The 72,089-nt window shown below is 45.2% G+C and overlaps 1 long non-coding RNA gene and 1 pseudogene across 6 annotated transcripts; one reads left to right on the forward strand and one right to left on the reverse strand.

Annotated features, from left to right (window-relative positions):
- Nucleotides 1-14,106: 14,106 nt before the first annotated feature.
- On the reverse strand, nucleotides 14,107-54,700 carry LOC125516996 (annotated as a pseudogene).
- On the forward strand, nucleotides 30,184-40,298 carry LOC125515238. Of its 6 annotated transcripts, none has more exons than XR_007286894.1 (10): nucleotides 30,184-30,689; nucleotides 30,810-30,886; nucleotides 31,014-31,091; nucleotides 31,926-32,052; nucleotides 33,152-33,202; nucleotides 33,560-33,651; nucleotides 33,734-35,171; nucleotides 36,274-36,312; nucleotides 36,599-39,067; nucleotides 39,158-40,298. It is a non-coding gene; the product is annotated as an uncharacterized LOC125515238 (long non-coding RNA). The 6 variants fall into 6 exon arrangements; XR_007286896.1 differs by having other exon boundaries at nucleotides 36,659-39,067; XR_007286897.1 differs by having other exon boundaries at nucleotides 30,185-30,689; nucleotides 38,777-39,067.
- Nucleotides 54,701-72,089: the final 17,389 nt, after the last annotated feature.

The following is a 72,089-nucleotide window of genomic DNA, read 5'->3' on the forward strand; positions in this document are numbered from 1 at the left end:
TAAGTATTACACGATCCGAGTCGACCAGGCCATGTCCGATTAACACGTGAGACGAACTAGTCAACGTCGGTGAACATGTTCATGTTGATCGTATCTTCCATACGACTCGTGTTCGACCTTCGGGTCTCTGTGTTCCGAGGCCATGTCTTCACATGCTTAGGCTCGTCAAGTTAACCCTAAGTGTTTTTGCATGTGTAAATCTTGCTTACACCCGTTGTATGTGAACGAAAGGATCTATCACACCCGATTAACACGTGATGCTTCGAAGCGACGAACTGTAGCAACGGTGCACAGTTAGGGGAGAACACTTCTTGAAATTTTAATGAGGGATCATCTTATTTACTACCGTCGTACTAAGCAAATAAGATGTATAAATATGATAAACATCATATGCAATCAAATAATAGTGACATGATATGGCCAATATCACATAGCTCCTTTGATCTCCATCTTGGGGCTCCATGATCATCTTGTCACCGCATGACCATGATCTCCACCATGATCTCCATCATCATGTCTTCTTGAAGCTGTCTCGTCATCGACATGCAAGTCGTGATTCCCTTGACAAGAACATGATCAATCTCATACATCACATATATCATTCATCACATCCTTTTGGCCATATCACATCACATAGCATACCCTGCAAAAACAAGTTAGACGTCCTCTAATTGTTGTTTGCATGTTTTACGTGGCTGCTATGGGTTTCTAGCAAGAACGTTTATTACCTACGCAAAACCACAACGTGATATGCCAATTGCTATTTACCCTTCATAAGGACCCTTTTCATCGAATCCGATCCGACTAAAGTGGGAGAGACAGACACCCGCTAGCCACCTTATGCAACTAGTGCATGTTTGTCGGTGGAACCTGTCTCACGTAAGAGTACGTGTAAGGTTGGTCCGGGCCGCTTCATCCCACGATGCCGCCGAATCAAGATAAGACTAGTAACGGCAAGCATATTGAACAAAATCAACGCCCACAACTACTTTGTGTTCTACTCATGCATAGAAACTACGCATAGACCTAGCTCATGATGCCACTGTTGGGGAACGTAGCAGAAATTCAAAATTTTCCTACGTATCACCAAGATCTATCTATGGAGAAACCAGCAACGAGGGGAAGGAGAGTGCATCTACATACCCTTGTAGATCGCTAAGCGGAAGCGTTCAAGTGAACGGGGTTGATGGAGTCGTACTCGTCGTGATTCAAATCACCGATGATCAAGTGCCGAACGCACGGCACCTCCGCGTTCAACACACAGTACAGCCGAGACGTCTCCCATGCCTTGATCCAGCAAGGGGAAGGGAGAGGTTGATGAAGATCCAGCAGCAACGACGGCGTGGTGGTGGATGCAGGGCGTCACAGTAGCAGGGCTTCGCCTATACTTGACGAGGAGAGACGTAACGGGGAGAGAGGGAGGCGCCAGGCCTAGATTGGTTTGCTCCTCCTTTTTCCCCACTATATATAGGGCCAAGGGAGAGGGGGAGGCGCAGCCCTTGCCCCTTCCTCCAAGGAAGGGTGCGGCCAAGGGTGGGGAGGAGTCCATCCTCCCCAAGGCACCTCGGAGGTGCCTTCCCCTTGTAGGACTCTCCCCTTTTTTTCTCTCTTGGCGCATGGGCCTCTTGGGGCTGGTGCCCTTGGCCCATATAGGCCAAGGCACACCCCCTACAGCCCATGTGGCCCCCCGGGGCAGGTGGCCCCACCCGGTGGACCCCCGGGACCCTTCCGGTGGTCCCGGTACAATACCGATGACCCCGAAACTTGTCCCGATGGCCAAAATAGCACTTCCTATATATAATTCTTTACCTCCGGACCATTCCGGAACTCCTCGTGACGTCCGGGATCTCATCCGGGACTCCGAACAACTTTCGGGTTACCGCATACTAATATCTCTATAACCCTAGCGTCACCGAACCTTAAGTGTGTAGACCCTACGGGTTCCGGAGACATGCAGACATGACCGAGACGTTCTCCGGTCAATAACCAACAGCGGGATCTGGATACCCATGATGGCTCCCACATGTTCCACGATGATCTCATCGGATGAACCACGATGTCAAGGACTTAATCAAAATCCCGTATACAATTCCCTTTGTCTAGCGGTATGTACTTGCCCGAGATTCGATCGTCGGTATCCCGATACCTTGTTCAATCTCGTTACCGGCAAGTCTCTTTACTCGTTCCGTAACACATCATCCCGTGATCAACTCCTTGGTCACATTGTGCACATTATGATGATGTCCTACCGAGTGGGCCCAGAGATACCTCTCCGTTTACACGGAGTGACAAATCCCAGTCTCGATTCGTGCCAACCCAACAGACACTTTCGGAGATACCTGTAGTGCCTTTATAGCCACCCAGTTACGTTGTGACGTTTGATACACCCAAAGCATCTCCTACGGTATCCGGGAGTTGCACAATCTCATGGTCTAAGGAAATGATACTTGACATTAGAAAAGCTTTAGCATACGAACTAGACGATCTTTGTGCTAGGCTTAGGATTGGGTCTTGTCCATCCATCATTCTCCTAATGATGTGATCCCGTATCAACGACATCCAATGTCCATGGTCAGGAAACGGTAACCATCTATTGATCAACGAGCTAGTCAACTAGAGGCTTACTAGGGACATTGTGTTGTCTATGTATCCACACATGTATCTGAGTTTCCTATCAATACAATTATAGCATGGATAATAAACGATTATCATGAACAAGGAAATATAATAATAACCAATTTATTATTGCCTCTAGGGCATATTTCCAACAGGTGCACCATCTGGAAAGATGAAAAACCCTTAACAAAACACATGTAGAGCATCAGGGCATAGCATGCACACATTAATCATGGCAAAAATGACAAAAACCTAAACGGAGTAGCAGATCTGACAATTAACTCAAGTAGCCCTCTTCTAACAGCATTTCGGGCATCAATATGAGCTCAAATGAAAATGATGCAATGGAATTAAATGATTTACTCTCTGAGATGAACATTTTGATATGCTATATGCATGAATCGGAGCTACGGATGCAAAGTTACGATGCGATGAAGATGGGCACATGAATCTGAAAATACGGGGACTTAGTAGAAAATTATACCCTCGCGAAAAGTCAACCCAGGACGGGACGGATCCGGGACGGAGCGGTGCAGATCTGAGACGGGTGTTTAGTTCGGGGAGTGGTGGATCTGATCCCGATCGACGGGATCTCGCCGGAGACGATGGAGATGGCCGAACTTGGAGGAGATCGCCGGAGTAGGCGTGCGGCGGTGGGGATGGCCGAGTCCGGCCGGCCGGGGCGCCGCAGGGCTCGCCGGAGTCATGGCGCCGGCTTCGAGGTGGTGTGGCGAGGGCGGCGGCCGGTGGCGATTCGGGGCAGCGCGGTGGTGTCCCGGCGAGGCACCGGTCGCCGGCGGGCGGCACGAGGCGGCGAGGGAGCTCGCCGGCGGCGGGGAGAGCCGCGAAGGCGGCGGGGACTCGGGCGGCGCGCGGCAGGGAGAGGCGCGCTGGGTGGCGACGGGATCTGGGCTCGCGCGGGCCTGCCTCGGGCCCCGCGGGCCGGCGGCGGCGCGGTGAGGAGAGAGAGGGAGGCGGGGCTGAGGTGGCGCGAGGGGAGTGGTCGAGCGGAGCAGTGGAGCTGAGGTGGCGGGCTCCGATAGGCCGGAGTGAGGTGGCGGGCGTGGCCGGACATGTCCGGCGGCGCGCGGAGGAGTTTTAGGGTTTGATCTGCGCGTGATTTTCGGAGGGAAACACATATATATAGGTAGAGGGAGCTAGGAGAGTCCAAATGAGGTGCGGTTTTCGGCCACGCGATCGTGATCGAACGCTCTAGATGATGGAGAGGTTAGGTGGGTTTTGGGCCAAATTGGAGGGGTGTTGGGCTGCAACACACACGAGGCCTTTTCGGTCCCTCGGTTAACCGTTGGAGTATCAAACGAAGTCCAAATGATACGAAACTTGACAGGCGGTCTACCGGTAGTAAACCAAGGCCGCTTGGCAAGTCTCGGTCCAATCCGGAAATGTTTAATCCCCACACATGAAAGAAAGGTAGAAATGACCACCGGAGGAGAACGAAGCGCCGGAATGCAAAACGGACAACGAAGAAAATGCTCGGATGCATGAGACGAACATGTATGCAAATGAAATGCACATGATGACATGATATGCAAATGCATGACACGCAAGCAATGACAAGCAACAACATCGAATAACTGACGACACCTGGCACATCGGTCTCGAGGGCGTTACACATATATACGCTTTGATAAGTTGATCAAAGCATATAGTTTTATACAGACTTGCGGTGAAGCCTGTATTTACAAGAAAGTGAGTGGGAGCACTACAACATTTCTGATAAGTATATGTGAATGACATATTGTTGATCGGAAATAATGTAGAATTATTCTGCAAAGCATAAAGGAGTGTTTTGAAAGAAGTTTTTCAAAGAAAGACCTCGGTGAAGCTGCTTACATATTGAGCATCAAGATCTATAGAGATAGATCAAGACGCTTGATAAGTTTTTTCAATGAGTACATACCTTGACAAGATTTTGAAGTAGTTCAAAATGGAACAGTCAAAGAAAGAGTTCTTGCCTGTGTTACAAGGTGTGAAATTGAGTAAGACTCAAAGCCCGACCACGGCAGAAGATAGAAAGAAGAATGAAAGTCATTCCCTATGCCTCAGCCATAGGTTCTATAAAGTATGCCATGCTGTGTACCAGATCTATTGTATACCCTACACTGTGTTAAGCAAGGGAGTACAATAGTGATCTAGGAGTAGATCACTGGACAGCGGTCAAAATTATCCTTAGTGGAATAAGGATATGTTTCTCTATTATGGAGGTGACAAAAGGTTCGTCGTAAAAGGGTTACGTCGATACAAGTTTTGGCACTGATCTGGATGACTCTTAGTCTTCATCTGGATACATATTGAAAGTGGGAGCAATTAGCTAAAGTAGCTCCGTGCAAAGCATTGTAGACGTAGAAAATTGCCAAAATACTTACAAATTTGAATATGGCAGACCCGTTGACTAAACTTCTCTCACAGGCAAAACATGATCACACCTTAGTACTCATTGGGTGTTAATCACATAAGAGATGTGAACTAGATTACCGACTCTAGTAAACCCTTTGGGTGTAGGTCACATGACGATGTGAACTATGTGTGTTAATCACATGGTAATGTGAACTATTAGTATTGAATCACATGGCAATGTGAACTAGATTATTGACTCTAGTGCAAGTGGGAGACTGAAGGAAATATGCCCTAGAGGCAATAATAAAGTTATTATTTATTTCCTTATATCATGATAAATGTTTATTATTCATGCTAGAATTGTATTAACCGGAAACATAATACATGTGTGAATACATAGACAAACAGAGTGTCACTAGTATGCCTCTACTTGACTAGCTCGTTGATCAAAGATGGTTATGTTTCCTAACCATAGACATGAGTTGTCATTTGATTAACGGGATCACATCATTAGGAGAATGATGTGATTGACTTGACCCATTCCGTTAGCTTAGCACTTGATCGTTTAGTTTGTTGCTATTGCTTTCTTCATGACTTATACATGTTCCTATGACTATGAGATTATGCAACTCCCGTTTACCGGAGGAACACTTTGTGTGCTACCAAACGTCACAACGTAACTGGGTGATTATAAAGGTGCTCTACAGGTGTCTCCAAAGGTACATGTTGGGTTGGCGTATTTCGAGATTAGGATTTGTCACTCCGATTATCGGAGAGGTATCTCTGGGCCCACTCGGTAATGCACATCACTATAAGCCTTGCAAGCATTGCAACTAATGAGTTAGTTGCGGGATGATGTATTACAGAATGAGTAAAGAGACTTGCCGGTAACGAGATTGAACTAGGTATTGAGATACCGACGATCGAATCTCGGGCAAGTAACATACCGATGACAAAGGGAACAACGTATGTTGTTATGCGGTCTGACCGATAAAGATCTTCGTAGAATATGTAGGAGCCAATATGGGCATCCAGGTCCCGCTATTGGTTATTGACCAGAGAGGTGTCTCGGTCATGTCTACATAGTTCTCGAACCCGTAGGGTCCGCACGCTTAACGTTCGTTGACGATATAGTACTATATGAGTTATGGTTTTGATGTACCGAAGTTAGTTCGGAGTCCCGGATGTGATCACGGACATGACGAGGAGTCTCGAAATGGTCGAGACATAAAGATTGATATATTGGACGGCTATATTCGGACACCGGAAGTGTTCCGGGTGATTTCGGAGAAAACCGGAGAGCCGGAGGGTTACCGGAACCCCCCCGGGAGAAGTAATGGGCCATATGGGCCTTAGTGGAGAGAGAGAGGGGCAGCCAAAGGTGGGCCGCGCGCCTCCTCCCCCCTGGTCCGAATTGGACTAGGAGAGGGGGGGCGGCGCCCCCCTTTCCCTCTCCCTCCCCACTTCTTTCCCCCTCCTAGTAGGAGTCCTACTCCTACTAGGAGGAGGACTCCTCCTTGGCGCGCCATAGAGGGCCGGCCGGGCCTCCTCCCCTTGATCCTTTATATACGGGGGCAGGGGGCACCCCTTGACACACAAGTTGGTCCTCGTGATCGTTTTCTTAGCCGTGTGCGGTGCCCCCCTCCACCATACTCCTCGATAATATTGTAGCGGTGCTTAGGCGAAGCCCTGCGACGGTAGAACATCAAGATCGTCACCACGCCGTCGTGCTGACGGAACTCTTCCCCGACACTTTGCTGGATCGGAGTCCGGGGATCGTCATCGAGTTGAACGTGTGCTAAAACTCGGAGGTGCCGTAGTTTCAGTGCTTGATCGGTCGGGTCGTGGAGACGTACGACTACATCAAGCAAGTTAACGCTTCCGTTGTCGGTCTACAAGGGTACATAGATCACACTCTCCCCTCTCGTTGCTATGCATCACCATGACCTTGTGTGTGCGTAGGAAATTTTTTGAAATTACTACGTTCCCCAACAATTTCTTGAAGTCCATGTGTTGGTTTCAAGGAGTTTATGGGTTGACCAAGGTGCTGTTAAGGAATTATCCAAAGATTGGTCATGTGAGTGTTGAGCTTATTGCAAGCATGTCTTGAAGAATAAGATTGTGTGATCATTCATGTTTACCTTCAAGGCATCATCCAAACGAAGAGAGTTGGAAAGATTCAAGGTTGATCAAGACTAAGTCAAGAGTGAATCAAGTTGATCAACTCACAAAGCGTAGAAGATGTACCGAGAGGGATCAAGTGATCCCATGGTATGGTAAGCATTGTCCATTGCACTTTCTGTACTAACCCATGGTTTATGTGAGAGTCTATGTGGGGTTAGGTATGTGTCCATGGGCTTGCGTCAAGAGGAAGATAGCATACAACCCATGGAAAGGATGACATCAAGTGGTGATCGTCATCAAGATTGCCGTGTGCAAGTTCAAGTGGAGCATCACGAAGAGATCAAGTGCTTGAATCTTGCCATCCATTGTGGTGTCAATGGACTTGTGAAGATATGCCGAAGAGTGGCTCACCCATAGTGGAGTATGGGGGAGCAATCATCTAGTCTCCATCGACCCAACGCAATCAAGAAAGGTGGTCCATCTTGAGGAGGACAAGATCGTCATCATCTAGCTCAAGTGGATCATGTGCAAGGCAAAGGTTTGCCCTTGATATGTTCTCTATTTTACCGGTCTCATGGTGGTAGTTGGGAGACCGGGTTATAGGATCGATAGCCGTACTATCAAGGGGGGCTCTCAAGTGAGTAGCTTGATCGTATCGTTCGTCGAGAGCTCAAACCATTGCATCCTTGCATTATGTTTCTTGGTTGTTGTTTGGTTCTCTTTGTGAGTCTTATAGCTTATGGTCATCTTGATGACAAGCTTGAGTTCATCGAAAACGAAGTTTGCATGCGTCTTCTATGATGTTTTCGGTGTTGGAGGTTTTACCGGTCTTATCCGAGGAAGGGTTCTCAACATTTTCTTTTGGGCCTTTTCTCATTTGCTTCTTATTGATATTTCTATCAAGATTGTGTTAGCCCTTGTTGCTAGCTTTCCAAGAAACTTGGTTTCGTCGAATTCGGAGTCCGTTTGCAAAAGTTGTGTTAGTTTTGGTGTCCTTAAAAGGGGCTGCTGCGGATGTAATTTTTTAGTACCGCTCTTGGGAGCGGTACTACCGCGACTACTTCCATGGCTACTTCCGCTCGGGACCAAAAACTCGTCACAAGTCCAGCGGTGGTAGGCACGGATGTAATTTTTTTAGTACCGCTCGCAAGCAGTAGTACCGCTACCCTTAGCAGTAGTACCGCTACCCCTAGCGGTAGTACCGTGAGGTCAAGCGGTACTACCGCTCCGACGGTTCTTCTGGCTTTTTTTCCTCCTCGCTGTTGTGTTTCAAAGGGCTACTACCGCCCTAGCGGTAGTACCGCTCCTTGGAGCGGTAGTACCGCTCGATGCGGGCTGTGAGCATAACGGTTGGATTTTTCCCCACCTATAAAAGGGGGTCTTCTTCCCCAATGAACCTTATCTTTTGAGCTCGTGCTCTTCCCCCATTGTTGACCTTCTTCGATCTTGCAAACTCTCAATCCCTCCAATGATTCTTTCTAGTTCTTGAGGGAAAAGAGAGAGAGGAGATCTAGATCCACGTTTCCACCAATCACTTTCTCCTCTAAGTGAGGGGAACCCCTTGGATCTAGATCTTGGAGTTCTTCGTGTTCTTCTTTTGTTCTTCCTCTCATTTTCCTCCCTAGAATTAGTTGCTTTGGTGGGATTTGGGAGAGAAGGACTTGGGCACTCCGTGTGCCCTTACCATTGTATTTGGTGCATCGGTTTGAGTTCTCCATGGTGATACGTGGAAGTGAAGTTTGAGAAGCTTATTACTCTTGGGTGTTTGGGCACCCTAGAGCTTGTTCCTCTTGGGTGCCTTGGCGCCCTAGACGGTTGGTGGTGTTCGGAGCTCAATCATTGTGGTGTAAAGCTCCGGGCAAGCGTTGGGGTCTCCAATTAGGTTGTGGAGATCGCCCCGAGCAATTTGACGGGTTCCGGTGACCGCCCCCAAGGGTTGCCAACGTGTACGGGTTCGGTGACCGCCCCCAAGGGTTGCCATTTGTACGGGTTCGGTGACCGCCCTGAAGGGTCCCTTAGTGGAATCACGTCATCTTGCATTGTGCGAGGGCGTGAGGAGATTACGGTGGCCCTAGTGGCTTCTTGGGGAGCATTGTGCCTCCACACCGCTCCAAACAGAGACTAGCATCCGCAAGGGTGTGAACTTCGGGATACATCGTCGTCTCTGCGTGCCTCCGTTATCTCTTACCCGAGCTCTTTACTTATGCACTTTACTTTGTGATAGCCATATTGTTTCTTGTCATATATCTTGCTATCACCTAGTAGTTTATCTTGCTTAGCATAAGTTATTAGTGCACATAGGTGAGCCTAGTTTTTGTAGGTTTTTTGTGCTTGACAAATTAACCGCTAGGTTTATTCCGCATTTGTTCAAGCCTAAACCGTAATTATTTTAAAGCGCCTATTCACCCCCCTCTAGGCGACATCCACGATCTTTCAAGAATTCAGAGAAGATTCAAATAATATTCATAGATAAGCTGATCATAAATCCACAATTCATCGGATCTCGACAAACAAACCGCAAAAGAAGATTACATCGGATAGATCTCCAAGAACATCAACAAGAACATGGTATTGAGAATCAAAGAGAGAGAAGACGCCATCTAGCTACTAGCTATGGACCCGTAGGTATGTGGTAAACTACTCACGCTTCATCGGAAGGGCAATAGGGTTGATGTAGATGCCCTTCGTGATCGAATCCCCCTCTGGAAGATTGCCGGAAAAGGTCTCAAGATGGGATCTCACGGGTACAGAAGGTTGCAGCGACGGAAAAGTATTTTTGTGGACGCTTTTGGAGGTTCTGGAATATTTGTGAATATATAGGAGGAAGAAGTAGGTCAGGGGATCCCCGAGGGGGCCACAAGGTAGCCCCCCCTAGGGCGTGCCTTCCACCCTTCTGGCTTGGACTCCAAGTCCTCTGGGTGTCTTCTGATCCAAGAAAAATCATCGTGAAGTTTTATCCCTTTTGGACTCCGTTTGATATTCCTTTTCTACGAAACTCTAAAACAAGGAAAAGAAGAAACTGGCAGTGGGCTCTAGGTTAATAGGTTAGTCCCAAAAATAATATAAAATAGCATAATAATGCATATAAAACATCCAAAACAGATAGTATAATAGCATGGAACAATAAAAATTATAGATACGTTGGAGACGTATCAGAGATTAGGGGAAGCTCCGGATCTGCAGTTTCGTCACGGCCGCAGCTTCCCCGTCGGCGCAGCTCGGACGCCGGCGCTGGCCCCTTCCGGCCCGTGCGCAACTCTGATAGGCGGCCTGCGCAATGTGCGCCTGCCCTACGTTGTCCCCTGCCCTCCATTTGCTACTCCCCCACGTGGGGCAGCGGTGGGTGCTTGTTGATAGTGCATGTTGTTATGAAAAGTTCACATGTAGTTTCCCTTTCTTTTAATGTACCGAAACATAAAGGCCTTCCACGATAAATTTCGCGTGTAATTTTAGTTCTGCGTTTGGATAAAACCCGTTGTAATAGAGCAAGAGCTGCTAGATTCTTGCTCATGTTCAGGTTCAGAACATTTTGTCATGTCAAGTAGTACTAAATATTTTTCAAATCTTACAGGTGGATTTGTTGAAATTTAGATCTTCCCTTTATTAGCTTAAGTACTTGAAGTTGTTCTTAGCATTACTATTGCTTTTTACAATAAATGCAACTAAAATATTGATGTGACTTTTTGTGCTTCCTCCAACTTTGCATTTAATAATTTACTTACATGGTTCTCGTCATATTTGCAGGACAAAAAGAAGACACAAGTTCAACACTCATCAAGCCTTACTTGGATGCATCTCAAGTCAAGCCACAAACTATAAAATGGCATTTGTAATTTGATTATTTGGATTTTGCTTTATGGAGTTGCTTATGATTGTGTGCTGCAAATTGTTCATGACAACTGTAATTTGATTATGTGGATTTTTCTTTATGGAGATGCTTATGATTGTGTGTTGCAACTTGTTCATGGCGGTTGTAATTTTATTGTGTAGATTTTGCTTTATGAGCTACTTATGATTGTGTGATGCAACCTTTTATGCTAGTTGGGTTTTAAATTTTGGAAAGACTATGTTTGTCTCGTTCCAAGTTAACCTTGGCCCGGGTTGATGAATTATTTCCAAAATGGTATCCAAACAAGATGTGCATATCATTTAAATTGATAAATTGTAGTGTCACCCAAACATGATATTTGGATTTGGAATCAAGATTCAACCAAATGAAGTCCCAGCATAGATTTCATTTCAACCAAATGAAATGAAATGAGAGGTGCCAAACGAGTTGTGAAGTGTTTTGGAGAGTTTTCTTATGGAAGAAATTGGATCGTGATCTATATTCAACGAGAATAGGAATTTATCCTCTAATGTAACACATATCCCGAGGTGACCGAGAAACTCGGTCTATGATGAGCAATCTCACTCCGCCACCGACCCCACTACCATTGTACCATATTCCCGTCCTTTCTGACAAAGATTCCTATACACTACCCCCTCATCGTCAAACCATCACTCGTGCGAGCCCCAGCCTCCTGCATGGGTCTCAGGGTTGCTCAGGGGCAGGAGATCTACGAGGGTGCGAGTGCCATTTCAGTATCCATTACCCGCAAAGGCGATCAATCCCAGAGGATAACCACGCGTGGCACTGACTCCGTTGGGTGACTCTCAAAGGCCATATGTACTTGAGAGCACGCGATGGCGGAGGATGCTCTGGTGAAGGCGCACCTGAAGTTGGTTCTGCAGATTTTTGGGAGAGCCACGCCCGAGGAGAGATTGAGGTTGGTCCCAGGCTGTTGGAAAGGTTCATAAGAGATGATTCTGTGGGTAATGTTAGAGGTAAATTGGACAGGTCCAGTGCAACGCTCGCGTTGGGTAGGTCTCAGGGCGAGGGATTTCCCACATCAAACTAGTAGGTCTATGAGATCCTTGGACAGGCTAAGGTTGGGCTTCTATTCTCTGGCTTAAATAGCCGCGCTTGGTCCCTCCGGTGGCACGCCCCAGCGGCGTCACACGACAACATGAATGTGTCCTCATTGAAAATCAGAGGAGGTGTCAGTCGAATCAATGGTTTCTACGTCTTTTCGCATGGGCCCTTGTGATGAGTCTGGCGTGGCAGGCACTCGGGTGCATCCAGGCGTCCCATAACTGCCCCAACATGGGTCGGGTATGGGAGTGCCGGTTCACCCGGACACTTGGCCGAATTTGCCATATCCGATTGTGTGGCTCTTCTTTTTCCGGGTAATGACCGGTCCGGGGCGAATATAAGGGCTCCTGTTGTAGATGCTCTAATAAACCCCTGCCCTGCCATGCAACGTGTTTGGTACGAGGCTATGATCTCTTCTCTTCTTTGTGTGTCTGTTCGCACACGAATACGTCACCGTGTACCTCCAACATCGAGGGTGATGCACCGCGGCTCACGTCGAAGGAGACCCGTCCGGAAGCACGGTACGCAAGCAATCCAGCGGGCGCTTTTGATGACCCAAAACTCCACATGCCTGGGAGGGACCCCGTCAAGGCGCGTGGTGGCTATGGACTGCCCTAGATCGACATGGTCGCCCCTAGGGCCTCGTGGATCGCCGCCCTGCAAACGAAGAACGAGAGAAGAACGAAAAGAAGAAGAACTAGGGTTAAGAAGAAAACATAAAAGATAAAAAGTGATAGATGATTTGTCCGATTGTGTGTTGTTCAATCCGCTATCACCTCTCATCTATTTATGAGGCGTCTGGACTTCCCGTGCAAGAAAAGGACTCCAAATCCCGTCCAATCTTTTCAAAATTAACCGAACTCGGATTTAGGCAAGTCTAAGACATCAGTTTGGTTTTTGACACTCATCGGCCACAAACAACCTCGGATGAAGATGCACCCAAAAGCAAATTTAACCGTATCGACGAGGCGAACAACTTTCATGTTGAGCGTGTTCCGATTTGAGGCAATTTTCAAGGCCGAATCATTTGCGCAAGACAAACTGTTACTCGCGCTATCCATGATGTCTGATGGGGCGGGCCAGTTTTGGCTCGTGACAGGGCCGTATTCAGATGGCTTTAACTTTTACATATGATCGCGGATTGAGGCCATTTTATATTAAAATCGGCCGTTTCAACGAGACGAAGACAATTCGTGTACAAATCATTTGAGGCCGTCTTGGAGGCTTAATTGGCTGAATAATACTCTGAATATCAAATTTTAGTACTTTGAGTATAGTTTCGGCCCTCGAGATGAGATCGGATGGTGATGGCCCAAACTTCGAAGATGTTCACATTGATAATACAAAACTTTTTCATGTAGATCATTGGTTTTTTTCTATGAGCTAAGAGGTTTTTCGTTTTTTGCTTTTGATCTTAAGAGTTTTTTTATTTGGTATAAGGTTATAAACATGGAGAAAAAACGCAAAAGTATATACAAAATCTCCAGGGTGCTGCTCTCAGCAGTCTCTCTCTATCTCTCTTTGAGTGCTAGCAGTATTTCTCAGATCGGCTAGTCTGAGCTGGGCTTTCCGGCTCGCGCCGAGTCGCTGCTCGGCTGCTCGTGCGTCGAAATATTAGTCCCACCTCGCTAGTTTGCAGGAAGCTTGACCAGCTTATAAAGCAAGGCGCGGCGATTTTCCGAATGTCCTCGCTTGAACAGGATATGTGACATCGGCTCGTACCGTTGCAACTGACCTCTGGGCCAGAGCGCCAACCAACTGACCTGCCCTCTGCAGGGTGACCCAGAGGGAGGTTGTCTTGACAGACCACATAATTTTTCGTTGAAGACTTATCCCTCCAACGCAGGTCAACAGCAAAACAAACTACTGTTAACCCAAACTCTCATTAACAGGGAACAAATTATAGCGATAACACACTAATAGAAAAAAAAATTGGAGTCTACAGGGTGTCCCAGATGTTGTCAAAAACAAACTACTGTTAACTCAAACCCTCATGAACACGGGACAAATTATAGCAATCATTTCATCGAATCAAACACTGATAGAAAAGAACGGTCATCACAGGACCAAGTGTTCTGATTACTTAAGGGAAACTAAGCGTAATAATTCAAGCTGGACTTCTTCTTTGCTTGCACCTGGATAATGCCTTCGTTGGAATCTTCATGGATCACCCGCATGAGCAAAAATAACAGTTAAACATGCTTCCTGAGGAAATGCACTTCAGGCAGTCAACTCAACAAAATTGATGGTACAAACTACCAAGCCACAAAAAATGCTTCGAGATATCAAAGCAGCATATTATATATGGAGTACTGTATTATACTCCACTATGATTATCATTGTATAATGTATTATATTTCAGGCTGTTCACTTCATGCTGAATATACCATAGACCTAATGTTGATTTATTTAGAACTTATTTTCTGATACCCAAGATCCTAATCAATCTACCAATAAAGTGATACTTCCACAGCAAACTCAATGTGGCAAAAAAAAAGTCAGCACAACCCTATGTAGCGTCCCTGCGTAGGGCAAGCATGCCAGCTTCCACACAAAGAGCCTTCAGCAGTGCACCGTTGAAATCATCAGTAGAACGAGCCAGCTCCTCGAACTTCACATCAGGATGTACGTTCATCTTTCTTGAGTGAATCTACAAGATATAACACAGAACAAACTTCTTTTAGTCCACAAAACCAAAAAACGTCAGCAATTTTTGCAACAAGAGCTACTGGCATTTCCCAGATTTCAGGAGACATACTTGCAAAATTCTAGCTCTTGCTTCTTGATGAGGGAACTCAATCTTTCGGTCCAGGCGACCAGAACGGAATAACGCAGGATCGACAATATCTGCCCAATTTGTTGCAGCTATCACCTGTAAGTCACACAACAACAATGCGTTAAGCAAAAAGGAATAATAAACATTTATCAGGTACTCCCTCCGTCCAAAAATACTTGTCATCAAAATGGATAAAAGGAGATGTATCTAGAACTAAAATACATCTAGATACATCCCCTTTTCTCCATTTTGATGACAAGTATTTCCGGACGGAGGGAGTATTAATCATCTCTCGAATCATGGCCAACTGAAGCCAATTTGTGGCTACTCATTAAACAATGAAATAAAAAATATATTTTATCAAATTACTGTTCTCAAAACAACTAGCTAGGCCAGACCATCAGGACCAAACAAATTATCTTTACAGGTTGAGCTTGCATGCATTCAGAGTAGAGAGACGAATATTAGGGCATGCTGACCTTTATCCTCTAATCACTGCTAAATCCATCTAGCTGATTCAGCAACTCCAACATAGTTCGTTGCACTTCTCTGTCACAAGCAACTTCACTGTAGTCAAATAGAAAAATACAAACAATATCATTATATACTTCCCGGTAAAAAATCATATCTAGTTGCAAGTAAGCAATATATTTACACTGCATTCATCACATATGTATGTGCAGCATATGCTGAAAGTTGTTAAGATGTATTTATCTCGGTCAGTTAGTGCAGGCCCATCTATCACACATAACCCTTCAATCCTTCACCCCCTCACGTCGCCTCCCCTGGGCGACGCTAGGGGACCCAAACCCTAGCGACGCCAGGCCCCTTCCGTCTCCTCTCCTGCCGCCGTTGCCGCCGGCCAAGTCCGTAGTGGCGGCGTGCCCGACACCAAAGCGTTAGGGCAGGTGGTGTGCTGCCGGATCTCCCGGAGGCGGCATAGGCGACTCCGGCGTTGGATCCGTGAGCAGCAGGTAGGGCGGCGCCCTTGCCTGTGCGGCAGCGGCCAGATCCATGGCCGGCATGGTGCTCTTCCCCTCGGTGGAGTATGTGCCTGGAGATGGGTGGCGGCGAAAGCCGCGGATCTAGAGCCCCGTCCAGTTCTGCCCCGGCGTGGTTTTTGCCCACCGGCGGCGTGTGGAGGAACCGGTGAGGGGCGGCTGGAGGCTCCCTGCCGGTGTGCCGACGGCGGCTTTCGTCTTCACGACGAGGTTCCGTACGGTTCCAGTCAGCTGCGAGATCGAGGGGGTCGTGACGTCTGGTGAAAATCGCGCTGACTACGGTCATGGCGGACGATGGCGGCATCCGTGACGTCGTTCCCTTCCCGAGGCATCGTTGTTGCAGGTCATGGCACCCCACTCGTAATGCTCCGGAGGAAACCCTAGATCTAGGTCTACCGAATCGGACGATGATGGCACCTTCGATGTCGTTGTCCCTCCTGGGAGCATCATTTTGGAGCAAGTGTTGGCTAGAGTGGACAAGAGAAGGAGCGGTGCTACATCTACCACAAGGCTGATGGCGGACCCCAGCGGCATGGCGCTGCGGAGGTTCGGCGACAGGTGCGTGTGGATGGATACATGCAGGATGGTGGCGTTGTCTGGCGCCGTGGTGGCATCGACGACAGGGCAGGCAAGGTCGATGCGTCAGTTCCTGCTCCGGAGATGGACTAGTGGAAGATGGCGGCAACAGCCTCTGAGAGTGAGTCGGTCTGGTGTATGACCTAGTCCTGGTATGTGGTTGGGCTGGGGCATCCGGCTTTAGATGTTAGGCTTTGATGCGATATTTGTTTGGTATTTGGCTCGGACATTCGACACCCCTTCATCAAGGGGATAGGAGTAGCAACAAGTGTTGCCTACATGGTGGCTTCAGGCTTACTGTTGTATTAGTTTGTATGGTCTTTGTGAATAATTAATAAAATAGCGGCATGCATCGTCTAGATGCAGAGGCCGGGGGTACATCCTCCTTTTCAAAAAAAATATCTCTGAAGTATAAAATCATGAACAGTTTTTTTATTTTACATATGAAATAGAAGGTTGAAGGAGTGGTCGACTTGCAGGGATACTAACTGACTTTCTTTGTACAAAGATTATAGCATGGTTTTCATCAGCAATTCGCCAAATTAAAAAAAAGAAGAGTAACAACATTGCGAGACATACTTCAACCATAATAGATCAACAGACGTAAAGAGACACTAAGCATTCACGCTAAACTAAACTGAAAACTCGCAATGCTTAGTGTACAATGAAAAAAATGCAAAATGCACGTGTCAAAACGCTTTGTTCCAATTGCATCAATATCATGAATAAAAATAATGTAGGGGGCCTTCTCCTTTGCCAGCTCAAAGGCATCTCGGACGAGCTTTGCCCCATCACCGATCAACATCTGAAACAATTCATAAAAAAGTTAATATCTTCCTGAACTATACCAATATCACAGGTGGTGCTTAAACTTGCCACCGATGTTCACTTTAGTGTCTGAAGTTGAAAAATACATCAAATTGGTTTTAAAACTTGGCACGAGCGTGCAAATACGGTGCTAATCCTATTAGTAGACGTTTTTATGCTGACATGGCACCGTAATTCGCTTAGCATGCACAGACAACCTCGCCCTAGCAAACTGGAACTACTCGCCCATACGTTTTCTCGTGCCTGTTAATGAAAACATATCCTTTTTTTAGAATAATGAAAACATTTCCTATTTTGTTAGATAAAGAAACACGTTAGTGGGTTTTAATGGCCTGCTGCAGTGCAGCCCAGTTTGCGCATGTTAGTTTGATTTAGAAATTTGTAAAAAATATTGTTAATTATAATCACAGTAATAAAAATACATTTCAAATATTTGTGCTTCAAATTTTTTATAAATACATATAAGTTAAATAACTAAAATGTTCATGTAATTAAAAAATAGTCAGCTATTTACATGTGATTTATAGTTAAAGCTTTTAGTAAATAAATTTTCTAAATTGTTTAGTATATGAAAAAATAATTATAAAAAACTTAATTTTTTGAGTAAATTCCAAAAGATTATGCATGCTTGGATTATGCTTAAATGGAAAAAATGATAAGTAGAAACATTTTTATTAATATTCACATGTGTATAACTTTCTTTTTTTGCGAGAAACATGTGTATAACTTTCATCGTGTCATATATTCATATTTTTTTATAATTAAACTATAGTCTGGAGTGAATATTTTTTATAAACTAAAATTTTAAATTTTGCATATTTATGAACATTTTACATTATTGAAAATTTGTTAAACAATATGAATCGTAAAAATGTACATGTAACTATTAAAAGGTTTATGTAGTTAAAATAATATTTATGAATTGTAGTATAGAAAATATTTATATAATTCTAAATTTTACAGCCATTTTTATAATTAGAAATACCATTTTATTTATAGGATACATTTAAAACAAATATGTGAATATTTTTATTACTGTGATTATAATTTACAAACATTTTTACAAAATTCTAAATGAAACTAACATGCGCAAACTGGGCTGCACTGCTGAGCCGATTAAAACCCACGTACGTGTCTCTTTATCTAAAAGAAAGAAAGAAATGTTTTCATTATTCTAAGAAAAAGGATCTGTTTTCATTAACAGGCACGAGAAAACGTATGGCATACTGACCAATAGTTCCAGTTTGCTAGGGCGAGGTTGTCTGTGCATGCTAAGCGAACTACGGTGCCATGTCAGCATAAAAACATCTACTAATAGGATTAGCACCATATTTACACGCTTGTGCCAAGTTTTAAAACCAGTTTGGTGTATTTTTTAACTTCAGGCACTAAAATGAACATCGGTGGCAAATTTAAGCACCACCTGTGATATTACCTCCAGAAGAATTAAGTGGACAAATGCTGGACCCGGGAATATTCCAGATGCAAATGGGCATTCCAAGTTGGCGGTGGCGGCGAGGAGTAAGTGGAAAAATGATGGACCTGGGAACCTGCAGAACTATATATAGAAAACATTTGATCACCACCTAATTAAAATTAACCGATGGCGGCAAGCTAACCCTACCGGCGGCGGCGCCCTAACCCTAGGCTAGAGGCGGCGGCGACCTAACCCTACTGTCGGCACCTCGGCGGCGCCCTAACCCTAGCCCTAGCGGTGGCTTGGGGTGGGCGTACACTAGGCCCAGCGGCGGCAGCAACGCCCTAAACCTAACCCTAGTGGCAAGAGAAGGAGGAGAGTGAGGGAGACTGGGACATACCGGCTGGAGAGGCGCAGACGAGCTCAACGACGGGAAGAGACGACGGCGGGAGATGACGGCACAGATCAAGCCCCAACAAGTCCCCTTTACCCGACTTCCAATTCCATGCCTGCTGCCATGCCAATGTTGCGTCGCGTGCGACCACGCGCGGGCACGGCCGGCGTCGACGGCGAGGACCGCCTCAGCGCACTACCCGACGATCTCGTCCGCCTCATAGTACGTAGGCTGGACACCCTCACCGCGCTGTCCACCGCCGTCCTGGCCAGACGTTGGGCGCACATCCCTCGTGATCTGCCGGAGCTCCACTTCAGGATCAGCGACGTGATCCCGCCTGAGTACCACCGGACCGTCGCCCTCCGCCGGCGCAACATGCCGCGTGACACGTTCCTGGCCGAGATGCTGGACCGTCTCATGGCGCGCTGCGAATTCGACACGATCGCCGCGTTCGTCGACGGCATCACTGGATTCTTGGAAGCGGACCGTGGCCCTGCTGACGGCGACGCACGTCGGCGCGCCAAGACCCTGCGTCTGGAGTTCTTCCAGACACAAGATGGCGGCTGCGTCCTCGACCGCCTGATCACCGCCGCGGTAGGCGCATGGGGAGTGGAGGATCTGGAGGTCGTTGCCAGGCAAGCTTCCTGCCATGTCCTTCAAGCGCTGCCATACCGCTTTCCTCACGACCACGACTGCCTCAAGGACGGCCTTCGCAGCTTGACGCTGGGTAACTACTGCATGCTCCCGCCGCTGCATAGCTACAACGCTCCCACCACGCTGGTCCTGCGAGAGATGGCCGCTTCCACGCCCGTTGACGTGTATCAGAGGGTGTTCACTGAGTGCACGAGGCTGCAGGTGCTTCACCTGATATCCTGTTGCTGTGCACAGGACTATGTGGTGGTGGACGCGCCGTGTTCACAGATCAGGGAGCTCATCCTCGACCAGTGCAAGTTCATGGCGACCGAGCTGCGCCACCTTCCAATGCTTGTCAGCCTGGCGTGCTGCCTAACCGACACTTATAGACTCATATTCGACTTGGTCCCCAGCCTCACGCACACTAACCTCACATTCGCGACAGAAAGCTGGATAGTTCCAAAGCGGTGTACGGATCACTTCGGCCATTACATCATCGGCATGCCCCCTACCATGACGAATCTCATCCTCCGCTTTGCCGGGCTGAGAAGATGGATGGTGCCCACTCCACCGGCCAAGCCATTGCTCAACCTGAAAAAGCTCCTTGTGGCCGATCTGCCTGCGAATTGGAACATCACATGGCCACGTGGCCTCCTGTTGGCCGCGCCCTCACTCGAGGTCCTGCACATTCATGTGCCTTGCTCGGAGGAGGAGCCAACTTACGGGAGCATGAGAATGAGCTCACTTGAGGCGCTTCAGCGCCATCACTGCCTCAGGGAGCTGGCCATTACTGGATTCTTGCAGCGCCACATATGGTTTTTGAAGTATGTGGTGAGCGTGTGCACATCGTTGCAACGTGTTATCCTGCTCAAGGATGATGATCATGTTCGATACAATGGACTTTGGGATTGGGAGATGGTCGAGCAGCAAGCATTTCCTTGGAACAATGATGATGAAATGGTGGTGAGGAGAATAATCAAATATGGGTGCAGGCCTCTCGTTGAACTCATCATGGGATGATATTCGCGGGTTAGCATTTGCAGGCTTGGAGAGATTCAGAAGGGATCTTCGGCTTCACTGGCCATGCTGGTTTGAATGCAATGTCCCCAATACACCTTGGGTGGGATCAAAGCATGTCATGACGCTGATATGAAACTTTTTCATGCCTATACAATTGCCCTAGAAATGGAAGGAAGGTGCTTTTCTGGCATGACAACTAGACGGGTAGCGGCCCATGCAAACACCTCGCCCCGGATCTCTTCAAGACCGCCACCAGGAAGCGAAGGAAGGTTTATTTTGAGCTTTGCGGTGAGGCGTGGGTATGCGCATTGGCAAAAATTAGCGCCATCGAGCAACTCCGGTAATTTGTTCATCTTTGGGGAGTGCTCGCCACCGTCAACCTACAACTTGATCATGATGACACCGTCAACCTACAGCATATAGTACATTACAGTCTCTCTTTGCTTAGGAAATATTATGTGTATGTAGTTGTTTAAGACTAGAAATCTCCGGTGATTTATCTAAACGTGTGTCCTATCTAAAATAAGTTTGTCATGTGTTTTTTTTAAAGTCTGCCCTCTCCAACTCATTAGCAAACAAAATGGATCATGAATATGTGATGAGGCCAATTCATCATTTGATTTGCATTTGAGATGCAATTGATTTATGCACAAGTCCAAGTCCTCATATTAGTTTCAGTTGATGTGCTTAGTTAAAATCTCGAATATGATGGATCTTTCATATGTTGTTGTTCTACCATTGGGGCAATTTGGACAGCCGTTCAATCTTGGCCAAGAAGTTTGCGAGCTATTGGCCCAGGTGGCGGTCAGTATTTGCCATGTTTAGGTATCGGTATGAGATGCATACCATATTTGCCATGTTTACTGTTTACTCGTAGATTAGATTAATCGAAAAAGTGCTAATATTTCCAACAGAGGCTGGGGTCACCCTTTTTCCAAAGAAAAATAAATGATTTCATAACATTTGCCTTTTTTTAAAGAAAGGTAGCGATCTCTACCTTATATTCAAAAAACGGTTGTGAAGGCTAAATGAAGTAGAGGCAGGGACTCAGACCACCTTCTGATACTGAAGAGAGCATCTCGGTGAATCTTATGTGAATTAAGCACTTAGGCATCATGCCACATGTACTACTGCAACCGTTCCAGCAGATCACTGATCTCACCTTGTTAAAACAAGACAACAAAAGAAGAGAGAGTGCCTAACCAACAGTCTAACTGTTTTTCATTTGGTTTTCAGTCGAATTTCTGCTCCTATCAGATGCTGGCACGTGTCTGCATCTGGATGCTCCGAAAAAAGAGAAAATTCCTTATTTGACATTGTCTCAAAATCTGGTTCCTTATTTGACACTGAAAAAGTTTTTCTTCCCTATTTGATACCAGTCCTAAATTTTATTCCATATACGACACTTCCGTCCATTTTAAGCCTAAATGACACCTGAAAAGACGATTTTGCCCCTCATGCGGTATGTGTGTGTGCGCGCGTGTGTGCTATTGCGTGTGTGGGTGCACGCGCACATGTGTGCTGCTGCTGCATGTGTGTGTGCATGTGTGCTGCTGCGTGTGTACGTGCGCGCGTGTGTGTGTGCTGTTGCGTGCCTATGTGCTGCCTGCGTGTGTGCTGCTGTTCCGTGTGTGTGTGTGTTGCTGCGTGTGTGTGCGCGTGCATGTGTGTTGCTGCGTGTGTGTGCGCGTGCATGTGTGTTGCTGCGTGTGTGTGCGCGTGCGTGTGTGTTGCGGCGTGTGTATGTGTGTGTGTGTGCACGTGCGCGTGCGTGTTGTTGCGTGTGTGTGTGCGTGTGTGTGTGTGTGCACGTGCGCGTGCGTGTTGTTGCGTGTGTGTGCGCGTGTGTGTGTTGGTGCATGTGTATGTGTTGTTGCGTGTGTGCTCCTGCCCTCGCACCTGATGTTGCGTGTGTGCGCTATTGCCCCCCACACACATACCATACGAGGAGCAAAAAAGTCTTTTCAAGTGTCATTTAGGCTCAAAATGGACGGAAATGTCATATAGGGAATAAAATTTAGAACTTGTGTCAAATAGGGAAAAAAAAATTTTACAGTGTCAAATAAGAAAGCAGATTTTAAGATAATATCAAATAAGGAATTTTTTTCAGAAAAAAATAAACAGATCCACAAAAAACATAACGGGTCATGTTTTAACTTCTGCCCCACCACACACTGTTCACGGGCCCTCCTATAACTGATAAGGAGTAGAGCTGAAAGAAACTAAATGTCGGATGATCTTCCCAGGCAAAAGGTAAAATCCATAATTATGCAATTAACAAACTTGCAAAAACAAGACAGACTGATTTTATCACAAACAAAAACTGAATTCGAGACAAATGCTTAGGTGCAAAAAGATTTTAATATAAAACTTGAGCGCTTAAATAATGAAATGGAAGGTGATAAGCATATCCATTGCTATCTTGAGTCTTCCCTAAGAACAGAGTTTCCTCCCGTGTTGAAAAACAGACAGCAAGACCCTACATCTAAAGGTGATTGTCCTAATATCCATAACCAAACCTGGAGGCAGAAAAACAAAACATAAATGGGACTAAAGAAACACTAAAAAAACTGATATTCCAAAAAAAGACTGAATACTGAAGAACCGGAGATAGAGGTACAGAGGACTATAAACAAGACGGAAAGGTGGCTGAATAGTCAGATGACTGAAGAAACATTGAAAAATATAGGATTGCATACAGAGAAGAGCATAGTGTTTATTTCTCTATTTGCAGATAGAGAAAAACAGAGTGTTTAATTCCCTATTTACAGATGGAGAAAAACAGAGTGTTTATATTCAGACTGAAAAATATAGGATTGCAGACAGAGAAAATCAGATAGTTACAGTCTCTATTTGCTAAATAAACACAACACTTGGACTGAATATAGAAAGACAATGAAATAAAGTGTGCATATGTTGAACCGTTAGAGAAGCCATCAACATCATTAGTTCACAGCAAGAAGCACTACACTCCATTTATGTAAAATGCATCCATCAAACAGGAATGCATCATCATCAAGAACATCTTCCGGGAAACATTAGCAATGGCGTAACAGATATGAATGTCAGAAGAGCGACATTGCAACAATCACCATCACTACAAACTTGTTCCACCATTTCACACTTCGAATCGAGCAGTTCTGAATCATAGAACCGCAAGGACAAACAGTATCAAAGCTTGCTGGATTTTCTGAACACACAGCTGCTGAGTTTTCTAAACCTGATTCTATCTATCTATATACCAAAATCTGGTCATCGTGTATAAGCAGGTCAAATTCCGAAGAGGTGAACTGTCAGGAGTCCGAATTGATCTTGCTTTACTCTGCAAAGAACCAATAATAACGCAGTCAGGTGAGACCTTAATAATCAATGAACAAGACAAAACCTGAAGCAATATAATATGCAAGGAACTGAAATCAGCTGATTGAACTTGATTTACTATCTTTACAAAAAAAATGGCAGCAAATAGGACCAAATAGAGGAACTGAATTGTCTAGAGAGGTAAACACACTAGGAGTCATAAAACTTGCACGTGGTGGTCAGTTTGGTGCATAAACTTGTAAAGTACGTGATTTCGGTCATCAAACTTGTGCGACCGTGCAAATACGATCACTTCTCCCATATTCAGCCGTATCGTGTGCTTACGTGGCGTCTAGACCAGGAACCAACTATTATAAAGTTATAAATAGAGAAACACATCATTACCACTCTGTTCGCTAAGCCCAACAAAGCAACAAATGAAAACTAAAAAATTGCCGTGTTATTCGCACAGTATGGAATGTTTTGATCTAAGCACCCTCTAAGTCTCGATCAAACACTTGTTTTTTTAACACCGATGGAACACTGGTCTGACTGTGTATTTTATAAGTCCCATGCATAAATTACATACATCATACATAAGAAAGAATAATTTTTGTGAACTTAGAACATGCATTTTATATAGATTTTTAAGCCAGAAGTTTTTTTATATATGTGCTGCAAAAATCAATTAATTTATTTTTTGTTTTCTTTAAACACGAGCACACTATTGATCTGCAAATAATTGCGTGTTCATCTTGAATTTTATTTTTGTTTCCTTTAAACACTTTGAATTGTTGAAATGCTATATGCATGCAGCCGCAAAAGCACGACTTATACAAGTAAAATGCACACCACGAGTTTGCTAATTACTCAACTGTCGATCATCCACGCATGACGGTGACCTGCACGTCTAAGTCTATCTATTAACGGAATATTTTGAGTAAGCCGGTGTGTACCAAACTCGTGTGCAATAATGAAGGATATAAAATCTGTTTCTCCCTTACATGAAATGACTGTAAACATGTTACTTGTGAAGCCAACACTTTCCATATCTGAATCAAACATGAAATCAACACTTTCCATATCTGAATCAGAACATGTATGAAACAACACTTTCCACGTCAATGTTGAATGCAAGCATGTTACTTGTGAAATGATCTGTTCCCCACAGTAACATACTCTTAGATTATCTACAACGGTTTTAGACAATTGCCAACTCCTAACAGTTTCAGACTGCAGCAGATTCAGTTAACTGTTTTTCCAGACTGCAACAAGTTACCTTTTCTTCAGACTGCAACTCTACGAGGGGTCGTCCTCATCCTCCCCCACGCCCAAATCCTCGAAGGCTCGTGCCCACTGAAAAAGCTCCCGCACAAAGATACAAGAAAAATAGATGAAAAAGCCTTCGAGGAAAGATCTATAAAACAAAACTGGCCAAATCTACAAAATGCACTGTGTTCTTGCAGTCTGCGGATCAAAATTTCAAAAGAACCAATGCAGAAGAACTCAAGAGACCAACGGGGAAGAAATCAAGAAATACCTTTCGGGCGTGCTGGTTTGGCAAAGGCCCCTGCTGCTGCGGCCCCAGGGGAGCGGGCGCGGCGGGCGCGACCACGCCGAGGCCCGTGATTTCGGCAGACGTGCGGCGACCCGCGGCGCGGGCCGCTGCTCGCACGGTGTGGGAGTCGGCGTTCGCGGCGGCGAGGCCCCTTATTTCGGCAAACGTGCGGCGACCCGCGGCGTACCCGGTGAGGCCGTTCGCGTCCGCGGCGAGGCGCTGGGCGTGCTCGGTGAAGGCGTGGGCGAGCGCCGTGAAGGCGTGGGCGAGCGCGGCCTCGTGCGGGGGGAGCGACTCCGCGTGCGCCCTGATGCTCTGGGCTAGCGCGACGAGGTTGTGCGCGAGGGCCCTCCCGTTCGCTGCGGGCGTGGCGAGGGACGCGGAAACGGCTGCCGGCGCCGCGCGAGCTTCTGGCGCGGCGAGCGCCTCCCAGTGCGCGGCGCAGGCCACATCGTAGGCGTAGAGGTGGCGAAGGAGCGCCCGGCCGGTCTGGAAGAAGGCGAAGTAAGGGGGGAAGGGGCGGCGACGGCGGGCTGGTGGTCGGCGGTGCGGGCGTCGGCTGTATTGCGGTTGCTGATTCTGTATTGGTTGCGGGTCGGCGGTGGAACGGTGGAGCGGGCGGGCCTGTCGGCTGGAGGAACTACCCAGCGGCTAGGTGAGCCGTGAGCCGAGCCAGGGGACGGTGTCACACGCCTGGGTCTATGGCCCACCATTGGATTAGGTAGATTCTTTTCTTACTTCTTTGATTTATATTGCTGATATTAGATTGGCAAAAACACAGAAAAATCAGGTTTGAAATTCAAAAAAATAACTGTTTTGATTTTTTTGGAAGAAATGGGATAAAACCTCTCTCACGAGGGCTCTCACTTCGCCATTCACCCCTTGACCAGTGCCCGCATTACGGTCAAGATTCCTAGCCATTACCCCTTCACCGTCAAGCTGCCACTCGTGCGAGCTCCGGCGTGGGTCTTGGGTTGCTCTGGGGCAGGAGATCTATGGGGAGGAAGCCATGTGTGCTCAAGAGCATGTGAAGGCCGAGGCTTAGAGCATCTACAGTCGAGCGCCCCAAACCAGTCTCAAACGTCCGGGCCACTCGCCCGGTCACTGACTGGTCATGATATTTTGACCCAGAAGGACGCCTCAAACGGGTCTCAAACGCCCAGGCTGGCCGGCACCCCTCATATCCACCCAAAATATGGGGCGGATATCGGGTGGTCCGGGCACACCCAGGCGCGTCTGCCTGACAAGCCCGGTCCACCACCGACCCCACGTCTGTCCCGCAAAAAAAAACATCTAGCTCATCGCTCCGAAACCCGATCTCACTCACTCTCCTCTCTCGCTCCGTCCTCTCCTCTCCCCGTATCGATTTCGATCGAATCCGGCGCAATGTCGAGCTCCGGCAGCCGCTCCGGCTCTGAGCTGGATCCGGACTATGAGCCTGCCCTCCGCATCGCCTTGGAGCGGTCCAAGGTGGAGATTAGGGGCAGTTCCGGATCTGCACCCTCGCCACAACCGCAGCTCGGATGCCGACGCTTGCCCCTTCCGGCATGTGTGCAGCTCCGATAAGCGGCCTGCGCAATCCGTGCCTCCCCAACGCCGTCGCCTGCCCTGTCGGCTGCTCCTCCCCCACGTGGGGCAGCGGTGGGTGCTTGTTGATAGTGCATGTTGTTATGAAAAGTTCACATGTAGTTTCCCTTTCTATTAATGCACCGAAACATAAAGGCCTTGCACGATAAATTTCACGTGTAATTTTAGTTATGCGTTTGGATAAAACCCGTTATAATAGAGCATGAGTTGCTAGATTCTTGCTCAGGTTCAGGTTCAGATCATTTTTTCATGACAAGTAGTACTAAATATTTTTCAAATCTTACCGTTGGATTTGGTGCAATTTAAATCTTCCCTTTATTAGCTTAAGTACTTGAACTTGTTCTTAGCGTTACTATTTCTTTACAATAAATGCAACTAAAATATTGATGTGACTTTTTTTTGCTTCCTCCAACTTTGCATTTAATAATTTGCTTACATGGTTCTCATCATATTTGCAGGACAAAAAGAAGACACAAATTCAACACTCATCAAGCCTTACTTGGATGCATCTCAAGTCAAGCCACAAACTATAAAATGGTAGTTGTAATTTGATTATTTGGATTTTGCTGTATGGAGGTGCTTATGATTGTGTGCTACAAATTGTTCGTGACAACTGTAATTTGATTATGTGGACTTTTCTTTATGGAAATGCTTATGATTGTGTGTTGCAACTTGTTCATGGCGGTTGTAATTTGATTATGTAGATTTTTCTTTATGGAGCTACTTATGATTGTGTGATGCAACCCTTTATACTAGTTGGATTTTAAATTTCGGAAAGACTATGTCTGTCTCGTTCCAAGGTAACCTTGGCCCGGGTTAATGAATTATTGCCAAAATGGTATCCAAACAAGATATGCATATCATTTCAATTGATAAATTGTAGTGTCACTGTCACCCAAACATGATGTTTGGATTTGGAATCGAGATTCAACCAAATGAAGTCCCAGCATAGATTTCATTTCAACCAAATGAAATGAAATGAGAGGTGCCAAATGAGTTGTGAAGTGTTTTGGAGAGTTTTCTTATGGAAGAAATTGGATCGTGATTTGTGAATAGGAATTTATACTCTAATGTAATACATATCCTGAGGTGACCGAGAAACTCGGCCTCTCGTGAGCAATCTCACTCCACCATCGACCCCTCTACCACCATACCGTGTTCCCGTCCTTTCCGACAAGATTCCTAGCCACTACCCCCTCATCGTCAAACCACCACTCGTGCGAGCCCCGGCCTCCTGCGTGGGTCTTTGGGTTGCTCAGGGGCAGGAGATCTACGAGGATGCGGGTGCCATTTCAGTATATCCATTACCGGCAAAGGCGATGAACCCCAGAGGATCGCCACGCGCGGCACTGACTCCATTGGTGACTCCCAAAGGCCATGTGTACTTGAGAGCACGCGATGGCGGAGGATGCTCTGGTGAAGGCGCACCTGAGGCTGGCTCTACAGATTTTTGCGAGAGCCACGCCCAAGGAGAGATTGAGGTTGGTCCTAGCTGTTGGATAGATTCATAAGAGATGATTCTGTGGGTGATGTTAGAGGTAAATTTGACAAGTCCAGTGCAACGCTCGCGTTGCGTAGGTATCAGGGCGAGGAATTCCCCGCATCAAACTATTAGGTCTATGAGATCCTTGGACATGCTAAGGTTGGGCTTCTATTCTCCGGCTTAAATAGCCGCACTTGGTCCCTCGGGCGGCACGCCCAAGCCGCGTCACACGGCGACATGAATCCGTCCTCATTGAAAATTGGAGGAGGTGTCTGTCAAACCAATGGTTTCTACGTATTTTCGTGTGGGCCCTTGTGATGAGTCCGGCGTGGCGGGCGCGCCCGGGCGCATCCAGGCATCCCATAACTGCCCCAATATGGGTCGGGTATGGGAGTGCCAGTTCGCCCGGGCACTTGGGCCGAATTTGCCAGATCCGATTGTGTGGCTCTTTTCTGTCCGGATAATGACCGGTCAGGCCGCCAAGACATTTGAGGCGAATATAAGGGCTCCTGTTATTGATGCTCTAATAAACCCTTGCCTTGTCATGCGACATGTTTGGTACGAGGCTATGTTCTCTTCTCTGTGTGTCCTACCAGGCTACTCCCTCCTTCCATCTATATAGGGCTTAATGCGTTTTTCAAGACCGTCTTTGACTATTGATAAGATTAATAATACACGGGATGTATAATGTGAAAATTATATCATTGGAAGCTCCTTTCACGTACGAATTTGACGGTATGCTTTGTGTAACTTGCATATCATATATTTTTGCTTTAACACTTGGTCAAAGTTAGCCTTGAAAAACGCGTTAAGCCTGTATAGATGGAAGGAATGAGTATGTTTAGTTCCAGGTTCCCCTGTAAGAGAGAGCATGCGTGCAGCTCCACTGCTGCATTTTTTTTCTCTTTGTGTATAAAATGGAAAGGAACATTACTGGTTGCATTGAGTGATTGTTTTGCTTTGCTTGTGGAAGCTCGATCACTGGCAACTGTTGGACTCCGGCTCTCCAAACACGATGAAACAGAGGACACATCACGCTATACATTTCCTGCACGTACGATGGGGGTCAAAGGGTCGTTTTTTCTTAGTTGGTTTTTTTCTATGAGCAAAGAGGTTTTTCGTTTTTTGCTTTTGATCTTAAGAGTTTTTTTATTTTCGTATAAGGTTATAAGCATGGAGAAAAAACGCAAAAGTATATACAAAATCTCCAGTGCTGCTCACAGCATCTCTCTTTCTGAGTGCTAGCAGTATTTCCCAGATCGGCTAGTCTGGGCTGGGCTTTCCGGCTCGCGCCGAGTCGCCCGCTCGGCTGCTCGTGCTTCCAGAGATAAGAGAAGAATGTTTCACCGAGCCTCCTCAGCGATTTGAAACATCCGACCGTCCATCTTGATTGCTTGATGCGTTTCCGGCCGTTGGATCGAGAGGTGGGAGGAGCTGGGTCGTCGGATCGAAGCTGCGGCGCTGTAGAAATGAATAGTTACCGTCCCGCGGTAAAGATCTCGTGTCACCGCGCGTAATTCTCGTGCCCCGCCGAGGGCATTTTCGTAATTTCACTATGTTGTATAAAAGTGCAACACCCATAGGGTTTCTCCCCAATCGGCTTCGTCCCCTCTTCCTGTTCACTCGAGGGAGCCACCGCCGCCCCCTCCCATTCCAAACTCCTCTCTTCCCCGCCTCCCCTCGCCCTGCCGGCCATCCTCCCCGTCCTCCGCCGCCACCGACCAGCCGCAGCCGCGCTACCATCCCCTCCCTGTTCCTCTCCCGTGGCAAGTCCTCCGAGAAGCAGCCCAAGGGCAGCCGCCTGCCGCTCGATGGCCGGACGCCGAGAAGCGCCGCTGCTTTGGCTCCGCCGTCTCCTTCGCCCTGCCTGCCGGATCCACGCCGTCGTCCTCGCGTGCACACGGCAGGTGCTCCGCCTCTTACTCTCGTTCGGCCAGATCCACGGTGCACGGCCTCTCGCGCTCGCTCGCGACCCTGAGCCGTGGCAAGGGTTTCAGGCTGGGCATCGGCTTCGTCGCCGGCGCGGCTCCGGTGGATTCCGATGGCTCCTCTCCGTCTCCTCTCTCGCCCCCACGCGCGGCTCCGCTTCCCGATGGCCATGAGGTGCAGCCTTGCATCGTCCTCTTCTCCTTTTCCTTCTCAGGCAAATTTTGTTTTGGTTCACTGCTCAATTTCTTTGGTTAACCTTCATGCACTGACCACTTGGTGTTGTTGATGGCGCAGATTGTGGCGAGGTTGAGCGTATGGAGCAGAGGGACCAGGGCCGGCCGATGGCTTGTTTCCTCTATACGTACTTGATGGTTAGCCCATGTAGCAGATCGACTGATTCTGAGAAAGGAAAAAAATGGTAACAGAACGACTAATTCTTGGCTTGCTGCATGCGCGTGATCTTCTCTGGTTTCTCTTCCCCAATTGGCAACGAACTAGCCATGCCAAGGTCAACGGCGCCTTGTCCACACCGTCTAATTGCGATTTCCGGCTGTTGGGTGTGATTAGTGCAGGAAGGTAATGGGATTTTCTCGATTCCATGCATGAACCTCCTCGTGAACTCAAATCCCATCTGTTTGTAGTCTTGTTAGATGTTTCGCTTCATGAAGTTAATCCTCATTACGTATCTCTTGCTTACACTTCAGTTTCTTGTATTGATTGGGCCGGATTAGGAAAGGGAAACTAAATTTTCTGCTCATGACTTGTAAGCTGCAGCAAAAGCTTGCAATTTCTAATTTCCTAGCCAACCAGGAGCATTTGTTTCATGCCTTTCCTAAACTTTTTTTATTTAACTAGCTGTGTTCTTAATTGTTATCATCTTGTATCATATATTTGTGTGCTAATTATCAAGATTGCTATTAATTTGGCAATATTGTATTTGGAAAGCATTCATCTGACTATGAGAAGAAAAAAAACATGCATATGAGTTGATTGAGCCTGAGAGAGGAGTTGTTGACATTTATTCAGAGCACATACAAGTAGTATTTCTACTGCTTAGGAATTTTATGGAATTAGTTTTAGTATTTATTGAAGAGCAATTTAGTGAAGGATTATAGGATGTTAAAATTTCACCTAATGAAAAAAATATAAGTTTCAGACTGACAAGATGATAAGGCAACATAAATTTTAGTGTGATTTATTGGAAGAACTTTGAGTGGTTGGATGATTCAATTTGGTTAGTTGGTTATGCAGTTTATAAGTCACCCATGGGTGTGTTTATTGCAAAACTTGCACAATCATTCTATGGCGCCAACCACCAATACCATGCTCCTCCAGAGTTAAGCCACTTCGTGATGCGTAATTATTATTTTTGATGTTGCTGATACCCTTTCCCGTGGACACCTCTGCCAGATCCGTTGCTGCTACAGAACCCAACTCCTGAGCACGTCGGAGTTGAGCAAGAAGACAGGAGGAGGTGTCGAGGAGGAAGAGGCCCCTCTTCCTTTTTGGTCCACGCCGCTACGAAAGTGATATTAGGGTATTGAAACTTGCTTTATGGAGTAGTACCATCACGATACCTTGCCTTTTTCCTATTCTGTTCGAGTACTTAGTACTTACCCTGTTTCTTTGACAAAGGCATTTGATAGATATGATTAGGCACATATTGAGTGTGCCATTTCAGAAATATTGAGCATACAGTTTCAGTTCCAACTTAAGCATACAATCTGCTCTTTCTTCTTAAGATATAGAGGAGGGTAATGATATATTGTCTGTTTGATATTTGCATGTAGTTATTATTTCATAAAAGGCCTAAGTTTGACCTTCTGTTATATCAGGAAATCTTGGTTCTAAATTTCATTCCAGAGATTTGCTTAATATTTCATTTAGATTGGTTGTTTTAGGAAATGAAAAATAAATGCATTCTATGTTTGTTCGTTCTATCTTTCCCTGTTTTTGTCATCTTCAGTATTTAATGTTTGTTCATACGTGTATTTTTATCACCACAACCTTCCACTGGCCTGACTAGGGTGTGCCAAGGTGCACATTTAGTTATCAGAAGATGGTTCTGTTTTTATTGGGGCTGCATTTGTAATGGTTCATTATTTCTAAAGGGGTACACTGTTTGTAGGTATTGCACTAAGCTGGAAGAGGATGCTGGCCAGCGCCCCACCTCTCTTTCGACGTAATAAACTGATGTAAAAACTTATCTTGGGAACATTCATAAATATGGCCATTCAAATTCCTCAGAGCGACTTTGTTCTAACCATACATAGCAGAACTTAGTTGCCTTCCCAGACTTCTGCAGAAATTTAAGTGCAATGTATCATCAAGGATCATTGAATCCAGTTATTTGATTTCTTTGTATAACAAGAGCTTGAGTTGTCGCCCTATCTGTTGTGGCGGTATCATGGTTTGCTTGACTCAATTTTGACAAGCAGTTCAAAATTAAGTATGGTCGCTTGAAGCATTCTTTGTGATACTAACTGCAATCAAGTTTCACATTTTGTTCTACTCAACTCGGCCTTTTCCAGATATCTTAGCTTTGGCTTTATGTGGGCACACTACTGTTACTCTTTTTATATGGCAATACAAAGGAGATTGAAGTATTCGTAACACATGTGTTTTCTGTCGTGCAGTGAACTTGTTATACTCTTTCTGGTTCAATGGAACTTACCTACGCACATTAGGTATGCCTTTTTTGGTACCTTCATCTCAACTTCATTGTTTCTCTCTATGTGCTCTTTTCACATTTTCTTACAGATTATATGAAGAAATCGTTCATTGCTAACTAATACTATATGCGATGATGTTTTGAAATTTACCTATACCAAATGTGGTGTTTTGGACAATGTGATATAATTCATAGTTCTTACTCTGGGCTCAGTGAAACATGTTGTTATTTTAATAAATTAAACTTTCTTCACTTCAAGGCAAACAACATATGTTGCATTTCTACCAAAGTGTGTGTAATTCTTTGTTTTACTTGCAGATTGTTGCAGCTGTTGTTTTTAGATGTGACATGATTCTACTTCTTGGTACTGTAGGGGTTTTACTTTAGCTGGTGAGTGTTTGTGAGCGAGATGGCTGTCGCTTCCGCATGGATCCACCTCCTAGCCGTTGACCACTTCATTGGAAGGTTAGCAAGGCATTATTTGTTCAGGTGTATGCGATTGTGAGCTAGATGTTCATGTTTGTGGTTTGTTTGGCTTGTGATGTAGGCACGTGTAACCTTGATGGGCAAATATGGTGAAGACTTGAAGTTGATATACTAATGTGGTATATGAAGCTATGTTCAAGGGCGTCACACAGGTTTGGAATCTTCATTCACATCTGCACCTCACTTGTTACCTGTGTTCTTGCTTCAGTCTTTTTTTGTAATCATATTCCTATATACTGGGCATCATTCTGTATTGCCAGTGCTTTCTATTAATCACCATTTTAAGAATCATTCCTATATACTGGTTCTTGCTTCAGTCTGAGATTGAAGTTTCTTGATTTTATCCTATTAGATTCCAAACCTGACTTTGGGCGATTGCTTGAGGGAGTTTCCACTTCTCTTTTTGTGTGTGATTCTTGCTATAATGGCCGAATTGGTCCTGTTGTGTGCATACTGCTGAAGCACCTATTGAGTTTAAATCATCTGAAGAATGGGACAGAAGTGATGATAATAAGATAATAGTATTTCTTAAGCCTATATTTAGTTTTCCCTTCCTTTTACACTAAAATGTGTACTAACATTTCTTGAGAACAGAACTAGGATAGTGCACATATATGATTTATTTATTCTTCTTTCATATTGGAGAGAGTGGTAGTACCTTGCTGATTACACTAATTTTGTCCTATTAGAGGGTTCTGTATATTCTCTAGCTACTTAATGATTTCTTTCTTGGCTGTGATTTATTTGGTATTTGAGGTGCTAACAAATAGGAGTTGTGACAGAAAAATGTCGTTTTATTTGCTCTCATGTGACAAGCATGCCCAGAGTCTTGCGAGTTATACCCGTGTTGAGATATGCTATGGTTTATTATGTCTTTATTTCATGTTTATTTCAGGCTTGTTTTGTGGCCTCAAATCCAATGTATCCTTGATTCTGTAATTATTGAATAAATGTCTGCATTCTGCGTTCAGTTCTGTAACATAGAAGTGTTGGCGTGCTTCTTTTCATCTCCAGCCAACTGGTCCATCATTTCTCTGGTTTAATAAAGAGGAAAATATTGTTCTTTTTGTAGCTCAGTGGCACTTATTGCCTTATGGAGGCTGATTCTTAAATTGCCTAATTAACAAGCAACACTTAAATGTAGATGGTTATCCTTTGCCACTCTTTAGTAATATATCGGATTTTCCCATATCATGTTCATGACAAAGATGTGTATGTGTGTGGACATGTGTGTGTGTCTGTGTGTGTGTGTGTGTGCGCGCGTGCGCGTGTGCGTGTGCCATTGTATTAGGATTTAAAGTTTGGGTCTCCTCTGATTTAGTTACTTCCTCCTCCTATTCTAATGCTGATGCTTTGCTTTTGTGATTGCAGATCGACTTGCAATGTTGAGCAGATCACCATGTTAAAAGATGAGCATTTAGAGAAGTGTGTGCTCGCCAAGGATCCAATGGGTTTCTGAAGAGTTGGCTGCACATCGTTGGTGTCCGATGCACTATCAGGTATACATGAGGTCCGCTCTTGGTTTTACCTTGGTCTTGTAGTTAGCAAATCAATTTTTTTGGAATGTTCGACTTTAATTACATTTAGATAGTCTTTCACCCATCCATATCTTTGAGATTTGAGACCAGGGTGCACGCCACAAATATGTCAACCATGATGTCAGGAGCCCCTTAATTTCCTCTTTCTTTTGGGTGTGAGCATCGTTGATTGCTAATAGCAAAGAAATTAAAAAAGAAGAAGAATATATAAGTAACTTCATTTTTTACATGGCTTGATTTAAATTTTTGTGTACATGTTCTTTGATGAGATAGTCTCCTATGTCTGTCAGGTCCAGTACTAGATTTTTTTTGACTCAGAACCAACAACCCCAATTTAAATGAAATATAGATACACACAATATTTGTAAGCTACTACGGGAATTTAGAGGTGGTCATAGATATCTTGGTCAACCCAAATAGATAAAGAACACACATGAATCCAGGCTTGTGCTCTGTTTTGTATTTCTCATGTACGAGCAGAGTCTGTGTGTATATGTTGTAAGCTAGAACAATTTATACACACCAGAACCTATCTGTGTATGAGCAGAGTCAGTGTGTATATGTTGTAAGCTAGAACGGGTTGTATCCACCAAAACCTCTATATGTGTGCCTGTACTCCTGTCATGCATGGATTTTTTATCAGACAAGATTATTTTTTTCAAATGTATAATCCTATTTTTCTCAGATATATATTTCTTCTTGTTCATTCTTTTCGGCTTAAAGCACGAATAATCAGAATATACCTGTAGTGTTTGTACTATATGCATACACTTTAGCTCAAAATAATAATGCACTTCCTATTACTTGCTCTGTTTTGTTAAAATGTACGTACATCAGTTGGTTAATTGGCCAGGAAATTTTGCTCTGGTGATTGCAAAATTATAGTGGCTAGCTGGGACACCTAATTCCGCCTTTGCAATTATAAGCTATTAAGCTGGTGTATTTTCTGTTAGAACTACCGGATATTCATGTAACTTGGTTTCTTTTGTGGTACATGTACCTTAGTTTAAATATTGATTAACTGATACACACTACTTATGGTGGTCTTCTAATCAAATCACAGCTACAGAGATTTCCTTGGCGAAGATCTCGGGACACTCGGGTAATTTATTATTTTCCATATGATCACGATGTAGAGGCTAGGAGAACTATCTCCTTTTCATTATATGCATAAGTAGTGCAGATTATTCTGTAGGGAATTATTTCATGTTTTATCGCATGTTGCTACTCTGTGTTAGGTGATCATTATAGCCATATAATGCCACTAGATGTAGTGCCAGATATCTCCTTTATTGCTTCAGTTTTAATTAATTAGGAAACTGGAGCAGGGTATTAAGTTGGATCCCCCCTCGTTTCTTTGAGACCTTCTGATCATGTGCTTATTTTAGTGGCTCTGTCCTTGGATGGTCATTTCTGATGAGTGATAACCAGGGCAGTTTCACTTCCAGAAACAAGAGAAGAGGGTCTCACCGAGCCTCCTCAGAGCTCAGCGACTTTCGGCCGTCGGATGCGTTCGCTTGATGGAGTTTGGGTCGTCGGATCAAGCCATCGGACGTACTCTGCCGTCGGATCTGGAGTAGCACTATAGGAATGAATAGTTACTGCCTCCTCGCGCTGTCGCTTACTCTGTCTGTTCGACCGGGACTAGCTGACGTGTGGGGCCCCTCGTGGGTGGGCTGCGTTTGTCAGTGACCGTGGCCGCGGGTGTGGCATGTTCGTCCCGTCGCGCGCACCGACGGGTAAATATCCCGCGCCACTGCACGTAATATCTTGCCCCCACCGAGGGTATTTCGGTCTTTTTGCGTCCAGGCCTCGTGCGTGGTGGGCGGTGGTTGGCCCGTGCGGCTATGGAGTGGGGGAGGGCAGCGGCTTGCCTCTTCGTGCTCCCATTCGCCCCCTTCTCTCTGGGTCTCCTCTCCTCTCGCCGCCGATGCTCGTGTCAGAGGCTATTCTTGCTAGGGCGATGATGATTAACTGTGGCTGAAATAAGTGTGCCTTTCAGCAATCGAGGCACCTGTGGGTATCAAGTTGGATCCTCCCTCTCATCCCTAAAATCATTTTTGGTCATGTGATACTTATGGTTCTGTCCTTGGATGGTCATTCTTGTTGAGTGATAACCAGGGCAGCTCCACTATGTAAACAGATTGATCTGGTGGTAAGAGATGACGGGGGTAGGTTATATGATCGAGGAAAGGCGAATCTGAGCCCACTATGCAATTAACCCTAAACCCTTTTTCATTTGTATTTAAAGGTGTTGCTTATTTATGCTCCAGTGTTTATAGCCGTTTTAAGTAAAGTTTTCTTCTCTCTCATACCTTTATTGCATATAAGTTGTTCTTGATCCTTTATTGTTTCTTGTTGGTCTTTGATTTAATCTGGTTAAGAGTAAGTTGCACTTTGTTATACTAGAAAGACTCACTCCCAACAAGTTATCGGTTGAATGACTTGTTTTAATTCGTTGTGATACTATTACTTCTATTTTTTTGCAAGTTACCAGTTGTAGCTATTTGTTCATGCTACAAAAAATAATACTATAGGATTTTTTTGAGATTTTTCTTGAGATAATGCTGGATTGTTCATGTAAAGAGTGACCGAGGTAGCATGTCCCATTTTGTATCCATAAACATTTTTTTGACTGCTGTGATTAGGTTGCTGGGTTAATCCGAGCCATTGAGCAGACATTTCCTTTCGTTTTCTTTAGTTTGTTCTGAAGCTTTCCCCAATTCTGTGCGTCACCACTGCATTTTTTGGATCCTGCAGTTTGAACACTCTTCCAACTATAGAGTTTAAAATATGTTACCTACATAAAGAGGAGTTAAATAAGGATGAACTTACACAGCTTATCCTTATTTTAGCCATAAGAGTATTTTGTCTATAGAGCTGATACTCTGAAACTCTGTTTTTATTACTGTATTATATTATGAAGGTTCAAGTATTTGGGTTCTAGCTCCTGCTTGGATATGGTAGATGCTTATTCATTTTCCTATTAGGATTACATCATTGATGTCACTTCCCAACCAATATTAAGTTGGCAGTTGTTTATTTTCTCTTTTGCCTAACACATCAAAATCTAGAGCAACACTTTTTGTTGATTGATATTTCCAACAGATACTGATTACTTCTCTTTATTTTATTGTATTGTTAGCCAATTAAAAAGGTTTTGTTGTAGGTGTATTTTTTTGTATGGTATATATCATGCGAGTTATTTCTAATGCATCTTGATATTATCTTAGAATCATCTGACTAGAGTCTTGGTCCTTAGAGCTTAGTTAAGTAAAGCATCTTTTATATCAGATATCAAATTATCTATACTTGTACTAAGATATAATGTATCTAACCAGATTTTCATTTCTTTAATGGAGTTTTTAGCACTCAGATTTATTTGAAATAGCTGCTCCTATATTTTTGTCAGTGCTTGCTGTACTTAGTTTAAATGTTTCTTCTTGGTAGGATCAGTTCTAAATAGTGGATGTAAGCATGCCTTTTCAAGCTTAAGCATTTGATTTTTAGCGATATGGTGTTCTCTCCTTACAGATGACCTTCTGCTTTCTTATTTTTAAAAATAGACAAGTTGGATGCAATTGCCGCCACTCATGTCGCTACAGGAGTGCGCGCAGGGGGGAGTGGCGGGTCAAGGTGCGCTCATCGGCGCCGCTGCTGACCGGCAGATCCAGGCGCACCCTCGGTGCACGCAGGGGGGTGATCTACGACGACCTCCTGGGCACGACACCGCTGGAGACGGTGAGAAACACGCACTCCGTCCACCATTGGTCACCGGCAGTAGCAGGACGAACCGTCGCCGTAGCCGCCAGGCTGAACCATAAGACGCCTCAACAGCGACTGACGAAGTCGTCGAGGTGAGGCGAGAACCCCCTTCCGACGCCTTGCATCGTCCTCTTCTCCTTTTCGTTTTGAGACATCCTCCACCTAATCCCCTCCCCTCTTAGGCGACAGCCCGGAGGTGAACTCCAGCGACAGCGTGAACTTGGCCGGCGACCGCAAGGACCCATCCACGGGGTCCCTTCCTCTCTGAAAACGGCCTAATTGCTGATATCTTGCCTCCCCTCTCCTTCTCCCTCTCTTAATTTTCAAACAATTTCGGTATGGTATTACTGTTAGGTAACCCTACAAACTTTGTTGGAACCTAAAAAATAGGTACTCCTGATGGATTAGAGTGGTTCTGCCTGAAACAACTTCCAATGAATTGTTGAATTAGCCAATGTCATAATTAGTAAATCCGTGCCGTTATATTCTGTAATGAGATCACATTATGCCCATGTTTAGATGACACTGACCCAAGTTTACTTTCTGATTCCCTTAATTTCTCTACCTAATTCTTGTGGCGGCATGCTTTCATCAGTTTCAATACGACGAAGATGACAGATCCAACATGGTATCCTTTACGGATGAACAGGAGTTAAGAGGCATGTGTGTAAGTGTTGCATATACTGTTCGAAGATCTTCCGTGTCATTCCAATATGTACCATGCCATGCTACAGAACGATCAAACATATATTCTGTATTGGTTTATTCCTTCGGTGATTAATTTCAGGCCACCCAGGCCACACAAAGAAGGCCCACTGGTTTTTTGGACAGGATAAGTGCACTTCAGGCCACCCAGGGTCGGGCTTTCAGCAGAGACACCAGAGGAGATACCTTTGTGCGAGACTGCTCTCGGTTGAAAATATCCAAAGGTTGGTGCCTCAAGCTAAACTTATCACCTGTGATTCTTTCCCTTTGATCCATTTGCTCCATGCAACCCCTTCTCTGGACAAGCGATAGTTATAGTCGTCATGGACTCCGATGAGATTCTCGACGAAGCGATACCCGAGTGGTTGGAATTGGCAATCATATGCTTCCAGCGGTATCACTCGCCATGATGAGCTCCACCATTGGTTCTAACTTTGTGTACTTATCAAGACTGCCATCTAACTGTCACCAGCCTTTGTATAAACGCCTTGCTTTTAGTATTTTGTGATGTTCGGCTGTCCTGTAATGTGCTACTTAGTTTTCGGTCCCTTGCTATGTAACCAACTTACTCTAATTATTAATAATGGTAATTCAACTTGTGGGATGCATTCATTTCTATATAAATGACTTGCTGTAATCCTGATCTATCAAGAATTTTGATGGTTTTTATTGAACCATATCTTACTTTGTACTGCACTTATATGATTTGTATTGGTTTACATACTCCCCTGATAAATACCAGGCGCTGGATTATTGGATCACTACTTTAGACATATTTTTGTAATGACAAAATGTGTCATGTTTGTCATACTTTTGGTATATATGTTGTCTTGCCGTTTGGCAATGCCCTGTTTTTTATGTAAATTTACTGTATTGGTCTAATCCATTCTGAGCAATTGCTTTAATTCCCTATGTTAACAAACGCACTGAAATTGATTTTGTCTTAGTCTCATGCCGATGTTTATCATCATTGTGTCTTGCTCCTATCACAACTGAGTGTTTCTTCTTCACTATTTTGTTATGTTGTATGAATGCATATACTAAAACTGAATTCATATTAACTTAGCATTACCTGCCTAATCAAATGTTGGGACCGGCACCCTTGCGCCAAGGCGTGATCCCGATCTAGTTGTAATATTAGTCACACCTCTCTAGATTGCAGGAAGCTTGACCAGCTTATAAAACGAAGCGGGCTGGTCTTTTCGGCTCGCGCCGAGTCGCCCGCTTGTGGTGAATTTCCAACACCGGCCTCGCCTCCCTCATCTCGCCTCGTCCAGCATAACGACCGCCCCCTCCGCGCCCAAGCCAAATAAGAAGCTGCAGAGGCACGCCGCGGACACGAGGGATGAAGTTGTCGCCGCTGCGCAGCAGAAGGTCACCAACGCTCGCGTCGTGGCGGCAACGATGAAGGCGCTCTATATGCTAGGGTTAAACCCTAGCCAACATGGCCTCGTCAACGCCGCCGTGGCCGCGGTCAGCACCGGCTCATCCGCGTTCCTTTGGATGGTGCTCCCCGACTCGCCCCGCGCGTCGGCTTGCACCCCGATGCCCGGCTTCCACGTGTACCTGCAGGCCTCCCGCCTTTTCAGGGAGTGTTCGCCCGACGTGAGCGTGGTGGCGCCTTCCATGCCCGCGCCCATCGACCTCAACGCCACACAGTTGGCCGGTGGCTCGTCATCCGGAGGCGCGAGCAAACGCGCGCGGCAGATGCCGGCCGACATGCTGTCGGACGCCCACAACCTGTTCGACGGAATGTCGGCCGCCGGCAACAAGGACTACATGCAGAACCTGATCTTCGAGGGCGGTGCGCCGGCCGCTGGCTACGATCCCAACGAGACACAAAGCCAAGACGATCGAGGGGCGTTCACGCTGGTCGCTGGCTACGATCCCGATCAGGCGTCCTTCATGCGTGATCAGGTCGGCATGGACCTGGATGGCTTCCCACTTGACCATGAGTTTCCGGACGACTACGGGCAAGAGGAAGAGGACGAGTGCGACGTCGAAGTGGAGCCTTTGTTCGAGGACGAGCTCGCAAACCAAGCTGCTGGGCCAAAGCCGAAGCACAAGAGCAAGCAGACGAAGGCATGCACGACAACCGAGGACAAGCTTCTTTGTGAGTGTTGGCGAGACATTGGACATGACCTCAAGACGGGCGCCGAACAAAAGCATTCAACTTTTGGGATTCGTGTCCACCGGGAGTTTCATGAGCGCAAGAAGTTTCCGCCTTACCAAATAGTGAGCACGCGGGTGGGTGGGTGTCCATTTCGAAGCGATGGAGGGTGATCCAACAAGAGTGCAATAAGTTTGTGCCATCCTTGAGAGCGTCAAGGCCCGCCTCGTGAGCGGCATCGGCATGCAAGACATGGTATGCTAGCAAGCCGCCCTCTTTTGTGTCTTCAAGTTTATGCTTGCGTGTTCATTTGCATAGCGTTTGCCAATATGCTTGCATGAAATACATTTGTAGGCATTTCAAGCTTTGGAGGCATTCAAGGTCCAACACAATGGCAAGTGCTTCAACCTCTCCCATTGCTTTAGGGTCATCAAAGACGAGGAGAAGTTCAAGGCGCAATATGCCGCCCTCAAGTCGCGTGGGGGAAAGCAAGCCATGGAGGAGGTTGGGGACGGCGAGCTGGCATGGGCGCGGGGGAAGACCAACTCCAGGAAGGAGGACAAGCGGATGCGGCATCGAACGCCTTGATTGCAAGCGTGGATGGCATGATGAACAAGAAAGACTCAAGGGAGAAGGAGCGTCGGCGTTTCAAAGAAGAGCAAATGAACGCCTTCATGGAGATCCAAAGGAGAAGGCTTGAGATGGACGCGGAGGAGCAAGCCAAGATGCTTGAGATATAGGCGGAGAAGCAAGCCAAGATGCTAGAGATTGAGGCCGCCAACGCCAAGACCAAGGCGAAAGAAGTGGCTCTTGCGAGCATGATGACCGGGGTGAAGATCAAGATGGATCTCAACATCGTGTCGCCAAAGATGAGGCAGTGGTTCGAGAAGATGCAAGCCGACATGCTCAAGTTCACCGACGAGTGATCTCGTGGCGGCGAGCGCCTTCCTTTTTTTGTATGCCGGCATGACCACGGGGCCGTGATGGCGTGGTTAAACTCAAGTCCCACCTCTTTTTGTGTGCTGGCATGCGTGCCGGCCGCTGGCGAGTGCGCCAGCATGAACTGTGTGGTGATATTTTTTGAAGCCGGCATTGTATACCGGTGCTGGCATGGTGCCAGCATAAGACATGGCCACGGGCCTTTATTAAAAATTGAGTGAGGATATAAAATGGGTCGGCGCGTTGGGCGCACTACCGACCCAAATGTAAAACAGGGCGGACGGCCGATCCAAACGGACAAATGCGCCGTCCGTTTGAATCAGCCCATTGGAGTTGCTCTAATGCATCCTGAACCGTATGGTCCACAATTCACACTTTCGGCGTAGAGCAATTGGTTAGAAACAATTTTTCAGGTACAGGCACAAAGCAAGATTACTTCACGCAATCAAGAGGATTCGAGAATTAAACTATATTCCAAATGAAAATGGTAGCCGAGTGTTACAAACAGCAGTCGTCACAGGACCAAGCGTTCTGAATACTTAAGGGAAACTAAGCGTAATAATTCAAGCTGGATTTCTTCTTTGCTTGCACTTGGATAATGCCTTCGTTGCATTGATCACCTGCATATGCAAACAGATAGGGTTGAGCGAAACAATACAGTTAAACATGCTTCGTGAGGAAGTGCACTTCAGGCAGTAAATCACATGCTACCAAGCCACAAAAAATGCTTCGAGATATCAAAGCAGCATCTACATATTGTATTTATGTTCCACTATGATTCTCTATTGTGTACTGTATTATATTTCAGGCTGTTCAGTTCATACTGAACATACAGTAGAACTGTCCTAAAAAATCATACCATAGAACTAATGCTGATTTGTTTAAAATTTCATTTTCTGAGCATCAAGATCCTAATCGATTTTATCTGCGGTTATCATCTTCCATTATGCGCCTCATTCACTACAGCGGTGAAAAAATGCAACAGACCACGAGCCTCCTGCGCGTCCCCACTCCGGCAACCGCAGCCACCCACCTGCGGCCGCTCGCTCCGACCGCCGCAGCCACCAAAGCCCATCCCGTTCCTTCCCCTTCCCCCGCGCCTGGCTCGCTCACGTCGCGGCGACCCCCTGGATTCCCTACGCCGCCGCCCCCGCCCCCGCCCCCAGGCCGCGGATCTGGGACCCGGACCTGTCGCCACCGAGATCCACGAGGTCGGACTCCTCGATGGTCCCCGAGTCCCCAGAGTTTGCGGTGGTCGGCGCCTCGCGTGCACCGCGCCCCGACGCGCTCGGTTCCAAGAGGGTGCGCTTCGATGGCTGCTCCCCAAGCTCTGGCGCCAAGAGGGGAAAAGCGGCAACCACCATTAATGAAGCCCCCGCAGCTCCAGCTGGAAATCCCTCTCGCGATGCATTCAAGTCGAAGATCCGGCCATGAATGCGCCTGGTTGCTTCCCCAACTCCCATTCAAGAGATTCGGCGGAAGCTCATCAACACCCATGGCTGTTGGTGCGCCCTGCTCACTGGTGGCGCCATCAAGGCGCTACGGGTCAGAGGCAGCAGCCGCGCGGCGCGCGTGTCCCGTCAAGCAGCAATGGAGACAGATCCCGGTCAAGCTCACATTCAAGAGGTTCTCATTCAAGTGACTGGTGCAGATCAATCAAGCCTAGCAAGCGGCGATGCTACCGTTGCAAGCAGAGGGGGCATAAATCCTCTGAGTGTCGCGACCCTATTGTCTGCAACCTCTGTGGCAGGCAAGGTCACCGCGCCTCTTGCTGCAGCCTCCACCCAAGAAACAGCCGCCCCTCCCCACCATGCCAAGCTCAAGCCCCGGCCATGCCTCCGCGTCGCAACCAGGCTCGATTGGGGGATGCGGCCTCACGCCCGGCGGAGGGCTTCGTTGCTACGGTCTCTACTCCGGCCATGGACGCCCAAGCAGCCGGCCTGGCCTCCCTTGCTGCTCTTGTCTTGCTCGGCGGGAACCGGCCTCGAGTCAACGCAGCCACCATTGCTGAAGCCATCCACAGCAAGTTTGGCGTGCCCCTGGAGGTCTTCCGTGTTGTGCCGCATCAGCCAGAGGATTTCCTGGTGCGGTTCGACTTCCCGCACCACCAAGCTCAGGTTACGTTGCTGGGAAGATTTCGTCATGGCAGCCTTGACATTCATGCGGCCCCCTGGTCCCCACTCACTAGGGCCACGGCCGCTTCCTTCCACCACCATGTTCACCTTTGCTTGGAGGAAGTGCCACTTCAAGCCTGGGATGTTGATGTAGTCAGCAAGATTGTTGGCAGCTCCTGCATCAACCACTACCTTGACGTGGCAACGGTGCAGAGGGAAGACGCGGAGACCCTCAATCTGTGGGCTTGGTGCTCAAACCCTTCTGCCATACCCAAGGTCATGTGGGTGACCATTGTCGACAATGAGGTTTCGGTTTCGGCATCCCCTTTGCGTGGCCGCAGAGGGCTCACCTATCGGGTCCTCGTGCATCTGGACCGGTCGGAAGATTTCTCACCCTCCAGTGATGGGCACTTCCCTTCACGCCCGCACTCCTCGGACAAGTTTGACTGGCACTATCAGATCGTCGACGGTGAGTCCTCTCAGCGCGACAGGCAGCCTGCCGTACCTCGACGCTCCGATGACCGGCGTCGCAGGGACGATGACGACTGGGACTGGCAGGACGGCCATGGTCGGGATGTGGAGACCCGTGGTCGTCGCGAAGATCATGGCGGCTCATGGCGGGACAGGCTTTTCCGAAGCCGTTCGCGTCCTGCAGACCGGCGTGATGATGCGCGTAGCCGCGGCCGTGAAGATAGAAGAGATGGAGGACGCAGACACAGGTACGAGCAGGAGGCTTACTACCGCCGTGTCGATCGCTCCAAGGTGCAGGTTCTTCCTGGAGGTGCCGTCATCCCTACTGCTGGCCGTCGTCGGAGGGATGTGTCCCCTGTGTCTCGCCGCCGCTCCGGCACTGCCTTTGCTGCCCGCGCTTCGGCCATGCCCAGAAGACGCAGCCGCTCCCCTGTGGCTGCTCTAGCCTGGTGCATCGGGAAGTTGGGGACAAGCCTTGGCGCCTACTTCTCCCCAGCTTTGACCACGCCGTCCTCAGCTGCGTGCGAGCGTGTGCATGACGCCTCGCCTGCTTCGACCGTGGTGGTTGCAGAGCCGGATGGCGCCTCCCCTCCCGCCGTGCTGGAGTCGCACCTCCAGCCTGCTCCTGCGAGGGGCTTCGCGCCACTTCTCAGCGCCGAGGAGGCTACCTCGAGTCCGCTCCGCCTCCTTTCCCGAGGCCATGGACGGGGTCCGGCGCCTGCAGCACCAACTGAAGATGAAGGTCGTGGCCGCTCCCCACCACCAGCTCCGAGGTCAGCCTCCTGTGAGATCATGGCTTCTCCGTCAAGTGGAGACTGGCTACGCAGGGTTCAAGTTTGCCCGGTCTCTGCGGCGATCTCCCCAGCCCAGTCCTCGCCTGTCACTCCCGTCTTCCAGGCAGGGATTGCTGCCCCGGCCCCTGCTCACGCTCCCTCAAGCTCGTCGCCGCTCTTTTTACCGCTGCAGCCCGCCATCCTTGTTGATCCAATTGCGTGGCTCCCAGAGCTCTAAAGAACCGGCGCAAGACGCTCGCCGGCATCACTGGCTTCAACCTCGGAAGGTGTAGCCCCAGACTCAGAGAGAAGCAGCAAACCGTCCCCATCGCGCAACTGGCTGAGCAGCTCCTCTACCGCAGGTTGGGGATTGTTGCTGATGGTGAGCCTGTCACGGAGGCGGCCATTGGCAGGTACGTGGAGCTGTTCAAGGGCCAACTCCCTGACATCGCCGTGGCGGCTTTGCGAGCCATTTTCCAGCTCGATTGCGACCTTGCTACTGCCGTTGAAGATGCTCTGATTGAGCACGGAGGTGTGGCGGCTCCTGAGCTATAGGATGGACTTGGCGGCGCCTCGACCTCATGCTGATCCTGGGAAGATTGCCTGCTGCTGGAGTTAATTTGTTGCCAATGTTAGACAACTACATGATTAGTGTAGCCATTTTAGTTCAACGGATGGTCCCAGTTTGTACGCCTGTTTGTCCCAGACCATTGTTGTGTCTGCTGGAGGTTGCCTTGGCAAGGCGTTGGCCATGTGTGAGGCCTTTATCTGTAACTGGGAAGTGCCCTTTGATATTGAACCTTGTTTGTTTCCTATTCTGCTCACAACGATGTTTGTCTAGTGCTCAATGACATATCAAAGCCACAACCTTGTTGTACTGAACTGGAACGTTCGTGGCCTAAACTGTCCTGCTCGCCGTGCGACCGTTCGCGAAACCATTGCTGCTACTCCTTGTCACCTTATATGCCTCCAAGAAACTAAACTCGAGCACGTCGACTCCTTCATCGCAAGCTCCATTGGTGGGCAGAGGCTGGGTAAATTCGCCCAACGCCCTGCTGTCGGCACCCGTGATGGAATCCTGATGCTCTGGGATGAGCTGTCAGTGAAGGTTGAGGATGTTCATTTCGGCGTGTACTCATTGTCGGCCAAGATTACCCTAGTGAGCTCCGGTCTCCCTTTCAAGATCACGTCGGTTTACGGCCCAACTCACTCAAACCTCAAGGATGCCTTTTTCCAAGAGCTCATTCTGGAAAAACCACCCCCTGGGGATAGATGGCTTGTTAATGGAGACTTTAACCAAATACACCGAGCCCGGGACAAAAACCGCCCAAACGCATGTCATAGGCGGATTCTTAAATTCAGATATGCTCTCAATGCTTGTGAGCTTAAGGAGATCCATCTTCAAAACCGCAAATTTACTTGGAGCAATGAATGAATCAACCCTACCATGAGCAAACTGGACACTTTCTTCTGCAACGAGGACTGGGACATCACCTTTGCTAATCACATCCTACACACGATGTCTTCCTCCCTCTCCGATCACTGCCCTTTGCTCCTTGCCAATGCTGATGGCCCGGTCCGTCCTAAGACTTTCCGCTTCGAGAACTTTTGGATCAAAATGCCGGGCTTCAAGCATGCCGTCCAAAAGGCTTGGAACGATCCTTGTCAGGCCCTCTTCCATAAACTCAAGACGACTAGTCGGAGGCTCCGTTCTTGGAGTAAAACCATTTTCTCCAGAACCAAGGTTCAGCTACATATGGCTCTGGATGTAATTCTTCGTCTCGATTTCGCCCAAGAGTGCAGACGGTTGACGCCGGAAGAGTGTGATCTTAGGAGAAGACTAAAAAGAAGAGTCATTGGGCTGGCCGCTCTTGAGAGGGCTCGCAAATGGCAAAGCTCCAGAATTACAAGCTTGAAAGAGGGGGAAGCCAACACCAAATTCTTCCACCTTCGAATCAACCACCGGAGGAGGAAAATTTTTATTCATAGGCTCAAACAGGGGCCGGGCTGGGTCACCTCCCATGAGCATAAAACAGTGATTGTCCAGCGGCACTTCTCAGCCATCATGAAGAAGGGGCTGCCGAGGAAAAAGGACTTCAACTGGGACTACATCCCCGTGCCGAATGCGGATCTTTCTGAACTGGGGGCTGCTTTTACCGAGGAAGAGATCAAGGCAGCGGTTTTCGACCTGCCAGGTGATAAGGCGCCAGGACCAGATGGTTTCACTGGAGTGTTCTTTAAGGACTGTTGGGATATTGTCAAGCCAGAGATCCTCAACGTGATCAACCTTTTCTCAGACTTGCGCGTCAGCTCACTGCACTGGCTCAACTCCGCAAACATTGCGCTCATTCCAAAGAAAGACGGAGCAGAGGACATCACATATTTTAGACCCATTAGTCTCATTCACGCCATCGCTATTGCAAAGATGATGGCCTCTCGCCTTGCGCCTCACATGAACAACCTTGTGTCCCCTGCTCAGAGTGCATTCATCAAAAAAAGAAGTATCCATGACAACTTTTTGTATGTTAGGAACCTTGCCAGGCGACTGCATCGCAACAAAACCCCATCTTTGCTCTTCAAGTTGGACATTAAAAAGGCGTTCGACTCGGTCAGATGGGATTACCTCATGGATCTGATGCGCCATCGCGGATTCCCTATTAGATTTCGGGATTGGGTTTCGGCCCTCCTCTCCACGGCTTCCTCTAGGGTGCTACTCAATGGGGTTGCGGGGGAGCCGATTAAGCATGGCCAAGGGCTAAGGCAGGGAGACCCGTTTCCTCCGCTGCTTTTTGTTCTCGCCATCGATCCGCTTCATCATATCCTGGCAAAAGCGACCCTTCAAGGAAAGCTACAACCAATTGGCAGGCGATCTCCGGCTATCCGAGCCTCTTTATATGCCGACGATGCTGCTATATTTGTGGCCCCATTCAAGGAGGATATCCAGTTCCTAGCAGACACTCTGAACTCCTTTGGTGAAGTCACCGGTTTAGTCACAAACTGTTTGAAGAGCAGTGTCGTCCCTATCCATTGTGCAGCCGTGGACTTGGACGAGGTGCTGCATTCCTTCCCGGCTACCAGGGCTACTTTCCCATTGAAATACCTCGGTTTGCCTCTTTCGGTGTCCCGTTTGAAAGCTGTCCATTTCCAATACCTCAAAGACAAGGCGGCTGCTAAACTCGTCCCGTGGCTAGGGAAGCACGTGGCTTTGCCTGGCCGTGCTATCTTGGTCAAGGCGGTCCTCACTGCTATTGCCATCTACTCTATAACGCCGCTAGAGCTCCCGGCTGAGGTCCGGGAATATATTGACAAGCTCCGTCGGGCTTACTTGTGGGCTGGCTGCGACAAGGTGTCAGGCGGCAAGTGTAAAGTGAATTGGGAGCTAGTGTGCAAGCCCAAATCACTCGGAGGCCTTGGGATTCTAAACCTGGAGAAATTCGCTTCGGCCCTTAGGATTAGATGGCTTTGGCTCCTCTGGACCGATCCATCGAAGCCCTGGATTGGTCTGGGAAACCCATGTACCGAGGCGGACAAGGTCCTCTTCGCCACAGCCACGACCGTCACCATTGGAGATGGAGCTACTGCTCTTTTTTGGGAGCCCTCTTGGCTTGACGGTTGGAGGCCGAAAGATGTTGCTCCCAAAATTTTTGAGTGTTCCAAAAAGAAGAAGTCGACGGTCCAGGAAGCCTTGCAAAACAACTTCTGGGTGAGTCAAATTAATCCGCATCAAGGTCTCTCCCTGGAACACATTCAGCAGTTCGCCTCCCTTTGGGAGAAGATCAGTGCCACTCATCTTGTGGCTGATGCCCCTGATAGGATTACTTGGAAATTCACTATGGACGGCACCTACTCAGCAAAGTCAGCCTACAATGTGCAATTTGAAGGACACACGCGCTCGCCCATGCATGTGACTGTTTGGAAATCTTGGGCGCCGCCGAAATGCAAATTTTTCGCCTGGCTCGTGATGCAAAATAGAGTCTGGACTGCTGATAGACTCGCGCGCCGTGGATGGCCAAACTGTGGTCTCTGCCCCCTCTGTATGCAAACCGGAGAATCCTCCACGCATCTTCTTTGCCACTGTCGTTTTTCTGTAAGGGTGTGGTGCGACATTGTCCAATGGCTTGGGCTCCAAGATGTCATCCCTACGGAGTGGAGCACTGCTACTTCGGTGAAAGATTGGTGGCTCCGGATCGCCCAATCGAGGGCCCCTTCGCGGTCAGCGATGACCTCCCTTTTGATGCTCGTCTCTTGGGAGATTTGGAAAAAGCGCAATGCGAGAGTCTTCCGCAACTCGGCGACCCCCACCGCGGTGCTAGTGCGAAACATTAAGGAGGAAGTTAGATTATGGGTGATGGCGGGAGCGAAAAACTTGGGCGTTGTAATGCCGCGAGAGTGATAGACTTTTTTTACCCTCTCTAGGGAGCCTTGTCTTAAACCCTCTTCTTTATTAATGAAAATGGCAAGCCTTTTGCCTTGTTTCAAAAAAAAATCTTCCATTATCTACCATCCATAAAGGAACCAGTGTGACAAAAGAACAAGAGTCGGCAAAAACCTCTGTAGCATCCCTGCGCGTAGAGCAAGCATGCCAGCTTTCACACAAACAGCCTTCAGCTGTGCACCGTTGAAATCATCAGTTGAACGAGCCAGCTCCTCAAAGTTGACATCAGGATGTACGTTCATCTTTCTTGAGTCTACAAGATAGAACGCAGAACAAACTTCTTTTGAGTCCACAAAACCAAAAGGTAAGCAATTTTTTGCAATAGGAGTTGTCAGCCTTTAACAAATTGCAAGAGACATACTTACAAAATCCTAGCTCTTGCTTCTTCTGTCGGATGAGGGAACTCAATCTTGCGGTCCAGGCGACCAGAACGGAGTAAAGCAGGATCGAGAATATCTGCACGATTAGTTGCAGCTATCATCTGCAAGTCACAAAACAACAACGTGTTCAGGAAACAGGATGAATAAAACATCTGATCAGGTTCAGGTATTCATCATCTCTCAAATTATGACAAGCCAATTTGTGGCTACTCATTAATCAATCAAATAAAAAATCCATTTTATCGAATTACTGTTTTCAAAACTAGTTAGGCCAAACCATCAGTACAAAAGAAATTATCTTTACAGGTTGAGCTTGCATGCATTCAGATTACAGAGAAAAATATTAGGACATGGTGACCTTTATCCTCTCAGCACTGCTAAATCCATCTAGCTGATTCAGCAACTCCAACATGGTTCGTTGGACTTCTCTGTCACCACTAACTTCACTGCAGTCAAATAGAAAAAGAAAAATACAAACAATATCAAATATATACTTCCCGGTAAAAAGATCATATCTAGTTGCAAGTAATCAATATCTTAACCCTGCATTAATAGGTTAACAACATCATCACATATGATATGCAGCATATGCTGAAAGTAGTTAAGATGTATTTATCTCTGAAGTATAAATCATGAACAGTTTCTCTTATTTTACATATGATGACACAGAAGGTTGATGGAGTGTTCAACTTGCAGGGATACCAACTGATTTTCTTCATACAAAGATTATACCACGGTGTTCATCAGACAATTCGCCAAATTAAAAACAAGAGTAACGACATAACGAGACATACTTCAACCACAATAGGTAAAGAGACACTAAGCATTTACGCTGGACTAACTAAAAAATCACAACGCTTATGGTACAAACGATGCATGCAAAATAAAAAATGCACCTGTCAAAACGCTTTGTTCCAATTGCATCAATCTCATCAATAAAAATGATGCAGGGGGCCTTCTCCTTTGCCAGCTCAAATGCATCTCGGACGAGCTTTGCCCCGTCACCGATGAACATCTGAAACAATTCACAAAATGTTAATATCTGACTGAAAGATATCCAGAAGAACTAAAAAATGCTGGACCCAGGAATATTACAGATGCAAATGGACATTCTAAGTTTGAACCAGCAATTTTAGATGCAAGTCGATATTCTATGTCTTATCCTGAGCCAATGATGCTAATCACTATTAACTACAGAGTTATAAGGATTACAATCAAAGTTCATTTGAGTGTGAAGAAAGATACAATCATCTTAACAGAACTGATCATAGTCTGCAAAGCATGCCAAAGCAGTGTTCAATGATTGGTAGAATAAGCAGCTAACCCTCGAATAAGTCAATCAGCATGACATCTAGTTCATTAAAATGAATAATAATATGATATTGCACATTCTGCTTTCAATGACTTTAACATCAAAAGTTAGTTACCTGGACTAGCTGCGGACCAGCAAGTTTCAGAAAGGTTTCATTGGTTTGTGCAGCACATGCACGAGCCGTCAACGTCTTTCCCGTCCCAGGTGGTCCATATAAAAGAACTCCTTTCGGGGGACAAACTCCCAACTTCTGAAATTGCTCCTTGTGTGTCATTGGCAACACTATAGCTTCAACGAGTTCCTAAATCTGCATTAGAAATTAGACAATTACAAAATCAGAACATGAGGGAGCGAATAAAAGCAAACAATTATCAACTAAAAATATTCCGACGTAAGAACTTAACATTATACTGCCTACAGAAAGATAAACTGGCAATCAACCTATTGTTTTCATCATCTAAAATGTGAAGTAAATACCTCTTTCTCAAGGCCACCAATGTCATTATAATCCTCCGTAGGCTTTTCATCTACCTCCATTACCTTTACTCGAGAGTCATATCCCAAAGGTAGCGTGTCTAATATCAAGTAGCTGTCCTTGTTGACTCCAACCAAATCACCAGGCTTGAGGTTGTCAGGGTCAACAAGCCCAATCACAGGAAGGAATAAGTCTGCAATCAAGAACAGAAAAGGAACGGAGAAGCCTTGAGCAGCAAGTCCAACTCTTTACAGCACGTAAATAAATTGATTCTCTAAAACAGCAAAGATTGCCCAACTAATGAGATCCATCAAATGGTATGTGGAAATAAACCATGTCAAGTTCCAAACATCCAAATTAAAATAGTCCATATAGGCTCATAATTGAAAGGGTTGTTATGGATACAGATACATTAACCAAGTAAAATGCTGTACGCAGGCAGGGATAGGAATATTGATGCTGCAAGGTACTAGAATGTGATGTCTGACATAATAAATTCAGCTACTTGTGATTGATGTGTCATGGTATCAACTCCCAGGAAAACTTACACAGTTAACAAGCCAACCTCAGGTGAAATATAAAATGGTGGTGTTTATAGCCTATAGGAGAGTTCTCAAAATTAAAATCTACTTAAGAATTTTACTGTGTGTTTGCAACTAATGGAGAAGTTCCATGGTGTCAAAGATTACAACACCTGCTCTCGTACAAAGTTACCTAACTAGGACCCTGAGACTTGATGATTGTACCAAACCTACAACACTGGCACATCCCTAACTTGTGTTGTACTCATTGGCTCTCCAAAATATAGGCAGAAACACTAAAATCGGAGACAACCTGAACACACACAACTAATCAACCATGGAGCATCTTTCCTCTCTGAGTACTTGTTTCTATGGCACCAACCACCGGCATGCCTGGGCTACATCCACGACAGTTCATGCATATACAGTTGGAGTAGATGTAGTAACAGATACTAGAGATGTAAGCACCACAGCAAGTTCGAGCAAATTTATTTACCTGTCTTGTGGATGTCTTAAGAACAACACATTTTCCTTTCCTCTGTGAGTCCAGATCTATATTAGCACCATCCTCTCCAGGTTCATTTCAAAAATCTGAAATAGTTGATAAATTACGTTAGTAGATTTCCAAGTACAAATGCATCTGAAGTCAAGATATTTATCAGCAACCTGGCAAACTATAACCTTGAAAATATCAGTTCTGAGTTTAAGGAAAAGACAAAATGAGTGCAGCAGTTTATCCTTGCCAGATAAGTTATCAGAAGCTAATGAACAACAGCACTGATACACACCAACTGATTCCAGAGAGCTACCACATAGCAAGCAATACAGTTGCAATTGATTTACTACCTCCTAGATGATTTACAAGGTTGATCACAAGAGAGAAATTGGCGTGTAACTATGTGTTTCTGTGACGTCAAACATTTCCAGCAAACTAAACTAGGGCGTACAGTCACTGACCCCTCATCAATCAGCACGAAGTGAAGCTCAAAACTAGAGCATGTGAAGTCACACGCTACTCTGGGCTACTAATCTGGCTTGCACGAACTAATACTGGATTGGGGAATCGTGAATCCGGCATGAATGAAATCGGTACAGAAACCCATAATTTCCGCATCCAAATCGGTACAGAAATCCTTGACGGTGTTGCCGACGAGGTAGGGCAGCTGCTTGTTGAGCTTGATCATCTCCTGGTTCTCCTTGATCTTGTCCCTGACGTTCTCGAGCTCCAGGTTGTTCCGCTGCAGCTCGTCCTGCACCCCCGCGAACAGACAACTAGATCAGGCGGCCCTGGACCGACGGGACGGGATAGCGGCTGCTAGGGTTCGGGGGAGGGGGGGCGTACCTTGAGGACGCGGACCTCGTTGTCGAGGAGGCGGGTGGCCCGGACGATGTCCTCCGTGGACATGGAGTCGAGCTGGTCGGTCTCCGACGATTCGTCGACGGCCATCGCGGCGGCGCCGGCGTCCGTCGCGGGGGTGGGGGAGGACGACAGGACGCTCTGCTGCGGCCTGGCTTTGGCTTTGGCTTGAGCTTCAGGTGAATGAAGATTGGTACTATAAAAAATAAAAAATACATAAATGTAAAAAGTGTCAATACAAATAACTAGAGAAAAGAGCCAAGCAAAAAGAAGAGGATCGTTGTTTTCCTCTCGTCCCTGGCGGCTGGAACCCTAGACGCCGCCAGGGGAGGCCGATCTTCCAAGGCCGTTCTTCGGCGGCTCCCCTCCGGCGGCGACCTTGGTCGTCGGTGATGAGAGGGGTCGCCAGATTCACGCATGTGGGTCATTTTTACTCCCTGGCAGTCTAGTTTTTTAGGTTGTTTATCTTCTTTGCTTCAGCGGCGACGATGACAATGTTGAATAAAGATTCTTCTAATTCTTCCCTGACGAGGCTATCGGTTCTATGGTTGGGGATGGATTTAGAAACCAGTCTGTTCAAGTAAGGATGGTGTGACGGCGGCGGCATCCTTGTGGTGGACCTGTGTCCTCGGGCTCCGCCGTTGCGACGGCGTTTGCTCACGCGTCGGCGTGGAGCTTGGGAGGTAGTCCAGGAGCGGATGCAGATTGTGGTCTGCACCGACGACATCTGGAAGACGGAGCATGTGTTGGGCTCGTGGTTCGTGGATGGCAGGTATCGCTTCCTCCTTCGGCGTTTTAGTCGTGGTGGGGTGACTGATCTGGAGTTCGATGGCGTGTCCGGGGTGTTGCCCCGGTCTGATTCGTTCAACGGGCTTCACTTTCGGTGAGCCACCTTGAAGGTCTGTAAAGCTGCATATCAGCGGTGGAGCCGCGTCGAGCTTGGGTGAAAAGGTGATTCATCATTCTTTTATTTAGTGGCTACTGTGGTGGTGCCGGAGGCAGGTGACGGGCATTGATATCAAGCTCAGAGATGTTCTGTCATCTTTTTAGTTTTGTCATGTCGGTCTTTACGTGACTTTTACTTTATTCTTTATAATATGAATGAGACACGTATTACCATGAAAAAAATAACTAGAGAAAATAGAACGAAAGATAGTGAATTGCAAAACCTATGTAGTAGAAGATTGCTTCTCCGGCAACCGTGCTAGAGAGAACTTCTTGCTCCAGGTAAGTTGTCTTAGCAGCAAATGTTTGGTCCCCAAGTGCAAGGGCTTATATATAGTAGCCATGTTATCCCCAATACAATTTCCTTTATAATTATAACCCTAAAAAAACTTCGCCTATAATTAGCCTGACATATATGTCCCATCTGTCTGTGGCTAATCTCTCTCTCTCTCGTGCGAGTGAACATGCGACTCCAGCGACCAATGCCAATGTGAGGCGAGGGCCTAACGTGCGCAAAGCAAGTGGCATACGACGGCGAGGAGTGGGCGACCTGTTGTTGTGGCGTGACGACAAGGTGAAGGGCAAAGAAGGTGGTTGTGGCGCAGCGCAGCGTGACAATCCAGTGAGCGGTGAGGACATGCGGCGTGGTGGTACGAAGCGATGGTGGTCTAGCGGGCAATAGACATATGTTTTTATGAGAAAATAAGAATACGGAAGTTGTTGGACCATTTTTTTTGGTGTCGGCTTTCCCTATATGCGGAACCGTTAGAGATGCTCTTAGATATGAACTTCTCCCCACTGTCTGACTCTTTTAGAGCCTAGAATACGTTATATGAGCGCATCTGAACATTTCAGTTGCTACTTGCTCGAGTAGCTTTGCCGTCAACATTAGCTCCTCTTGGCCTTCCAGATCTGACTACAAAATGGACCATGAGCTTAGCAAACTATAGGATACCGTTGCGGAGGGAATTGATTGATTAAAATTTAGCTTGATATCATGAGAACCATAATTAAAAAATACATAATACTTATTTTATTTGATTATATATAGTTGTAACAACATTTATTGAATATAAGTAGAATAATTAAATGAAAAAAAAACATGCACGGTTGAATGTTATGGTGGATCTTTTCTCATACATGATTAAATATTGTGGTGCGTCTCTTCCAATACTACATAGTTGCATGTTAAGGTGGATCTTATCCCATTCATAATTGTATTATGAGTTGGCATGTTTGCATGTTGAGATAAATAATATAGAATAACAAACGACAGACTGAGTTATGCCCAGTTTGTATCAATTTTGAGCGGATCTCAAGCTAGCTTCGACCATAAGACGAGGGAAGATCTATTTATCTAAGGCGAGTTTTCAACTATATAGACCACAACAACATCATAAGAAAGTCACTATAAAATATTACTCTAATTAACACCATGCTAGTATAAATTTATTCAAAGTAGCTTAGCTCATTCTCTCTCAGCAGGAAACTGTTATTCCAGTACCTAATTTTAACACATGACAAATATCTAACTGTGATAACAAATTACTGGCCAAAGATCATAAAAAGTTCTAGCATAGTGCGCATGTTGATGTCGAGCTAAAATCGAGTGAGGTAGTGTTGGCTCACGATCGGCTCATTTTACGGTCGAGCTACACAAAACGTTTGTATTTGGCTCATTTCTTTTTGAGTCGACCTCGTTGGGGGTGAATATCTGGTGCACCGGTGCTTGTGGTGCTACCGGTGCACCGAACTCACATTGCACTTTTAAAATGTTCAAAAAAATATGAAAACTATTTTGCACATTCAGACAACATCAACATGGGTTGTCACAAAATTTCATGGCAAAATTCGAAAAATAGCTTGGAAAACAAAAATGACAAATTCAACACTAAATAGTATATAACATCAGATGGGATTTAGATTTGGCCCATTATCACACTAATGTCAAATTTGTCATTTTTGTATCTCAAGAAAATTTCAAATTTTGGTACAAAATTTTGTGACAACATACTTTAATATTGTGTCAATGTGCTAGATGTTTTTTTTTCAGATTTTTTAAAGTGCTCTAAGGCATTTGGTGCACCGGTAGCACCACAAATGAGGGTGCACCGGATACATTCCCTTGTGGAAAGAGGTAATGATGGTGATTCCCCGGCATGCGCTTCATTTTTTTTGTGGTAGGCTCGGGGCCTTGGTTGGGCTTTTCCACAGGCAGCCTAGCTCGATGTTGGGTCGGGCCTGGTTTGGTTGTCTTTCTCCCACCTTTTTTCGTTATCTTTTCCAGAAAAGGGAAACAAAAGTATAAATGACACTGTGTACCCAAAACAAACGCGCTCCCAAGGTCCCCTACGTCCCTTTTCAAAATTAAATTGTTCGAACGTAGATTTAGATCATTTACATCCATGATTGTCTAATTTGGCTCCATGTACGTTCGTAAGCGCGTCCAGACAGGGTCCGAGCTTATCCTCTTTGAGCTCCTATTTGTCCGTGTACATAGCATGTCTCATAAATTATCCGTACACATGCATGCTGATTGGTGGGTGGTTCATGGTCCCACTAGAGAGAGAAAAGAAAGAACAAAAAAGAGAAAAGGTGGTCCCGAGCCGGCTGTCAAGGTGTGTCTTTGGTGGATCTTGTGGGGATGGTCGGTGTTTGTCTTCGGTGAATCTGCTTGGATATGGTCTTCGTTCGTGAAAGTTCATGTGTCTACGGGTTGTATCCTTCCAATCTATGCTTCTCTTCATCGGCTATAGTTGTTGTTCTGGTGCACTAGTACCGTGGGGCCTTAACACATTGGCTTCATAACTATCTAGTATAATAAGGTTTGGCTGGCTCTAGTGAGGGAGTGGCGATGACCGAGTCACACCTTCCGCTCGCTTCGCCTATTATAGTCGTTGCTAGGTGGGATACGAACATGGATGTAACTTCGATTACTTCTAGAGTTCTTTGTATTCCACGACAGTAGATGAATAAGATCGAAAGTTTTTCTTGCAAAAAAAATCATAATTATTAAATAAAGTGTCCAAATTATGCACAACCATAATTTTCATGAAATTTAAAAAATCAAGATTTTAAAAATGTTCAATGAATTAAGCAAACAGGAACTCAAAAAGATGAAATCCAAAAAATGTTCTTCACTTTCAAAAATCTCGACGAATTTCTAAAAATCTCACGAAATTTAAAATGTTTATGAAATTCAAAATATTTTTACAGATTTAAAATGCTCGTTAATTCTTAAAAGTTATAGGAAATAAAAAAAATTGATTGTCATCTTACAAGATATTCAATATGTTTAAGAAAGTAGTATATATAAAATAAGTTCAGTTTATAGTTTTTTTGTATATAAAGCATGATTGTAAAAGGATGACAGGAAATATAGGATCACACTATTCGTCATCCTGGGTGAGGAATAGTGATTCTTTACCCCCTCTATTTTATCATCAATGCACCGTAATTTTACGTTTCGTAAGTTTTGTCTTATTTATGACACAAAAAGAGACCGTAAAAAAATATAACTGCTGTAAAAAATATTTTATGTTATGTAAAATTACAAACGTAAAAACATAATATAAAATGTACATAAACTGTAATTTTTTTGTCTTATGATCTATATTTTTATTTTTGTATGTTAAATTTTACGTAGTGAATCAGTATGAATGTAACTATTTGTATTACAAACGTAGTTTATTTATGAAGCGATCGTTTCTTTATGAATGTAAAATTTGATATTAAAAAACAAAAATATAGGTTATAAGACCAAAAAAGGCACATTTTATGTATGTTTACACTATATTTTTACATTAGTAAATTTACTAATATAAATTAATTTTTACGTGGAGCATATATTTTATTATGTTCTCTTTTTATGTATTAAATAAAATAAAATTTAAAAACATAAAAATACGGTGCATTGATGTCAAAATACAGAAGGGGTGAAGAATAACTATTTCTTACCCAGGATGACGAATAGCGCGACTAGTGATACCATTAATCAACCACCTTTTTATTTTGGTCATTTTTCCATTAAAATAGTTTTTATTTATTCAAAAAGTAGGATTGTGAGAAAACGTGTGGCCTTGTGGCCTGTGCCTATTGCGCTGGTGATTGTTACCCCATTTGGTTTTTCAGCAATTATTTCTTTCATCTGATTGTCCTATTGAAATGCTTTGATGTTTTAATGTTCTATAATTTTAATTATTTACAAATTAAGAAAATGTTCAGAAATTTTAGTAAAATCTCAAAAATTTCAATACATAATTTAATAATTGGTAATGAATATGAAAAATATATACATGAATTATAAAAACATTCACAAGTTTTTTTACAAGCACAAATATGGTTATTTTTCCAATTTAATAAATCTCATGAATACGGAAAATATTTCATAAATAAAAAATTCTCATGAATTTAAATCATGTTCCCAATCTTTTTTAAAATATACCTATTTCGAAGAAGATTCATGAATTAATTTAAAAAAAAGAAATATAAAACATGTTTCCTCTTTTCCAAGAAAGCCGACTCACAGGCGACAAGGTTTTTCTGCCTCCTGTCGGCGTTGATGCGTATCTATCTCATCTCTTGTGGCCTTAGGGCGATGGAGGCGTGGTGGACCGCCGACGCAGTCAAGCGGGAGGGCTCCTGCTCTATGTTGAGGCAATTTCTTGAGTTTGATTATGGTTTGTCTCCTGCTGAAGAAGGCGAGACGATGGCGGCTCCTGAAAATGAAATACGTTTTGCCCCACCTGTCCCATGACCCGGTGGTGCTTCTAGTCTTATCGGAGGGCTTGTCAAGGTGTGTCTTCGACTGATCTTACGGGATTCAATGGATGTTTGTCTTTGGTGGATTGTGTACGTATCGATATTTGTTCTTCTATGATCGTGTATCTACAAGTTTGTTTCTTCCATTCCATGTTTCTCTTCATCAGCTAGAGTGTTGTTTCTAGCGTGTTAGTTCTATGGAGTCTTAGCACGACGACTTCCAATAGTCTAAGGTGGGCTAGACTCCGGCGAGGGAAGGGCAACGGCGGTGGCGCGACTTTAGCTCACTCCAGTTATTGTAGTCGTCGCTAAGTAGTCTACGGACCTGTATGTAACTTTTGTTACTTCCCGTGTTCGTTGTACCACAACGACATTTGATGAATACATTGAAAGTTTCTCTTGCACAAAAATCATGGTTTTTAAAACGAAATGTCCAATTTATGTACATTTTAAACTATAATGTTTAGAAAATGTTCATTAACTTTACAAGTACACAAGATTTTACAAATGTGCAATGAATTTCAAAAAATTACAAACTCATAAACTGAAATTCGAAAATATTCATGACTTTTGGAAATCTTCAAGATTTTCAAAAAAAAAACATCATGAAACCTAAGATGTTTTCATATTCTAAAATGTCAATAAATTTTTTAAAAAATGTTTGTTATGTGTTATAAGTGGTGTATCCGAAATTTTTAACATGTACTTTAAAAATGTTCAACATCTCTATTTTTGTAAAAAAAACATTGCAAAAAATGAGTGTAAAAGACTAACTGGAAATGTACGGAAGAAACCGGCTTCGCACAAAAAATTCCACCAAAACCGGCAGAAAAGCCCCTCATGATAAAAACCGGGTTGCCAACAAAAAAAATGTATGTAGCGATCCCTACTGGACTGGCCCAGGTCGAAGCAGCTGTGGGCGGTTCATCCATAGCGCTCGGGCAATATATAGCAATTGTGCCCCTTATCTACTACCACACCGACAGACTAACTATACTCACTCAGAACACAGAAAGCCTAATAAGCCCAGGGGGAACAAACAACCCAAAACAATAGTGCACCAAACATCCATTATACAAGTGATAAGAAAAATATTATATTTTATTCATCAAGTTTCTTCCCAAAATATTATGTTTTCAGCCAAGTTTTTTTTGAATTACAAAAACTATTATTATATTTTAAGAAATGCTCAAAAATTTAAATAAATATTTTATAAATTGTTCACGAATATGAAAATATATTCAAAATTCAAAATAATGTTCACCAGTTTTTATGAACACAAAATTAAAAAAATGGTGAAAACTAAAAAACATTCGAGTTTTTATTTTATTAATTTAAAAATTCCTCACGAAGATGAAATATATTCACAAAATTTAGATATGTTCACATCTTAGGATAAATATTCATGGATGTAAATTATGTTCCCCAATTTTTTAAAATATTACGAAATTTGAAAACTATTCATGAAGTAATTTTTTTAGATTAAAATATATAAAAGTAACAGGAAAAGGAAAAAAAGAAATCCGGAAGAGAGAAAAATAAAAGACCGAAATCAAAGGGAACATTTTCAAAACCAAAATGATCGTCCTAGATAACCGCCCAAAAGCACCCGTAGGGTTCCGCGCTTGCTCAACTGGCTCCATGGTATGCGCGTAATATAAACTGCCGTAATAACCCTTGAAAGAAAATAATAGGATTAATTCTACATGTGTAAACAGCAAGGTAAAACACGTGTTGCCCTCTAGTATCTTTTCAGAGTGAATGAATTTTTCACCCCGAATCTGAGTTACTCCCGTGTGGCGCCTTGACCGATGCCATGTTGGCTTCTATTTTGTAAAAGAAAGGTCATTGATATTTTTAGTTCGTTTTGATCATCACATATTTTTATGTGTGTGGGGGAACAATTACAGGAGATGACATGAAGGGATAATAGGGTCTAGAACATATCAACAAACACATCAACAGTGTCCACCATCAGAATGGTGGACATTCAATTGTACGGTCGATTGACCACACAACATTTTGACTGAAACCCTTAAATACAAGTAAATATTGTGTATGAGGCAGTATAAAAATTATAAAACACAAATTCATTTCAATCACAAGTTTAAATCAACATAACGTGCTTAAATTCCTAGCATTGCCAGTGCACCATCATCTTCTGCAACATCAAGAAAGAAGCTACGATATGGTAAAGCAGGGACGCATTTGAAATGTCTTAGGGGGATTCGATATTTAATTTGGATGGCTAATATTCCTCAGAAGATCTGGATTTTTGCGTGGCGACCCACAACCAATAGGTTGGTGGTCCAGATGAATAAAGTTAAGAACCATCAGACTGATTCAGGTATGTGTTCTATTTGTGGTGTAGAAGATGAAAAACACTTTTCATGCTCTCGTGAGTTGTTTTAAAGCTCGTGCTCTACGATTGGCCTTGAGAGAGTAGTGGAATATTCCGGATGAAGAGTTCTTCAAATGCTCGGGGCCGGATTAGTTATTGATTTTGCTGGCTCAGTTGAGCTTGCAGCAGAGGGAGCAAATCTTGTTTTCTTTTCCTAGTGAGCATGGCATTTGAGAAACGATTTAACTTTTGGGAAGGGGAAGGAATCCATTAATTCCTCTGCATATTTTATGGACAATTATTGGTCCACTTTCACGTTCTGCCACGACACTGTTTAGTTGGACGCTAGCAACAAGGATAAGTAGAAGGCGAGAGGTGTTATAGCTGATTATGCACCATTAAAAGATCATGTGCACTAGTAGAAAAAGGGGCTTTCGTTCATGCCTGGCCAGCCCATTAGTCCCGGTTCTGCCACGAACCGGGACCAATGGATGAGCCCAGGGGGCCGGTCGGGGCCTCGTGGGCATTGGTCCCGGTTCGTCTTGGCCCATTTGTCTCGGTTCTTGGCACGAACCGGAACCAATGGGCGTCGCTCCTGGCCCACAAACATAGGTCCCGGTTCTTGGCTCGAACCGGGACAGAAGGCTGGGCTTTAGTCCCGGTTCGAGCCACGAACCGGGACAAATGAGTTGCCTATATATACCCCATCACCGGCGAGCAGAGCACTCCACAATGCTCTATTTTTTGCTGGCCGGCGAGGGGAAAGGCATTGGGTGCTCTAGCTCACCTCCTATGCACATGAGGTGTTCGATGAAATGCCCGAGCCATGCTAGTTAAGCTTTCTCCTCTCGAAGCTCGACCTCGGAGTTCCATTTTTTTTCCGAGATTTGTCTAGGTTTAGCGGTCCGTCACGCTCCGTCCTTGTCTTCACCGCCGTCGATCGCCCGCGCCGATCTCGTCGCCGGCACCACCGTGGTGAGCCTCTTGTTCTTACCTTCTTTCTGAAAGAAAAAAAATCTTACTTCAGATAGATACTTGTCTAATTTTCTTACTTTTGACACACATAATTAAATATAATGCACGCAGATGAATTGGCAATGGATGTACGGTGACAGACACACCTCCGAGTACATTAAGGGCTTGCGTAACTTTCTCGAAGTGGCTCAGGCAAACAAGCAGAATGGTTTTTATGTGTTGTCCATGCCCTGATTGTGGGAATACGAGGTCTTACTCTGACAAGAAAATCTTTCACACCCACCTGCTTTATAAGGGTTTCATGCAACACTATAATGTTTGGACGAAGCACGGAGAAATAGGGGTTATGATGGAAGACAACGAAGAAGAAGAGGATGATGACAACTATGTGTCCCCTGAATACAGTGATGCTGCAACGGGGGAAGCTGAAGATCAAGAGGAAGCTGAAAATCAAGAGGAACCAAACGATGTGCCCGATGATGATCTCCGTCGGGTCATTGTTGATGCAAGGGAAAATTGCGAAAGTGAAAAGGAGAAGCTGAAGTTCGATCGCATGTTAGAGGATCACAAAAAAGGGTTGTACCCCAATTGCGAATATGGCAACACAAAGCTCGGTACCGTACTGGAATTGCTGCAGTGGAAGGCAGAGAATGCTGTGCCTGACAAAGTATTTGAGAAGCTACTGAAAATATTGAAGAAGAAGCTTCCAAAGGATGACGAATTGCCCGACAGTACGTACACAGCAAAGAAGGTTGTATGCCCTCTAGGATTGGAGGTGGAGAAGATGCATGCATGCCCTAATGACTGCATCCTCTACCGCGATGCGTACAAGGATTTGAACGGATGCCCGGTATGCGGTGCATTGCGGTATAAGATCGGACGAGATGACCCTGGTGATGTTGAGGGCGAGCCCCGCAGGAAGAGGGTTCCTGCGAAGGTGATGTGGTATGCTCCTATAATACCATGGTTGAAACGACTGTTCAGAAACGAAGAGCATGCCAAGTTGATGCGATGGCACAGTGAGGACCGTAAGAAAGACGGGAAGTTGAGAGCACCCGCTGAGGGGTCGCAATGGAGAAAAATCGAGAGAAAGTACTGGGCTCAGTTTGTAGGTGACCCAAGGAACATATGGTTTGGTTTAAGCGCGGATGGAATTAATCCTTTCGGGGAGCAGAGCAGCAATCACAGCACCTGGCCCGTGACTCTATGTATGTATAACCTTCCTCCTTGGATGTGCATGAAGCGGAAGTTCATTATGATGCCAATTCTCATCCAAGGCCCTAAGCAATCCGGCAAAGACATTGATGTGTACCTAAGTCCATTAGTTGAAGAACTTTTACAGCTGTGGAATGGAAATGGTGTACGTGCGTGGGATGAGCACAAAAAGGTGGAATTTAACCTGCATGCATTGTTGTTTGTAACCATCAACGATTGGCCCGCTCTCAGTAACCTTTCAGGACAGACAGACAAGGGATACCACGCATGCACGCACTGTTTAGCTGACACCGAAAGTATATACCTGGACAGATGTAGGAAGAATGTGTACCTGGGCCAGGGTCGATTTGTCCGGACCAACCATCAATGTCGAAAGAAAGGCAAGCATTTCAAAGGCGAGGCAGATCACCGGAAGAAGCCCGCCATGCGTACCGGTGATCACGTACTTGATATGGTCTCTGATTTACACGTAATATTTGGAAAGGGTCCCGACAGACTAGCTGTTCCGAATGACGCTGAGGGACGCGCACCCATGTGGAAGAACAAATCTATATTTTGGGACCTACCCTACTGGAAAGAGCTAGAGGTACGCTCTTCAATCGACGTGATGCACGTGACGAAGAATCTTTGCATGAACCTGTTAGGCTTCTTGGGCGTGTATGGGAAGACAAAAGATACACCTGAGGCACGGGAGGACCTGCAATGTTTGTATGAAAAAGGCGGCATGCCTCCAAAGCAGTATGAAGGTCCTGCCAGCTACGCTCTTGCCAAAGAAGAGAAGGAAATCTTTTTTGAATGCCTGCTCAGTATGAAGGTCCCGACTGGCTTCTCGTCGAATATATAAGGGAATAATAAATATTCCAGAGAAAAAGTTTCAGAACCTAAAGTCTCATGACTGCCACGTGATTATGACGCAACTGCTTTCGGTTGCATTGAGGGGGCTTCTACCGAAAAACGTCCGATTAGCCATTGTGAAGCTATGTGCATTCCTCAATGCAATCTCTCAGAAGGTGATCGATCCAGATATCATACCAAGGCTAAGGAGTGATGTGGCGCAATGTCTTGTCAGTTTCGAGCTGGTGTTCCCACCATCCTTCTTCAATATCATGACACACGTCCTAGTTCATCTAATCGACGAGATTGTCATTCTGGGGCCCGTATTTCTACATAATATGTTCCCCTTTGAGAGGTTAATGTGAGTCCTAAAGAAATATGTCCGTAACCGTGCTAGGCCAGAAGGAAGCATCTCCATGGGCCATCAAACAGAGGATGTCATTAGGTTTTGTGTTGACTTCATTCCTGGCCTTAAGAATATAGGTCTCTCTAAATCACGGTATGATGGGAGACTGACTGGAAAAGGCACGCTAGGAGCAGACTCAATAATATGCAGGGACGGGCATTCTTGGTCTCAAGCACACTACACAGTTCTACAGAACTCTACCTTGGTGACCCCGTATGTCGATGAACACAAGAACAGTCTGCACTCCAAACACCCGGAGCAGTGTGACGACTGGATTACATGTGAACACATCATGACTTTCAGCAGTTGGTTGGAAACACGTCTCAGAGGTGACAACACTGTTTGTGATGAGCTGTACTCGTTGTCCAGAGGATCATCTTTGACTGTATTGACTTACAAAGGATATGAGATAAATGGGAATACATTTTACACGATCGCCCAAGATCAAAAGAGCACCAACCAAAACAGCGGTGTCCGCTTTAATGCAGCAACCGAGAGGGGAAATGACACATATTATGGTTACATAGTGGACATATGGGAACTTGACTACAAATATGATTTTAAAGTCCCTTTGTTTAAGTGCAAATGGGTCAATCTGTCAGGAGGCGGGGTACAGGTAGACCCACAGTACGGAATGACAACAGTGGATCTGAATAATCTTGGGTACACTGATGAACCGTTCTTCCTAGCCAATGATGTGACACAAGTTATCTATGTGAAGGCCATGTCTACCAAACCGAGAAAAAGAAAAGATAAGGAAGCGAATACATCATACGATGAGCCAAAGCGCCACATAGTTCTTTCAGGAAAAAGGGACATCGTGAGAGTGTAGGGCAAGACAGGCATGTCCGAAGATTATGAAAAGTTTCATGAAATTCCTCCCTTCAAAGTCAAGGCTGATCCCAAGCATCCTGATAAACGATGAAGATTATCCATGGTTACGGTGCAATAAGCAAAGCACACAAGCGGAAAAAAGTGAAGACTTTCTCTCCATAACTATTATGATGATACCATACCAATTTTCAACCTTTTCGTAGTTCATTTGAAATGCTTGTTGTAACAGACGAGTTTCCGTATGAAATCCTGATACTTCGAAACATATTGTCCGTTTTTTACACGAAGTGCATCCAGTTTTTGCCGTAACCCTCTCTAATTTCTTGCACATGCTATGTGGGTGAAATGATGATACCATGCCAACTTTCAACCTTTTCAGAGCTCATTTGTAGTGCTTTTCAATTTCAGGGTCTTATAGCTAAAAATAATCAGTAAATGCATGGAAAATAACAAATGAAGTCAGAAAAGATTGAAAATTGATGATGTGGCTTTGAATGATGCATTTTGAACACAGAAAAACTATGGAGTTCAAATAAATTCTAAAAAATGAAATCCCTTTGTAACAGATGAGTTTTCGTATGAAACTTTGATACTTCGAAAGAGATTGTTCGTTTTATACATGAAGTGCATCCAGTTTTTGCCGTAACCCTCTTTATTTTCTTGCACATGATATGTGGATGAAATGATGATATCATGCCAACTTTCAACCTTTTTAGAGTTCATTTGTAGTGCTTTTCAATTTCAGGGTCTTATAGCTCAAAATAATCAGTAAAATAACAAATATCATAAAATAAAATAAATAAGTAATTAGAAACAGAATAAAATAAACTTTAATAAAATATATAAGTAGAAACAAAACAAAATAAAATAAAATAAACTTTAATAACATAAATAAAATTTATGAAACTAAAATTATCAGCGTATTTTCTGTTCAAAACATTATAAGCAACCTCTAGTATTATTGAAACTAAAATTATATAAAATTGATGCAACTAAAATTATCAAAGTTTTTTCTGTTCAAAATCATTAAAAGCAAAAAGAATTTTCATAAAGAACTTTTTTGTTAGAAACTTTAATAGCAAAAAGAATTATCATAAAATAAAATAAATAAGTAATTAAAAACAAAATAAAATAAAATAAATAAGTATTTTGATGTAAGTAGAAACAAAATAAAATAAATAAAACAAAAAAGAAGAGAAATAAACTAGGAAAAAAAATAAAAAATGCCACCTACTGGGCCACCACGGCCTGAATACGACTAGAAATCCATCCATGGGCAGGAGTCAAGCCCGCAGAAGGCCCACCAGGCCCACAGGCATAGCAGTGCGAGATTAGGCCCAGAGGCCTGCAATTCAGAGGAGTTCAATGGAGATGGCGGGGTAGGGCTTATAAATAGGTCCTGCCGCTCCTCGGCTAGCGAGGTGGGACTAAATATCCCACTGCACCGCGACTTTGGCAGGCGCAGGCCTTTGGTCCCGGTTGGTAGCACCAACCGGGACTAAAGGGAGGCATTGATCCCGGTTGGCGCCACGAACCGGTACCAAAGCCCCCCTTTAGTCCCGGTTGATGCCACCAACTGGGACCAAAGGCCTCTTTTGGGCTGCCGAAAAGAGGCCTTTGGTCCCGGATGGTGGCACCAACCTGGACTAAAGGGGGGCTTTGGTCCCGGTTGTTGCCACGAACCGGGACTAAAGCCTTTCCTATATAAGCCATCACCTAGCATTTTTTCCAGATTTCATCGCCAGTTGTCGCCCGACGATGCCGACCTCCTCGACGCCGCCAGGCTGCCCGCCACCGTCGCCGTCGCCCGTGCCCCCGAGCCCACGCCGACGCCGTCCGCCGTCCCCGAGCCCACGTCGTCGCCCTCCGCCGCCCCCGAGCGCGCCCGGCCGCGCCCCTGCGCCCCGACCCGCCCCCACCGTCGCAGTTGTCACCGGCCACGCCCTGCCCCGGCCCGCGTCACCCACCGTGGCCGTCGCCGACGCCCCCGTCGCCCCCGCTGTCGCCGACGCCCTTGCCGCCCCCGCCGTCGCCCTCGCCGGCCGCCCCCGATGTGAGCCGCCGCCGCCATGGCTATGTTTTTCAGTGCTTTTTTTTCATATAATGTGTATTATTTTTTTGTTCATTGCATTTTTTTCATATATAATGTATATATGTATGTGGTAGCTAGATGATGAATGGACGTGGCTATGTATGTATGAATATAATGTTCATAGCATTTTTTGTTTATATATGTTTTTTTCATATATGTATTAATTTTTTATTTGATTGTTAGTAGATATCGATTTTAGGTTAGTGCATTTTAGGTTAGTGTAGAGGAAAAAGTAAAATAAGGAAAAGGAAGAAAAGATGAAGAAGGAAAGAAGGAAGAAGAAGAAGAAAAAGAAGCTGCGGGAGAGGAAGAAAGAGAAGAACAAGGAGAGGAATATTCTATTTTTTCTTCTTCTCCTTTATTCCTTTCTTCTTCTGTTCTTTTTTGTTCTTTTTTTTCTTCGATCTTCTCCTCTATTAATCCTTTCTGCTTCTCCCCTTTTTCTTCTTCTTCCGGACACCGCGGAGGTGGTTAATTAGTAGTTGAACTAGTTAAACTAGTTTATATATAGTAAATGCTTAATTAGTAGTTGAACTAGTTGATTTACTAAAACTACTTTATTTATAGTAAGTGCTTAATTAATTAGTAGTTGAACTAGTTGATTTAATAAAACTACTTTATTTTACTATATATAGAAGTAGTTTATTTTTAATAAGTACTACTTTATTCTATATATAGTAAATGCTTAGTAGTTGAACTACTTGATTTAATAAAACTAGTTTATTTTACTATAGAAGTAGTTTATTTTTAGCAAGAAAATTAATAGAACTAGTTTATTTTTTTAGTTAAAGCAATTATTCCCGCATCGACGTCGACGATGCCTATCCCGCATCCTTGTCGTCGACTCGGTGGAGGAGGCCGACTTGATCAGAGGGGCCATGCCCGGGACTGGGCTCCGCCGAGATGGTTTTGGGATGTGCTACCTTCCGGGGGCGTAGGTTGGTGAGGAGCCAGCCCGTCGTTGACCCGATCCTTGTTTGGTGGTGGTCGCGTGGGCCAGTGACGATGCCGAGGCTTCCGGACACCGCGGAGGTGGTACGTCACCGTGTCAGCGAGGAGGACGAGCACATCCGTCGCTACATGATTGCGTTGGAGGGCAGGTTCGACAATACCTGGCAGGTTCTTCAGGGATCTCACTAGAGCGATCCTGTGATGATTCCTTCTCTTTGGGTGTCCACCGCCCGTGCCAATACCTGTCGGGTGCTACGGTTCTAGCTGTACTAGCGAAGTTATATGTATGATAGTATTCGAGGTGTATTAGTGATAATATTCGACGATGTACGGACGCAAGAGATGATGTCATTTTGCTTATAATTGAATGCATCCTAATTTGAATACTACTTTATTTGGCGATTTGATTTTGCTTATTGAATGCTCAAATTAGAAAACTACTCCTACTTTGAATGCTAAAATTGGAGAGCACTATGCAAGGCGTATGCATATGATTAGTTGATAGCTTATAGGGTTTTTGTTTTCGCAGAAATCTAGGAGCCCCCCTCCATCATCCCCGCCATCGTCTCCGTCACCGACCCCCTCCGACCTTGAGGTGAGACCAGCCAAATCCTTTTTTAGAAAGATAATTAAACGATATTTCGGGTTTACTTTAAGTCTATCGAGTCTCCACCATCTATGAGAGGACGAAGAAGCCCGACTGTTGTCGTGGGGGTCGTTTCTCCTTCTTCTCCGGGTGCTAGACCTTTGTTATGCACTAGGGGAAGAAGGAGTAACGACCATCACCGACGGTCGCAAATGTCAGAGAGGAATCAGTGAGGGAGAGTTCCACCATATATATATGAGAGGACGAAGAATCCCGACTGTTGTCGTGGGGGTCGCTTCTCCTTCGTTCCCGTGTGCTAGACATTTTGGTGTAATGCACTCGGGGACAAAGTGAGGAGCGACCATCACCGAGAGTCGAATATATACACCACGTGAGCTGAGAGTTTTCAAGAAAAGACTCGACAGACCGATATTCAACCCGTGATGAATAATAATGATCTAATTTAGTTTTTGTAGTACATATATTTAATTGTACAAGTTTAATCTTTGAATTATGAACGTAGGAAATGTCGTCATTAGACAATGAAAGTCTCCCGGGGGAGTGCAGCTGGTGCCACGACGACTGAGGTCTGTGCGACAGGCCTCACCTGGACGATGATCGGCGCTTCAGCATTAAGCTCGAGGAGACCTTCGATGTTGAAACGGTACGCAATGACGACAAGTGTTTTTTCTTAATTAAGCATGACTACAACTATTTCAACGTGTAATTTTCATCTTTTACAATTCGAGTAGATTATCCCATGCCATGCAAGGCGCTATGCCTTGGAGAGGATGGGTTTTGAAGACCATGAAAGTTTCAAACTAAAGAAAATTCACCTAAGGACTCATCATGATGTGGATTTTGAAGTAAAATTGTACAATTCTGAGAGCGTAACCCATTTTGGTTGCAAAAAATGAGAAGCACTTTGCAAGATGTATGGTTTTGATGAGGGTATGCTTATCACCATGGATCTTGGTGATCCTGAAATCGAGTAAGACAATATGGATATTTGGGTCCTTGTTGATACGCCTCCAATTTTACCGCTATGTGAGTTTCTCAAACATAGTTATTAGCTAATTTATATTGTTTATTTCAAAATAGTTGACAGTTTATTTCCATTGACAGCTTATTTTTATTCTTCAAAGAATGTGCGGGAGATGGTAGACAAAACCCACTACACCGATGGCTCCGAATTAATTTATAAGGAGAAAAATCATCTGGTCGGATTTTGTACTGACATTGAGAATTACAATATCTACAACAAACTCCTCAACATTATGGTCAATACGTGCCACTAGTGCATGTGTCGAACTACGGTAACTACCATGGAGATACCCTGGTAAGATTTTTTACTATTACGACATCCGTGCATCTTTTGCATACTTCTAAAACTAGTACATGATTGATAACTATGAAGTTATTACTATGTTTTTCAACAGATAATCTCAGAGAATTGTGTGCCTCATTTGATGTATTAGAAAGGTAGCCTTAATGTTTTGAACATACAGCCAGGTCATCCTACGAATCTCAACTGTCCATACCAGATTTCTAAAAGGAATGGAGACATGCAAATCAAAGGATG

This window comes from Triticum urartu, chromosome 6 (genome assembly GCF_003073215.2).
Source record: "Triticum urartu cultivar G1812 chromosome 6, Tu2.1, whole genome shotgun sequence".
NCBI lineage: Eukaryota > Viridiplantae > Streptophyta > Magnoliopsida > Poales > Poaceae > Triticum > Triticum urartu.